This window comes from Melospiza melodia, unplaced genomic scaffold, assembly GCF_035770615.1.
Source record: "Melospiza melodia melodia isolate bMelMel2 unplaced genomic scaffold, bMelMel2.pri scaffold_47, whole genome shotgun sequence".
Taxonomy (NCBI): Eukaryota; Metazoa; Chordata; class Aves; order Passeriformes; family Passerellidae; genus Melospiza; species Melospiza melodia.
Window position 1 is genome coordinate 5,942,938 of NW_026948793.1, and position 71,585 is coordinate 6,014,522.

Below are 71,585 nucleotides of genomic sequence, written 5' to 3' on the forward strand. Positions count from 1 at the left end.
TAATCATAGAAAATTAATTAGCAATCACTGGTACCCCTATTCAAATGAGACCGTTCCCTTTTTTGCCTTCTTTTTCTTATCTGTCTTCAATCTTGCTGCTCCTAATTTCACTGGTCCTGCCACTTTCAAACTTAATTTTTTCAACTTATCAATGCAGCAATCTAATGCTCTATCAGGATCCCCTTGGAAGGGTCCTACAACTGAATGCTGTGTTAAAGGCACTAATTTCCTACACCTTATAGAAACTATACGTGATTTACTTTGAACCCTAATTCTATTTACAATACATTGTATTTCCCATCGATAATAAGCAAGAACCTTCTGTTCAGGAGACTCATAAAGATTTAAAGCTATATATGCATTCTGCCCCGTTTGTCTCCACAATTCATCTTGCCAGCTTTTTCCCCACGTATGCTCGTGTTCACAAGTATGACACCACAAATCCCGTAATAATGATTGTTCTATCCAAAAAGTTCTTTTACAACCCCCACAACGTAGAGCTATCCAGGCAGCACAATGTGGATTGTGACAGTCAAGGCAATGTAGTTTCGCTGGATCTGTTAAGTGAAAAGTTGATAATGAGTCAATGAAACCAATCAACTCCTGGGCCGTCCGGTAGTGACGTGCCAGTGCTCTGTCCACCGCTTCAAAGTACTCCTTCAATTGTAACAGTAGTGGTTGTAGGACTAGAAGCAGTTTCTTCCCCAGTCGCTCCCTGTCCTCCTCCGTAAGGCGATCCACCAGAGGCTGCATCAAAAACAGGTTTAGTCCACTTAGCAGGCACCCACAAAGGCCCTGTAGGTGAGGAAACACAAAGATACCCCCGACCCCAATATAATACCTTTGCAGGTTTTTCCCATAATCCTGTACTTGGGTTCTTATACTTAACCCAGACCTCTGTTTCCTTAGTATTTTCCTGACCTGACCTTGGATGATGTTTCATTGCAGGGGGGGTATCATCTTCCCCAAAAATGCATAAATGATTAATCACATACAAAACCTTAGCCAAACATGCTTGTGGATCTGTCAAATCTTGATGTTTCTCAATATACTGCTTAAGGGTACCATTTGCTCTTTCCCGTAAAGCTTTCCTTAACTGTATCAGTAACTCATACAATCGTTTATTATTCACTTCCTTAATTGCTGCTTCCTCTATTCGTTTGACTACTCCTGCAACATACATAGAGTCTGTGACCACATTTAAAGGCTCCTGTAAGTTGGACACCGCCCATACTACTGCTAACAATTCCAAAGTTTGTAAGCTATCTGCAGGGTCTGCTGTGAGGAGTTGATGCTTCCATTGTCCTTTTTCTTGCCAGGTAACAGCAGCACGCCTTGATTTCTTTCCTGCATCTGTAAAAACTGTAATAGCTCCTTCTATGGGGTTTTCTTCTCTTAAAGGTCGAGTAATCCAGTTCCATTCTGTCATCCATTGCAAAACTCTAGGCACTAATTTACTAGTCTCTACTTTAGCAGGTGACATCAATAATGCTTCTTGTAAATTCTTTGAATTTATCAAGTACCAGTCCAAGGTTTCTTTTTCCATAGGCAATCTAATAGTAGCAGGTTCTCTACCATCCACTTCAAGAATTCTGAGACGCCCCTTTTTGATTAATGCAGCCAATTGTTCAATTTTTGAAGATATTGTTTTCTTATGCTGTAGTGGTGGTGATAACCATTCCAACACCCGTATCTCCCCCGTTTTCTTTTTGCAACTGAGAGAGAGCACCAAGCAAGTGGCAAGGGCTATTCCAGATAGTAAGGTCAATGGGGTGGTCGAGTTGTCGACGAGACACATACCCTTGCTGTACACAGTTACTAATTTGCTGCAAGGCAAGATGATGCTCCTTTGTCAGGTGTACAGGAGTAGTAGGGTCCACACCTTTTAACAAAGGCCGTAGGGCTTCTAATAAGTGATTTGGTATTCCCACAATAGGCTTCAGCCACTGTAAGTCTCCCAGCAACTTCTGTGCATCATGTAGAGTTTTAATGTCCAATTGTAATTCCAATTTTTGTGGTATTACTATTTGATCCGTCAAAGTCCATCCCAAATATTTCCAGGGCTTTGTAGTCTGAATTTTCTCTGCAGCAATAACAAGTGAATATGCAGCAAGAGTATTTTTAATGGTGTTAATCTGTAAAGAGGAGAATGGCTGTTGCTGTGCAAACAAAATATCGTCCATGTAATGATATATTATAGTTGCTGGCCATTTACAACGTAGTGGCTGTAATGCTGCATCAACATAGAGCTGACATAAAGTGGGAGAGTTGCAAATCTCTTCATGTCATCAGGATGCAGGCCAATAGTGAAAAAACAATCCTTTAGGTCAATAATTAAAAGTGGCCAGTGTTCTGGAATCATAGCTGGATTTGGAAAACCAGGCTGTAAGGCCCCCATTGGTTCCATTTGGTCATTTACAGCCCTCAAATCATGTATCAAACGATATTTCCCTGATTTCTTTTTGATTACAAAAATAGGTGTATTCCAAGGGCTTGTGGATAGTCGCAGGTGTCCCTTTGTATATTGTTCCTGTACCAATTCATGGGCATGCATAAGACTCTCCCCTTTTAATGGCCATTGCTTAACCATCACCGGTGTATCCGTTTTCCAGGTGAGTGGAATGGGGAAAGTCCAAGCAATGGCAATTACCCCAAAGGGTGCTGATTAGTTAACACCACTCCCAATTGTGTTAAAATGTCCCTTCCAATTAAGCAGGAAACTGTAGGAGGCAATTGAACAATTGAAAACACAGCAGATATTTGTTGATTCTCAATGCACACAGACAAAGACGGCGACCTGCTTGCCAATGTAAATCCTCCCACTCCTGTCAGCATGTTTGATGAAGGAAATAGAGGCCAATGTTGTGGCCAGGCTTCTGGAGAAATGATGCTAGTATCTGCTCCTGTATCCAATAATCCATAAAGGGTTATGCTTTGATGCCCATAGGTAATTTCAACCTTTTGTTTTGGTCTATTTTGTAAATCCACAGTTAAAAGTGTAACACCAGTAGAGCCAAAACCTTTTTCATCCCGTGCTTGCCCAGTAAATGATTGTATTCCTGATGTCATTTGTGACAGTGGTACCAATTGAGCAATGCGTTGTCCTTTTGTAATTTTAATCAGAGGATAAAGGGTGTAAGCCATAATTTGTATTTCCCCTGTAAAGTCCGCATCGATAACACCAGGCAAAACAAATAATCCCAACATAGTTATAGAGGAACGTCCCAGCAATAATGCTCCACATGTTTGTCCATTTAGTATAAGAGGACCCTTTATTCCAGTGGGTATCCTCTCAGGCCGGTTCGTCATTAGTGTGACGTCTACTGCTGCTGATAAGTCCAAGCCGAAGCTCCGTGTTGTTGCAGGTTGCAGACAGGAGGTAGCAGCGATGTCACGGCAGCTGCTGGTGTCTCCGATGTCACGGCAGTAACTTGTGTCTGTCCCTCATTGCCGCATCGGTAACACTTGATGAATGGTCTCCAGCCTCTTTACGTGACTGCCAGTGAGCCGCTTTGGAGAGGAGCAAGAGCAGCTAACACCTGATTTTGAGTAGACTATGCTTTTGCAATCCTAATCCTAATTCCTTTAAGGCTTCTGCTATAAATGCCTGTGAAGCTGTTGGCATTAATGCCATTCGCTCTAATGCTTCCTCAATAGTCTAATTTGCCCCTAAAGTAGCTAACACTCTTTGGGTTGCTGGATTGCTATTTTGCAAGGCACACCTGCTTCAATAGTGCCCTGCAACACCAGCCCGATCTATAGCAGTAGCTGTTCTATCGATAAAATTTCCAAATGATTCTTCTCTTCCTTGCTTAATACCCATATAAGCCGGTAACCCTCCTGGCTCTTTAACCATATCTATTGCAGCACGCACTAACCACATTGACTCTCTAAGTTTATCAGCTCCCAATATCATCTGTGCCTCTGTACGTAAGAATGCCTCTAAGCCCATCAGCTCCTTTACTGTTACTCCATGTAATGGGTCATGTGCATTAAACAATAACTGCTGATGCTGAGTGAATATCAACCGAACTATTCCTCTTAAATCATTAGGACATAAAACCTGAGTATTAAAAGGATAATCTAACATTTGCTTAACAGGTTCACTTTTTACTCCAAACTGACTAACCGTAGAACGTAGCTGAGTTAACAACTTCCAATCTAAGGGAGTATATTCTGCTATATTATGCGTAAGGTTCCCCTGTGCATCATACTGTGGTGTGTATGTAACTGGACATGCAAGACTAGAAGCTATTTCCACCGCCTCACCATCCCCCATTTGCATTACTTCTTTCGCCAAAGCAGCCCAAGCTTCCCTCCTCTGTTTAGCCATCTCCCCCCATGGATCACGGTGTGCCCCTGGGATGGGATCTGGCTCTTTAAGGGTGCTATGCTGCTGGCGCTTCGGTGCAGACACCGAGGTTTCGCGCGGGGGGGGCAGTGAAGCAGAGGCTGGCTCATGCGGGGGAAGCGGGAGCCCCCCCTCCCCCGCTGGAGCTGACAGTGAAACCGGAGCCGACTCACACGGAGCCAGCCTGCGGGGGGGAACCAGCCCCCCCGCTGGAGCCGGCTCGGGCGGGGAAGGTGACCCCCCCACCGAGGCTGTAACCTGAGCCGGCTCACGGAGGGGTAGCGGCGGAGGCAAGGCTGGCGGCGGAGGCGAAGCTGGCTTGCCCCTCCCCCCACCATCCGACCCGCCTGAAGCTGGTGGCGGAGGCAAAGCTGGCTTGCTCCTACCTCCACCATCCGACTCGCCCTCCCCCTCTGACAGGAAAGGTGCAGATGGTTCCACTGCGCCTATAGAGAAATCCTCCACACCACTTTGCTGGGGACTCTTAGGCATAAGTACCTTAGTTACAGAGGGTGCCAGGGGATCATCTTCACGACCATACCCTATATTCCTCTTATGAGCTTCTGTTGCCCTTCCTGCTGCCTTTCTCTCAGAGACCTGCTGAAGTAACGTGTTATACACCACCTGCCATAACTTCCCGAATTTCTTTGCTGACTTATCATCATCTAGTACTGTATCCCACAATATTTCCCCAAACTTTCTCCACTCTGATAACTCATGAACTGTATGAGGATTAGAAAAGATACCCTTAGCATGGCCATAAGCTAATAACCCTGGTAACTCCTTTTTTAAATCTATCCCTTTTATCCCACGCCGCTCTAAATAGGCGGTAAATAAATCATATGCCGCTTGCCTATCCATACCTATTAATCAGCGCGCGCTGTTGCAGCTCTCCAGGCTCCTGCGACACGTATTGGCTTAAGTCACCGTTGTGAACCTTAAGGGTGCTTCAAATTCCGGCACCGTCCCGGCTGCTGGGACCCAAACCCAACTTCCGGACCGTGGCGTAATCCCTTTTTCTTTTAATCCGAGAAAAAGGGCAGAGATTCGGTTATGCCCGCATTCTCCACCATTTGTCGACGGAAGGGAACCAGGACATCAGTTTGATCATCACAGGCTCGATTTTATTGATCAGTACGGCGGGTTAAATACAGTTAATAATGAGCTTCATACATATTGCAAAAGTTGAGCTCAGGATTGGTCAGCTTGCATATCAGCACCTACGCCTACTTCTACATTCCTATGGTTCTACTTTTGATACTTTCTACATATTCTTAGGATGTATTCAGGACTAATCTCAACTCCCTATCCTCATGTTGCAGCAAGGTCGCTGCTGACTCTTCCTTTTAGCTTGCTGACTGCTGACTTTTCTCCTTCAGTTTAACCAGTGGCATTATATCAGTGTGGCCTTTCTCAGCTAACCAATTATTAATAATGCTCTCCACAGACAGTCATAAGACAATTTAAAACAATTTCAAACAATTTGAACAATCTTGGAATGTCCTTTTCTGGCCCTTCAATGCTTCAGTGCTTCAGAGCTGCTGCCCGCTATTTTCAATCTTTTTTATTTAATTTTAAATTTTTTTTTTTTAATTTTTTTTTTTGATCGAAAAGCAAAAGAGCAGCAGCCAAGCAGAGCAGTGCCAGAGAAGGAAAGGCCCTGGGGGCCCTGGCCCATGCTGGACCAGAAACCCCAAAACTGGCTCACAAAGGGGGACCAGGGCTGGTAGGACAAACCAGAATCCCCAAAAACATAAGGAGGCCACGCAGTGGGCCCAGCCCAGGAACTATCTGAGCCCAACGACCCAGGCCAAACCGAGTAGTGACATGCTTCCTTTCCCCAAAACCACTGAGGCATGCCAGCAGCAGGGAAATAGAAGCAGCCCCAAAAATCCTCATCTTGGATCTAGGAATGTTTGTTCCCCACAGCAAGCAAGCCATGATTGCTTCCCGCTGTGCCCCCTGCCTCTGCAATGCAAATGCATCAGGTGTGTCTCCCATCTGCCTCACGGCACCACCCCCACCGGGCTGGGGACCAAAGGCAGAACTTTCGGCAGAACCCACCTGCCCCTCGCCACTAGGGCACAAGAGGGGCAGCAGAGATGGCAGCCCCCATGGGACAGCAACCGACCAAACACGCCCCAACCCGCCGAGAATGCTGATCTTGAACGCAGACAGGCAGGCTGCCCCCAGAGTCAGCTGGCAGGCAGCCCCCGCTCCACAGAAGGAGAGACCCCCTGCTGGGGCAGCTGCTAGAGTAGCCAGTCCGGGATGATCCGAGTTCGAACAAGCCGCCGGTGCCATGGCAGTTTCTGACGCCGACCCGGAGGGCAGAGCCTCCGACAACGGCAGAGCCGCTGGAGCGGCCAGTCCGAGCGGCGAGGGGGAAGCCGGAACTGGGGAGGGAATCACGCTGAGCATGGGATCCGCCGCGGGCTGCCCCAAGGGTCCCGCGGGTTCAGCGCCGTTTCCAACACCGTCCTGAACAGGGACTGTCTCGGCTTGAGGCGATGAGGAGTCCGATGGAGGCAGCGGAGGGGCCGAAGGGGCCTCCTCCTCCCCTGAGCCAGAAGCTGGAGACGCATCCTTGTTGCCTAGCAACAGCTCAGGGACCAGAAGTGCTGTCTCTTCTGCAGTGTCAGATGCAGGCTCTGACAGGGGTGGGGAGGCTGGTGAAGCCATAGGTGGGACCGCCTGGAGAGTCGGAGACGGGATCGCCTGGAGTGATGGCTCTGGCAGGGGCATGGAGGAAGCCTCAGAGACCGGTGCCACCCCCATGTGTGAAGGAGGCGGAGTCTGAGAGGCCAGCTGTGGCTTGAGCGGCGCCGCCTCCTCCCATCCCCCCCGAAGAGAGAGAAGGGGGAGAAGGAGAAAGTTGCCTCTGCGCAGGCTCCGGAGAAAGAGTAAAAAAAACTTCTTCGTACGGCGAAGTTTCAGCCCCCCCCGCCACAAAGCAGTGGGGGCTGGGAAGCAGAATGTCCTCCCCCACCGGGTCTTCTCCCAGGGACGGTGGAAACGGGGTCTGTCCATAACAGTTAGAAATCCATTGAAAGATAGCTGCTCTGCGTTTCAGAACTGGGAAAAGCTTTACAAATGCTGGGTAGATAGAAGGAAGGACACGTCCCGGGCTCCAGACGAACTGGAAAATGGAGTCCATGCACTCCCAGACAAAAACATCCAAAGCGTACAGGACATCAGTAAAAAACCCAAAAAGCTTTGCCCATCTAAAGAACTCATAGAGATCTGTTTTTGACAGAAAAAACCCATCTTCTCTACACCAATGTTGCCAGAGGGCAATGAGATTCCCCTCTGAAGGAGTAAATTGAATCTCTTCTGGCAAGGCATGTGTCTGCCATATGAAAAGCCACAACCTACGACGGGCTAGTTCATCAGGGATAGAAAAATGAACAGTACCTTCTGAAAGAGTCCAGCTTGCTCTGGTCAGCTCCACAGGTCTGCTGCTCTTTTCTATCATCTTTCCTGAAGGTTTTCCAGAAGAAGGTTCTTTTTGTTGGCAGCCTTGGCTGTGAACTCTGTCCAAATCAGGATCTTCAGTTCTTCAGCTCCTGGCCTGAATCCACTTCTGTGGTTGCTTCAAAGCAACCATCAAATGCTACACATACAGGATTTTTACCCAGTGCAGCAATTTTGCTCCTCTGGTCTTATCAAATTAATTTCTGCTCTGACACGAGGGGTCACCAGATATTACTGTGCGTGAGTGGGTCACTGCTGGTGAGAGAGAGACGGTGAATCTTGTTTCTTGATCAGAAGGCTGAATTTATTGATATATTATATATAATACATTATGACTATACTAATAGGAATAAAGAGAGAGGTTTGCAGAGCTGCTAGGCTAGGCTAAGAATAGCTAGAAAAGAAATCTATAACAAAGTTGTGCCCAAGGACTCAGTCCCCGGCTCGCACTTTGTGTTTGGCCCTTAATTATAAAAAAGAAGCATGAGCCAATCAAGAAACCCCTGTTGCATTCCACAGCATCTGATAATAATTGTTTACATTCTCTTCTGAGGCCTCTGGCCTCCAGAAGACGCAGAAATCTGAAAGAAAGGATTTCTGTGAAGAAATGTCTGCGACAAGGGGGGAAAAGTGTGAGCACAAACCCGAGGAAGCAAGATGCCAGGAAATATGTTCACCCTCACAAAGAGCTAATTAGCAAAGCAAGGCTCTGCTTGCCACTGCTTACTCACACCAAGACAAAATAGGGGGTTTTGGGTGGCTGTCACCTTTCCTGGTACAAAGACGTTCTCTGTGAACTGATATAAAGGCACCTACCATCAACCACGGCAGCTTTCCATGGAAGCAGAGAGAAAATAATTATTTTCTGAGCAACCACCACTCTACTTACCCAAAAATGGCAGCTAAAACCCCATTTTTTAACATTAAGGAGATAAAAAAGGAAAAAGAGATGATAAGAAAACCAGCCTGAGGACAGACAACAAATCAGGCAACCACCAGGATACTGCTGGCTCCTGGCACAAGCGATGATTAATTCCAACCTGGATATAAAACAAGCCTGCACTAGTCCTCTGCTGTCTGGTATTGTCCCAGGATTATGGTAATTAAGCAATTTGTATTACCTGATACTGATAAGAAAAATAAAGCCCCGTTTATGACACCGTATCCCCTAGATTTTACATGGTAGTTACTGAGGCATTCTTGTTACCTGGTGAACATAATATTCGAGATCATAAAGCGCCGCGACTTTCTCATCCAGCATGGAGGCAGAGCTGTTGAATTTGCTGATTAATTTAACCATAATTTCATAATCTGTTTCTATCTTCATGTTCAGCTTTTCAAACTCCTCCTTTAGTTGCTCTATGGGCCGGAACTTCTTCCTCACCTCTTTCTCTCGGGCCTTGGAAACAAAAGGAGGAAAAACCAGATGTGAGATAACAAGATAGGAGATGAAGAGAGACAAGACAGACACAGAAAGGAATGCCAGCCCCAAAATTCACAAAGGGAACCTGGTTGTCTGTGTCAATGGATTTATTGCTCTACATCAGAGGTGCAGGGGCAGGGTCCTTCTGAGAAGCCCAGGAACCCAGTTAGCTGTGATATACACACAATATGAGTGAACAGTAGAGCTCTGTGCACCACTTCTACATCTCTACAGCATTTGTGCACTATTTCTACATGCCATTTCCATCCAATTCAACATCAACCCCACAGGCAGCAGTACTGCTGTTCTCTGCTTGCCTGCAAGTGGATCTTCTCAAAACCTGGCTGCAAAAAGCCCTGAGGCACCTCCCTGATCTTACAGCTGAACCTCTCTGGAACTGGACATGAGGCTGGAGAGCTCCAGAGGTCCCATCCAGCCCAAAGTGCCCAGTGACTCCAACGAGTTCTCAGACACAGACAAAGATGCTTTTGCCTTTCCAAGCATTGAGCAAATTCCTGGAAGGGTCTATCTCCTAGGGAGAGGTGTGAGGATAGAAGCTGTCAGAAAGGGAGGCAGAAGGAGCAGTGATAAGCTGGGGGCAGCTGACGTGCTGTGTCATGGGGCTTGGCCAGCACACAGCCTGTCCTGAGCTCATCTCCCTCGCAGTAACAGCACCCCAAGGGCTGCCCTGAGCAGAGAGCTGACACAAAACATGTGATGAGGAGGAAAGGCTCTGTCAGAGATCTCAAAGAGCCCCAGAGGTGCAGGAACATCAGCACTGGTGGCACTGGGGACAGAGCCTGCTGCTGCAGGGGACAGAAGCAGCAGAGAGGCCATGCTGGAGCTGGGCTGCCCCAAGGACAGGAGAAAGGCAGAAAGCCCCCTTTGGAAGGCATTTGTCGCAAATGCCAAGATGTGTTTGTATGCGGAGTGAGCCTCAGCTGGAGGGTTTGCACTGTCCTGCTCCCCATGAGGGATCAGAGAGGGCTGGAGGAAAACCAAGTGAGCAATGGAGGTGAAAGCTGTGTCAATGGAATGATAAATTGCCAGAGGTACCACACCCAACCCATCCCTCCCCGAGCTGCCTCTGGCGGAGCACAGAGAGGCTCGGTGTAACTCCGTTTCCTCTGATACTGAGCTTTCAGGGAAGGATTTGCTCTCTGCAGGAGTGACTGCAAATGGAATACTTTAGGTCCATTAGATGTAGCTGCTTTTAGCCCAGTTGCTGGGACAAAAGCTATTTTAACAGGGGGTTTTAAAATATGGCTTATTTTCACCTAATAGAGTATCACTAATTTTTGCATTTCAATGATCCTCATTTCCAGCAGCCCTTTTCAGCAGCCCTGCAATCAATCAGCAATGCTGCTATGGAAATAATCTCCAGCAAATGAAATCATGCCGTGCTGCCACATAAGGGAAGAAAAAGCCTTTCTGTGACACCAGAACTTTAGAGCCTTGACTCCTCTTTCAGTTTTTGTTTGAGTAAGCCAAGACCAAGACAGCGGGAGGAGCGAGGGTTAAAGAAATACTGCTGAGGGGGAGAAGGGAAAGAGGCTCTGATGCACCTGATGAGTCACACATCTTCCCACCTATTTACTTCGGGTTGTGGGTTGTTTTGTAACTAAATGGACAACTTGGAGCTTGTGTAAGGAAACGTCAGCCCCTGCTTCACCATGGCCACTTGGGTTTTGCTATCCAGAGCACAAGGTTGGAAACCCAAAGCAAGGAGAGTAAAAGGAAATACCCTCTGTAAATACCGTCAGCTGCAATCCAGTTCCTTTTGGGGTCTGCAGACATTTTTGTGAATTGAGCTGCAGTGAAACAGATAAATTACATTGTTCAGAGCAGCTGTGGCTGCCCCTGGATCCCTGGAAATGTCGAAGGCCAGCTTGAATGGGGCTTGGAGCAACCTGATATAGTGGAAGGTGTCCCTGCCCATGGCAGGGGTGGGACTGGATCAGCTTTAAAGGTCCTATCCAACCCAGACCACTCACAGAATCTTTGAGTCGTACAGAAAAGTCAGGGAACAATATAACTAATAGGTTAATAAAGGTATTTCAGGTCCATATTCACCACAAAATTAGTTTGCACAGTGTTTTCCAAGCAATCATTTTAACCATTGTGTTTCAGCAGAGTGTAACAGGGTGTTTTCAGATCCCTGCAATGTGCATTGCTTTAGAAATGGGAAACTCACCTTCCTTTCTGCCTTCTCACTTTCCTTCATTTTAGCCAAGGCCTTTTTAAGCTCCTCAGATGTGAATGAATTTGCATCGAGATCAATCTTGCCCAGCCTTGCAGAAAAGACAAAACAAACAAGAACATGTAATGAGTGAAAAACGGCCTCAATTCTATTTTCACTGTGACATTCTAGCAATGGCTAATGGCAGGAGGAAAGGAATGAAAAAACCTACTATACTCAAGAAAAGATTAGACAAAGTGCTGGATTCTGTGTCAGGCTCACAGACAACTCCCCCTGAAAATAAAGGGCTCTGCTGACCCAAATTCTCAGATTCCACCACAATAAAAACATCTGATGAATTGATACCTCAGAATTTTGTGTTGCAATTGAGGAACAACCCCAGCGCCACTATATAACTGCAGAGGGCCTACAAGCTTCAACTTGCAGATTTCAGCTTATGAACATTGTACAAAGAGTCATTGGAGACCTCAGTACCTTTCTAGTAAGGGAAGGGACTACAGAGAAGTGGGAGAGGACTCTTGGTCTGGAACTTTAGTGATGGGACAAGGAGAAATGGGATCAAAGTGCAAGAGATAGAAGAGGTTTGATGATGGAAAGAAGTTCTTTACTCTCAGGGTGCTTGTCCCTGACACAGGGACCAGTGCAGAGAGGCTGTGGAGAGGCCCCATTCCCAGCAACGTCCAAGGCCAGGTGAGACAGGGGCCGCAGCAACCTGCTCTGCTGGGAGCTTGATCAGCTTGGAACCAGAGGATATTCAGGGTCCCTTCCAAGCTAAAAAATTCAAGGATTTGATCATTCTGCCATCCCCATCTCCAACTGAATAGCAGCCCTGAAACTTCAGTGACATCACAGCTCCCAGAGGGTTCCAGGTGGAACGTCCAGGACCTGGAAACGAGCACAGCAGACACTTCACCGGCTGCCAAGGGTCAGTTGCTGCTCACCCAGCACTCTGACCCTCAGCGTTGAGCTGCTGCTGCTGCCTGGGCTTTTTCTGCCGCCTGCTCCGGAGCGCCAATCCCAGCACAATGTGCTCTTCTGTGCCAATGGGGGTACAGTGCCATGCCAGGCAGGGGGCACACAGCTTGGGCAGGCTGCAGCCATGTGGGAATGGATGGTGGAGGACAGGAAGCCCACTGGGAGATTGTGCTGCCCCTTGCAGACTGACAGAGACACTGTGGAGGACATGGAAGTGGACCTGGGCCTGGATGAGGAAGAGATGATGGAGGTGGACTCCTCCTCTACTTCCATGTCCTCCACTGTTGAGGACATGGAAGTAGACGAGGAGGACAACATCAAAGAGATGGAGGTGGATGAGGAGGATAACACAGAGGAGATGGAAGTTAACATAAAGGATGAGGAGGAGCCCATGGTCCTTGGATGAAGATGCAGCCCCACAGGTAAGACAGGCAGATGCTTCCCACGCCCTGCCCACACACACACTGGGTCCCCTGACGCCAGGCTGGGGCTGGGCTGGATGGCCCCGCTCAGGGACACGGTGCCCGCAGGGGGCCTGGATTGTGCTGCCACAAGCACCAGCCCCGGCCTGCCCTGCCCTTGCCTGGGGCCACGCCAGCCCTGCTAACCCCGGCCCAGCCCCTGGGGCCCAGCTGCCAGCCCTGCTGGGCCCAGTGCTGCCGGCTAAGTCCAGCTCTGCTGCTTCCTTTCTTCCAGGACTGATACACATGATGGCACAGATGCCACGCCTTTGTAAATACGTTTGAAGTTTAGAAGTTCCTTGTAAATATGTTTACTACGTGCGAAGTTTTTTGTAAATACGTTTTCAAGAATGTTAGCCCATCGGATCCCTTGTAAATATGTTCTGTACATTGTTGTTGTTGCTGTTATAACAATTGTTATGACACATGTTCTGTAAATCTGAGATTTGCCGATCTTCAGCAAATAAATACTGTTTCTTTTTAAAACCTGACTTCTCTTGGCCATTCCTTTGGGCACAGGCAGCCTTTGCCTGTGGGTTCCACTTGTGGGTTCCACTTGTTCCGCGTTCCCAGGGCTGGAGGTCCCTGGGGGTGTTGGCACGGCCACACCGGGGCTGGGGGTCCCTGTGCACAGGGGCTCCCACTGACACCACTCCTGGCACTGGGCACTGCTGCTCTTCCTGGCCTGGGGCACAGCGCTGTCCCCAAGAGCTCAGCTCTCACCAACTCTCACACAGGAAGCTCTCACAGCACTGGCCCCTGCAGCCATGCCACCAAAGCAGGCAGCAAACCTTCAGCCACCCTTCCTGCTGCAGCCACAGGCACTTCTGCGCCCAGAGCTGCCAGCAGCCCACAGCCATCCAAAATCCACCTGCACGCTCTCAAGCCCACCACAGCCTTGAAAACTGGGCCACCTGCACCTGGGCTGCTGCAGGGGCTGATCTTTAAGCCTTGCAGCCTCCAAAGACCCTGGGCTCTGCTTCCCAGCCTGTTCTGCACTGCCCTGAGCCCGCATTGTTCCAGAGACAAAAGCCAAGCCAGGGCATCCTCACCCTGCCTGCATTCCTGCTGCTGCCAGCGGCCACGGGCCCCTGGGCCCCACTCGGGTGACAGCTGCACGGACAGGGCAGCCTGTGCTGCTTTGGGCCTTTGGGCCCTGCAGCTGGTGCTGCTGCTGCTGCTGCTGCTGCTGCTGCTGCTGCTGCTGGGGGCCATGGGCCCAACAGGGCCCCCAGCTCAGCCCCTGCCCGGGCAGCTGCCCCCAAAGCCCCACACTCCCTGAGCATCCCCAGCACAGCTGCCAGCGGGAAACCCCATGGGCTTCAGGAAAGAAATTCCCCATAGTGACTAAACCAAGGGGTCCAAGGGGAAAGTCAGCACAAGCTGATGTTTACATCAACTTGACAAAGATGCCTGCCGAGCAGGTGAGATCTCCAGAGCCTCTGGCAGTGCTTGCTCTGCACGTGAGCCTGTGGGACACAGCACCGGGCTCAGGCCAGCCCTCAGCCCCTCACAGATGATCCCAAGGAGCAGGCTTAGAAAGCAGTTTCAGACCACTGCCTGCAGATATTTCAAAGGACTACATGTCATTCAAGGAAGCCACCTTGCACATTTAGTTTTGGTGTCGTGGCATGAGAAGCCATGACGTTGTCTCTGAATGTGCGCTCAGGGCACTTCCACTGCCATCCCATAGGGAACACAAATGATAGGCCTCTGCTTTCAGCACTTCTGAGCTCCTGACCCAGCAAGGAAGTCTGAGGTAAATGCAGGAACTGAGTGCACCAGGGGACCTGGCCTCTAATAAAAGGCATAAATTACTCAGGCCACTCAAACCAATGCCTTGCATGTCTGTACATTTTTTGTCCTTCTCTCATCCTTCACGTTACTTTCCCCAAAACCTACCATTGGACGAATGGTCAAGGCATGCACCATTAGGGCATCCTTACACCGTGGTGCCAGCCTATATAAGGCTAACAGTCAGGGTGTGGTAGAGGTGCTAGTAGGCTCCCAAGTTTTTCAACAACAAACTTGAAAAAGATCCGTGCATTATATGTGGAGTGATGGGGCATTTTCAACAGATTTGTTAAAATAAAGGCTATCACCAGGGACCTTCTAACTCTCACAGGCACTGTCCTCACTGCCCCCTCGTCCACACGCTTTCCAACACCAGCTAAACCGCTGGCCTGCGGGAAACCCCACACAGACACAGAAAGGCCCCGCACGATGACACCAAACGCGAGGCCGTTCCGCCCCACTCTCCCCAACACCGTGGAGAACCAGCACAGTGACCTTCTCAGATCCAGCGGGACAGCTCGATCGCTGCAGAAAACTCGACAGAAGACAGCTCTGCCCTGGAACCCAAAGGCAGCTGCTAAGAGCCTTTTCAATTCCCTACCACGATATTTATGTTCACCATATTCCAACAGGCAAATACAGGCCTGAGGAACATCCCAGAGACATTTTGATTTAAACCAACACCGGGGAAGGGATGGAGACACTCACTATACTACCTGAGGTACTCGCCTTGACGTCTTTGCAGGAGATAACTGTCCAGGGTCTATGCTTACTCCCTCCCCTTTTCATTCCAAAAGGAACAGTTACAGCCAGAGCCAACCTCCTACGGGGCATGATCCCCACACCAACTGATCCAATGGTGTTGTGGGCACAGATTACAGGCCCAAATAGACCCATTCTAAAGTGTGCTTTGTTATGTAAGGGGAGAAATAGACGTCTCTTGGGACTATTAGATACAGGAGCTGACATCATCATAATTTCCCGCTCTGATTGGCTAAAGAATCGCCCCTGGTTCCAGCTGCTGGGGTAATTTTAACCATCAGGAGAGCCACTACCAGCTTCTGGAGTCAAGGTACCATCTGCAGGGAAGGTCCTGAGGGCACAGTTGCTACAGTAAAATCATTTGTCTCCTGGGCACCAATAACACTTTGGGGAAGGGACCTCTTGTCCCAATGGAGGAGAAGGCTAGAGATCTGTCATGGTTTGATGCTCGCACAATGCCAGTGCCCCCATGAAAATACACTCTCCCTTGTTTCTGCTGTTAGATGTGATCAGTAATAAGTAAAGGAGGGTCCCACTTAAAAATAAAGAAAACTTTATTAACTAAACTACAACTATAAGTAAAAAGAAACACACAGGGAAAATGAAGACCTGCCAAAAACTTTTCCTCCTCCCCCCACCAAATCTCCAGTACATCTATCCCCAAATCACCAACTCTTGGTCCAGCACCCCCCTTGAGATAATCAATACTCAGTTCATCAAGAGGAGTGGAGTCCTTCTTGTGCCATAGGCTTCCCCAGCAAACACCATTGAAACCTCGTGTGTTCCCACGTCACTCGTGGCACCGCCCAGAGAACATCTGCCATCGTGACCTCTTCCTTCCATCTCCAGTGCTCTCACCACTGCACATGGACCAGAGCTGCTTCTAGGGTCATCTTTTCAGGATGATTTGTCCCGTTCCAAAAAGAGCACAGTCTCACTTTTGGGACACCTGTCTCCCCCAAATTCCACCTCCTGGGGCCGAGGGGTACCAACAATGTACCCTCTTGGCTCTTAGCCATTGTCTCCCCCTGGATGCAGTCTCTTTGTCACAGGAAACATGTTTCTGTCCAGGGCTATAACAAGAAGAGTCCAGCTAAGGCCACTTCATCATCTCTTCCCACCTAAGATTCTTCTCTCCCAACGTCTTTCACTTGCCCAGACCTTCATCACACTTGCCCATTTCCTTCTTAATCTTCCACTCTATCCCTCTTCTAGGGAAGGTTACTTTTCTGTAAAGGTTTTATTGTACCAAAAGGGGTTAAAAACTCAGGCTCTGCCTGCCTGGAGACTCCCACAAGCGGCTGGACACCTTCTCGCTGCACCCCCCCTTTGTCCGCAAGCCGGGCTGTTCTGCCAGGACATGATATTAAATTTCAAGGCAGTCCAGGCTCTCTCTCTCTCTGTCTCCTGGGGGGGTCTGTCCGATGCCTCCTGGTGCTTCTCTCTCTTTAACCCCTCCACACTCGGCGCCAGGCCTACCTCTCCCGGCCGCATGGCTTTTACCCTCCCCCGGCCCAGCCAGCAGCTGGGACAGGGGAGAGATCCGAACTCTTTCCCACCAGAAACCCAAAAGAGCTTCCCCCGGGGCATGCTCTGCTTTTGAACCCCTGTGTTCTCAGAAGCGTGACAATGTCCCCAGCAGCCAAACCAGGTGCCAATATTAAAATCTGAAAACCTATTGGTGTGACGACAGCATCCCAGAAAACTTACTTCCTCTCAAACCACGGAAAGATCCTATCAACTCCTCAGGATTTCTAGACGGTGCAACTGAGCAGCACGCCACACTTTAGTCAACCTGGAAGATCAAAGACCCCATATGGGTGGATCAGTGGCCCCTCCCAGGCAGAAAGTAAAAGGCCCTGAAGTCCCTCATGCAGCAGCAGCTCTCTGTGGGCCACGTTGTACCATCTACTAGCCCCTGCAATGCACCTGTGTTTGACATACAAAAGCCTGGCAAAGACAAGAGGCGGCTCCTGCAGGACCTCAGGAAAATCAATGAGGTCATTGAGGACATGGGCGCCCTCCAGTCCAGCCTGCCCTCAGCCTCCATGTTACCTCGAGCTTGGCAGATGGTTGTTACAGATCTAAATGACTGCTTTTTTGAATTCTCCTTGCACCCAATGAAAGCCCCTTGTTTGCCTTTTCTGTCCCCAAATCGACAGCACCTTTACAGAGGTACCAGTGGACTGTAATGCAGTAAAGAATGAAGCAGAGCCCAACTATTTGTCAACGGCTTGGAGCCCAAATTCCCTCACCCTTGCGGAAAAAACATACTAACATTATTATTTTTATTACATGGGTGATACATTAGTTTGTGCAGAAGCTCAAATCATTTTGGATGTTGCAGTACAAGATGTCATCACGGCAGTAGAGCAGAAAGGTTTTGAGATTGCAGTAAATAAAGTCCCAAAGACACCCCACTGGAAGCAACTCGGCCTAAAAAGCACAGAGAGAACCATCACACCCCAAACACTGCACATCAAGGACATCCCAAAGACTCTTCCAGAACCCCAAATGCTCTGTGGAAGCATCAGTTGGGTACATTCACTGCTGGGAATCACCACAGAAGATCTCATGCCGCTGTTCTTCTCCTTAAAGGCAGTGAAGGACTCGATTCCCGTGATCACTGACACCACAGGCAGAAGCAGCTGTACAAAAGGTATCCTGGGTGATTCAAACCAAACAGGCACACAGATACCACACTACGTTTCTTTTCTCCCTGGCAATCCTTGGTGTAAGTCCAAAATTCCATATATTTTTGTTTCAGTGGGACTCAACTATCTCAGATCCCCTGATAATAATTGATTGGGTTTTCAGAGCACACTAACCTACTAAAATGATAACAACCCCACAGAAAATTATTGCACAACTAATTAGGAAAGGTAGGAAACATCAGTGCTCCCTATCAGGAACAGACCTTGTGAATATATACTTACTTCTCACTCAAGAGCACCTCAATTGCCTACTTCAAAAATCTGAACCACTGCAATATGGCTTAGATAGTTTTTGAACAGGCTGGGATCAGCCACCAATTCTACCATCAAAACATTCCTGCACTGCTCAGGATGTTCAAAATTACCTGAGACCCAGCAAGATCCATTTTAGCCACCTGCCCAAATTGTCAGAACATGGCCCTGCTTCTGTCAGAGCTGAAGTCAATCCAAGAGGACTAGAGAGTCTCCACATCTGGCAATCAGACATCACACACTAAGCCCCTTTCGGCAGATTAAGTACATCCACGTCTCAATCGATGTCTTTTCCAGTGAGATTTTTGCCTCTGCCCATGATGGTGAAAAATCAAAGACGCTATAAAACATTAATTTTTAAGTTTTTCCACCTTAGCATATCCACAGAAAATTAAAACTGAAGATGCTCTTGCTTATGCCTCACACTGATTCCAACAAGTTTCTGACCATTGCGGTATAAAACATATCACAGGCATACCACACTCCACCACAGGACAGTCCATAGCCGAGAGGGCCAACTGATCCATCAAAAGGATCCTTGATCAACTGAGAGGGGGAGTCCAGATATTATCTCCCATTGAGACATTGGCCAAGGCCTTTTACGTACTCAACTTTTTGAACAACTCATTTATGGAGAAAACTCCCTTAGTCATAAGGCATCCTACTAATTCAGCTGCAGCCCAATTAAAAGAACAGCCACCTGTGTTGACCAAAGAACCTGAATCTAAACAATTTATGGGCCCTTTCCCATTGATTACTTGAGAAAGAGAAGATGCCCTTGTCTCTACAGCAACACTCCTAAGATGGATCCCAGCAAAATACATTAAAACTGTTTCTGCGAACCGCGAGGCAAATACCAGAGCCACCATCAGAAGAACAGAATGGAAGCCTAAGAGAGACAGCAGCATCCCGAGAAAGAACAAGGAGAAGGACAGAAGAAGATCTCCTAAGCAGCGTTGAACACACACACCAAAACCAAGATAGCTCAGACACCACTAACCAGGTTCTATGTCTTAACATTTGTAAAAATTATATTTAAGCATTGACATATGGTTCTTCTAATAAGCTGTGTTCACACCCTTGCCTTATAGAAGAGAAAGTTTAGTGGGACCACAAATTAAGTTCCACCTTCTAATCTCTTCATCTGTCTACTTTTAGTACACCCAAACCTCCAGATATTAAATTACCAAAGTCAGAGGATGCTGCCGTTGGTTGCTGCTGCAGCAGGAATCTGGATGCTCCTCACTGAGCCACATGCCTTCAGCTGGGCGCTTCCACAGACGAGCCACAAATTCTTGTCCATGTACAAGCCTGTCAGGCATTTGAGGGCATGTGTTTTTTCTACCTGCTGTCACATAGGGAGTCAGCATACCAGGGCATCCAGCTGCTGAAAGATCAAGGAAACAAGATGCAGATAGAAGGCAACAACGACTGGTTCAGTGGACTTTGCAACCACTGGGGGATGAAAGCCTGGCTTTCATCTTTGCTTAAGACTGTTGTGTGGGTGTTGTTTTTCTTATTCATTGTGTTGGTTATTTTATCCTTTTTTGCTAAAGGCCTGCAAAACTCTATGGCAGAAGACTTCTTTATAGACAACAAAAAGGGGGGAGTAGTGAGGGCCCAGGGGCCTACCACTGGAACTCTAATACCTCAGGGCAAAGTGACCAAGGAAAAAGAGAGACACTGCTCTGAATGCAACGGTCTCACCCATGGGCATTTTCAGGCTCATGGCGTTTTATTGGTAACACCCGGTTCAACTGCTGTATTTTCCTTATATGTATTCCCCCTAGAATGTCCTCACCTCTGCTGTAAAGTTTTAGTCCTGGCTTTTTCCACTGTCCCCTGCTTTTTCCCCCAATTTTCCCTCTGAGTGCCAAGCCCCATTTTGTCTCCGTTCCTGGACGCTCTTCAGTGCAATCCACTCAGGTGTTTCCAGTTCCACACAAAGATCCCTCTCTCGCCTCGTTCACCAGCAGTTTAAGCAAGCACGCTCCCAGCTCTACGTGTGCAGGTCACACACAGAGGTTGCTGTGGGCAGGCTGCAATGCAGGAAGTGAGTGCAACAGAGAACCTGGCCTCTAATAAAAGGCACGAATCCAGCAACCCACCAAAAAAAAGACTTGCAAGTCTCTACTTTTTCCTTATCCTCTCAGTCCTCATGCCACTTTCCCCATCATTTCTGACTGGGAACATGGCTTCTCTCTCTCCTGTCTGCAGGTCCAGCCACACGTACGACCCTGCAGGAACAGCCTCACCCACAGGGAAGTGGAAGAGCACACTATGTGAGGAAATTTAGTGACAGGACAAGGAGGAATGGGATCAAACTGCAAGAGGTAGAGGAGATTTGATGATGGGAAGAAGTTCTTTACTCTCAGCGTGCTTGTCCCTGACACAGGGACCAGTGCAGAGAGGCTGTGGATGCCCCATCCCCAGCAACGTCCAAGCCCAGGTGGGACAGGGGTTACAGCAACCTGCTCTGCTGGGAGCTTGATCAGCTTGGAACCACATCATCTTGAGGGTCCCTTCCAGGCCAAACCATTCAAGGATTTGATCATTCTGCAGTCCCCATCTCCCTCTGCACAGCACCCCTGAAACTTCAGTGACATCACAGCTCCCAGAGGGTTCCAGGTGGAACGTCCAGGACCCAGAAACGAGCACAGCAGACAGTTCACCGGCTGCCAAGGGTCAGTTGCTGCTCACCCTGCACTCTGACCCTCAGCGCTGAGCTGCTGCTGCTGCCTGGGCTTTTTCTGCCGCCTGCTCCGGAGCGTCAATCCCAGCACAATGTGCTCTTCTGTGCCAATGGAGGTACAGTGCCATTCCAGGCAGGGGGCACCCAGCTTGGGCAGGCTGCAGCCATGTGGCAATGGATGGTGTGGGACAGGAAGCCCACTGGGAGATTGTGCTGCCCCTTGCAGACTGACAGAGACACTGTGGAGGACATGGAAGTGGACCTGGGCCTGGATGAGGAAGAGATGATGGAGGTGGACTCCTCCTCTACTTCCATGTCCTCCCCTGTTGAGGACATGGAAGTAGACGAGGAGGACAACATCGAAGAGATGGAGGTGGATGAGGAGGATAACACAGAGGAGATGGAAGTTGACATAAAGGATGAGGAGGAGCCCATGGTCCTTGGATGAAGATGCAGCCCCACAGGTAAGACAGGCAGACGCTTCCCACGCCCTGCCCACACACACACTGGGTCCCCTGACGCCAGGCTGGGGCTGGGCTGGATGGCCCCGGTCAGGGACACGGTGCCCGCAGGGGGCCTGGATTGTGCTGCCACAAGCACCAGCCCTGGCCTGCCCTGTGCTTGCCTGGGGCCACGCCAGCCCTGCCAGCCCCGGCCCAGCCCCTGGGGCCCAGTTGCCAGCCCTGCTGGGCCCAGTGCTGCCGGCTGAGTCCAGCTCTGCTGCTTCCTTTTTTCCAGGACTGATACACATGATGGCACAGATGCTACACCTTTGTAAATACGTTTGAAACTTTTGAAGAGTTCTGTAAATACGTTTGAAAGTTTAGAAGATTTCTGCAAATACGTTCCTTCCATTTGAAGTTCTCTGTAAATACGTTTTGAAGATTGTTAACCCATCGGATCCCATGTAAATATGTTCTGTACATTGTTGGTGTTGTTGTTGTTATAACAATTGTTATAATGACACATGTTGTGTAAATCCAAGATTTGCCGATCTTTGGCAAATAAATACTGTTTCTTTTTAAAACCTGACTTCTCTTGGCCATTCCTTTGGGCACAGGCAGCCTTTGCACACTTGTGGGTTCCACGTGTTCCGCGTTCCAAGGGCTGGAGGTCCCTGGGGGTGTTGGCACGGCCACACCGGGGCTGGGGGTCCCTGTGCACAGGGGCTCCCACTGACACCACTCCTGGCACTGGGCATTGCTGCTCCTCCTGGCCTGGGGCACAGCGCTGTCCCCAAGAGCTCAGCTCTCACCAGCTCTCACACAGGGAGCTCTCACAGCACTGGCCCCTGCAGCCATGCCACCAAAGCAGGCAGCAAACCTTCAGCCACCCTTCCTGCTGCAGCCACAGGCACTCCTGGGCCAAGAGCTGACAGCAGGCCACAGCCATGCAAAATCCACCTGCACGCTCTCAAGCCCACCACAGCTTTGAAAACTGGGCCACCTGCATCTGGGCTGCTGCAGGGGCTGATCTTTAAGCCTTGCAGCCTTCAAAGGCCCTGGGCTCTGCTTCCCAGCCTTCTCTGCACTGCCCTGAGCCCGCATTTTTCCAGAGACAAAAGCCAGGCCAGGGCATCCTCCCCCTGCCCGCATTCCTGCTGCTGCCAGCGGCCACTGGCCCTGGTCCCCACTCGGGTGACAGCTGCAAGGACAGGGCAGCCTGTGCTGCTTTGGGCCTTTGGGCCCTGCAGCTGGTGCTGCTGCTGCTGCTGCTGCTGCTGCTGCTGCTGCTGGGGGCCATGGGCCCAACAGGGCCCCCAGCTCAGCCCCTGCCCGGGCAGCTGCCCCCAAAGCCCCACACTCCCCGAGCATCCCCAGCACAGCTGCCAGCGGGAAACCCCACGGGCTTCAGGAAAGAAATTCCCCATAGTGACTAAACCAAGGGGTCCAAGGGGAAAGTCAGCACAAGCTGATGTTTACAGCACCTTGACAATGCTGGCTGCAGAGCAGGTGAGATCTCCAGGGCCTCTGGCAGTGCCTGCTCTGCACGTGAGCCTGTGCGGCTGCTCCCAGTGGGACACAGCACCGGGCTCAGGCCAGCCCTCAGCCCCTCACAGATGATCCCAAGGAGCAGGCTCAGAAAGCAGTTTCAGACCACTGCCTGCAGATATTTCAAAGGACTACATGTCATTCAAGGAAGCCACCTTGCACATTTAGTTTTGGTGTCGTGGCATGTGAAGCCATCAAGGTGCTTCTCAATCTGCACTCAGGGCACTTCCACTGCCATCCCAAGGGGAGCACAAAGGACAGGCCTCAGCTTTCAGCACTTCTGAGCTCCTTACTAGCAATGATATCTCAGGAGGACGCAGGGTTTGCAGGCCCAGGGGCCTATTACTGGAACTATAATACCTCACGACAAAAATGACAAATTAAAGTGAAGTGAGACAGCCCTCAAAATACAATGTTTTATCAGTTTTATCAAGGCTTGCTGAATGCACCGTTGGCACCCTCCAGCAGCATGAGGGATGAGGGCTGGCTCAGCTGCTGAAGCTCAGGGGACATTTTGAAACCTCTGCATCCAGAGCCACCAGAGCAATCAATGGGGAGACAGCCGCCTGCAGTGCAGCATCCTTGGGTGATTTTTTAGTCCTCTGGGTGGGCCACCCTTTACATCATGGGCAGCTCTGGGTAACAAATTATCCAAAGATGAGAGGGATACATAATTTCGAGTTAGGGAGGTTCTCCTTTTAGAGGGGAAGACTGTTGCTAAGGGAAGTTGGAAGTTGTTTGTTCACTGGCTCTTTAAAGAGTTCCCAGTCATTTTTGTGTGTTCTGTTCATCTTATAGCATTCTGGGACTGAGTTAGGGAAAGTCTCTATTTTTAGAAAACTCAGGGTGTTAGAAGAGTTGCAAAATTTTCCCCACTTTTTCATATGATTTATAGAGTTTTCTGAAAGGTTCAAAGTTCTAATATTCAACCCAGACTCTTTTCTGCCCCTGGAATTCCTGACCCCACTGATACCAAGATAAGGATGAGAGACGGAAACTGCTGTAAAGCACAGACAAGCCACCTGCTGTCTGACATCTTCCCTCCTTCTCTACCCCCTGCCCACGTCTGTAGTGATCACACAGGCCTGGATTCTACCCTAACCCATTCTCCAGTACCTCTCCTCCCTGGATCCCCCTCAGATAGCTCACAAAATGGAGTCCCTCCTTTGGAAGGGGTTGTCAATGTCAAACTCCCTCCCACCCCCAGCTCTCTCATCGGGTCTTCCCCCTGTTTGGGTCCTACCCCTGCATCAGGTACCACCTCTGCATTGGGATATCCAGAGCTTCCTTGCCTACTCCCGCTGCCCTACCCCCTCCAACTCAGCCCCGTTGCGGATCCCACACTGTCAGAGCCGGAAGTGTGAGGGGCGGTAACCGGAAGGCCGCCATCTTGGCTACCAAAGGCCCACAACACCGGGCCTGGCCAGTCACCCCAAGGCCCCGCTCCTCTGCCAGAGACCAAGTTCCCTCTTCTGGAGAGGAGAGGGAAGGTTCATCTCACCTTCAGCATGAGCCTGAGGATTCTTGGCAGAGGATGGAGAAGCTGGCAGCTGAAGAGGGGGACTGGGAATTGGTAGCTAAAATACAAGCAGCACCGGTGCAGTACCAGAGGGGGGCTAACCCCCAATGGGAAGCTGTCACACACGGGAGATGAAAGACCGTTATAAAGCAGCGAAAGACCATGGGACGGGCTCACTGTATTTTAATAATTTCTTAAATGGAGTCATTGCTTCACATGTAATGGGGCTCACAATCTGCACCATTTTATGCACATCCTACTTTCTCCACTGAATTTGTTCTGTGAGAAGGAATGGGGAAAAATCTAATACAACAACTATTAAAACACTATGCTAGGGAAGACAGGCGGGCACACCTAACACTAGTCCATCTAGCCAGGGAGGAATATTTCATTAAACCTGCGAATCACGCAAGACACCTTCCTGAGCTGTGTTAGAAGAGATAAAAGTGCTGCAAACACAGCTCTCATGCAGACACCCAATGGAGCAACACCTACTCTAGATTTCACAGACAATCTGCAGGGACCTGGGAATACTTTATAAATTTTAGTGACCGCCTTACACAAGCAATAGAGAAGCAAGTTGAACATCTAAAATTCAGGAAGGTACTACTTCCTACCCTTGCTGAAACAAATCTTAACAACACCTGAAAAGACATATTACCCTCTCTACCCCTCACCCCAAAACCTACCATCGCACAAATGGTCGAGGCATGCACACTTAGGGCATCCTTACACTGTGATGCCAGCCTACATAAGGCTACCAGTGAGGGTAGAGGGTAGAGGGTAGTAGAGGTGCTAGTAGCCTCCCAAGCTATACCCTGACATACACATGAAAAAGGACCTTGCTTTAAATCTGGGGAGATGGGGAGATGAGGCATTTTTGACAGAATCGTAAAAATACAGGGTGTTAGCAGGGACCTTCTAGCTGTCACAGCCACTGTCCTCACTGCCCCCCTCGTCCACACGCTTTCCAACACCAGCTAAACCACTGGCCTGCAGGAAACCCCACACAGATGCAGAAAGGCCCTGCGCAATGACACCAAATGCAAGGCTGTTCTGCCCTACTCTACCCATCATCGTGGAGAACCAGCACAGGGCCCTTCTCAGATCCAGCAGGACAGCTCGATCGCTGCAGAAAACTCGACAGAAGACAGCTCTGCCCTGGAACCCAAAGGCAGCTGCTAAGAGCCTTTTCAATTCCAATCCACGATATTTATGCTCACCATATTCCCATAAGCAAATACAGGCCTGAAGAACGGCCCAGAGACATTTTGATTTAAACCAACACCGGGGAAGGGATGGAGACACTCACTGTACTACCTGAGATACTCGCCTTGACGTCTTTGCAGGAGATACCTGTCCAGGCTTTATGCTTATTACCCGCACTTTTCATTCCAAAAGGAACAGTTATAGCCAGAGCCTACCTCCCACGGGACATGAACACCACACCAGCTGATCCAATGGTGATGTGGGCACAGATTATGGGCAGAAATAGATCCATTCTAAAGTGTGCTTTGTCATGTAAAGGGAGAAAGAGATGTCTTTCAGGACTATTAGATACAGGAGCTGGCATCACCATAATTTCCCTCTCTGATTGGCAAAAAGAATGGCCACTGGTTCCAGCTTCTGAATTGATTATTGGCATTGGGAGAGCCACTACCAGCTTCTGGAGTCAAGGTACCATGTGCATGGAAGGTCCTGAGGGCACAGTGGTACAGGAAGATCATTCGTCACCTGGGCACCAATAACAATTAGAGAAAAGACCTCTTGTCTCAAAGGGGGACAAGGCTAGAGATCATATCAACACCTCAAGATTTCTAGATGGGGCAATCGAGCAGCACGCCACACTTCAGTTAACCTGGAAGACCAACGACCCCATATGGGTGGATCAGAGGGTACTCCCAGGCAGAAAGTTAAAGGCCCTGCAGTCCCTTGTGCAGCAGCAGCTGTCTGTGGGCCACGTTGTACCATCTACTAGCCCCTGCAATGCGCCTGTGTTTGACATAAAAAAGCCTGGCAAAGACAAGAGGCGGCTCCTGCAGGACCTCAGGAAAATCAACAAGGTCATTGAGGACATGGGTGCCCTCCAGTCCAGCCTGCCCTCAGCCTCCAAGTTACATCAATTTTGGCAGATGGTTGTTATACATCTAAATGACTGCTCTTTTGACTTCTGCTTGCACCCCAATGAAAGCCCCTTGTTTGCCTTTTCCGTCCCCAAATCGACAAGCACCTTAACAGAGGAACCCACGGACTGCGTTGCCTCAAAGAAATGGAGAAGAGCCCAACTACTTGTCAATGCCTTGCAGCTTAAATTCCCTCGCCCAGGTGGAAAAGATGTCCTAATGCTATCATTTTTCATTATATGGACCATAAATTAGTTTGTGCAGAAGCTCAAATAATTTTGGACATTGCAGTACAAGATGTCATCACGGCAGTAGAGCAGAAAGGTTTTGAGATTGCAGTAAATAAAGTCCAAAAGACAGCCCACTGGAAGCAACTCGGCCTAAAAAGCACAGAGAGAACCATCACACCCCAAACACTGCACATCAAGGACATCCCAAAGACTCTGCAAGAACTCCACCAACTCTGTGGAAGCATCAGTTGGGTCAGTTCACTGCTGGGAATCACCACAGAAGAACTCATGCCACTGTTCCTGCTCCTTAAAGGCAGTGAAGGATTCGATTCCCGTGATCACTGACACCACAGGCAGAAGCAGCTGTACAGAAGTATCCAGGGTGATTCAAACTAAACAGGCACACAGATACCACACTACTTTTCCTTTCTCCCTGGCAATCCTTGGTGTAAGTCCAAAATTCCATATATTTTTGTTTCAGTGGGACTCAACTATCTCAGATCCTCTGATAATAATTGAATGTGTTTTCAGATCTCACCAACCTACTAAAATGATAACAACCCCACAGAAAATTATTGCACAACTAATCAGGAAAGGTAGAAAACATCAGTGTTCCCTTGCAGGAAGAGACCTTGTGAATATATACTTACTTCTCACTCAGGAGCACCTCAATTGCCTACTTCGAACATCTGAACCACTGCAATACGCCTTAGACAGTCTTTAAACAGGCAAAGATGAGCCACCAATTCTACCATCAAACCATTTCTGTGCTGCACAGGATGTTCAAAATTACCCGAGACCTGGCAAGATCCATTGTAGCCACCTGCCCAAATTGTCAGAACATGGCCTTGCTTCTGTCAGAGCTGAAGTCAATCCAAGAGGACTAGAGAGTCTCCACATCTGGCAATCAGACATCACACACTCAGCCTCTTTTGCCAGATGAAAATACATCCATGTCTCAATCAAAACCTTTTCCAGTGGGATTTTTGCCTCTGCCAATGCTGGTGAAAAATCAAAAGATGATGCTATAAAACTTTACTTTTTTGTTTTTTCCACCTTAGCAGTTCCACGGGAAATTAAAACTGATAATGCTCCTGCTTATACCTCACACTGATTCCAACAAGTTTCTCACCACTGGGGTATAAAACATGTCACAGGCATGCCACACTCCACCACAGGACAGTCCATAGCTGAGAGGGCCAACTGATCCATCAAAAGGATCCTTGATCAACTGATCTGGGGAGTGCAGATATTATCTTCCATTGAGAGACTGGCCAAGGCCTTTTACATATTCAACTTTTTGAACAACTCATTTATGGAGCCAACTCCCCCCATCATCATGCATTTTACTAATTCAACTGCAGCCCAATTAAAAGAACAGCCACCTGTGTTGATCAAAGACCCTGAATCTAAACAATTTATGGGCCCTTTTCCATTATTTACTTGGGGAAGAGAAGTTGCCCTTGTCTCTACAGCAACATTCCTGAGTTGGAATCCCAGCAAAATACATAAAAACTCTTTCTGGAAACGGTGAGGCAAACACCAGAGCCACCATCGGAAGTACAGAATGAAAGCCTAAGAGAGACAGTGGCTGCCTGGAAAAGAAGAAGGAGAAGGACAGAAGAAGATCTTCTAAGCAGCGTTGACCACACACACCAAAACCAAGATAGCTCAGACACCACTAACCAGGATATATGAATTAACCTTTGTAAAAATTATATTTAAGCATTGATATATGATTCTTCTAATAAGCTGTGTTCATACCCTTGGCTTACAGAAGAGAAAGTTTAGTGGGAACACAACTTAAGTTTCATCTTCTAATCTATTTATCTGTTTACTTTTAGGCAATCCAAGCCTCCAGAAAATAAATCAGCTAAAGTCAGAGGATGCAGCCGTTTGTAGTCGCTGCAGCAGGAATCTGGATGCTCCTTACTGAGCCACATGCCTTCAACTGGGCGCTTCCACAGACAAGCCACAATGGCCATGGCTGTCAGGCATTTGAAGGCAGGTGTTTTTTCTACCTGCTGTCACATAGGGAGTCAGTACACCAGGGCATCCAGCGGCTAAAAGATCAAGGAAACAAGATCCAGATAGAAGGCAACAACGACTGGTTCACTGGATTTTGCAAACACAGGGGGTTGCAAGGCTGGCTTTCATCTTTAGTTAAGACTGTTGTGTGGGCTTTGTTTCTTGTATTCATTGGGTTGGTTATTTTATCCTTTTTTGCTTAATACCTCCAAAAGCCTATGGCAGAAGCCTTCTTTATAGACAACAAAAAGGGGGAGATGTGAGGGCCCAGGGGCCTACCACTGAAACTGTAATACCTAAGGGCAAAGTGACCAAGGTAAAAAAAGTCGCCGCTCCGAATGCAATGGTGTCGCCCATGGGCATTTGCAGGCTCATGGTGATGCAGCATGTTTTGCTGGCATCACCCAGTTCAACTGCTGCATTTTCCTTATATGTTCTCCCTCAGAACGTTCCAACTCTCTTGTATCAATTTGGTCCTGGCTTACTGTAAGGATCCTGCGCTGTTCACCCCCACATTGTGTGCCCAGCCCCATTTTGTCTCCATTCCAGGACCCTCTTCAGCACAATCCAGACTATGTCAATTTCCACACAACGATCCCTCTCTTGCCTCATCCATCACCCATCCAAGCAAGCCGATTCCCACCACTGCGAGTGCAGGTCCCTCACAGACGTTGCTGTGGGCAGGCTGATACACAGGAACTGAGTGCAACAGGGACCAGGCCTCTAATAAAGGGCATGAATCCCACAGCCCACGCAACCCAAATCCCTGCATGTCTTTTCTTTTACCTTATTCTCTCAGTTCTCAAGCCACATTCTGCATTTTTTTCTGACTGAGAACTTGGCTTCTCTCTCTCCTGTCTGCAGGTTAGGCCACATGTGTGACCCTGCAGGAACAGCCTGACCTACAGGGAAGTGGGAGAAGACCCTTGGTCAGGAAATGTAGTGACAGGACAAGGGGGAATGGGATCAAACTCCAAGAGGTAGAAGAGATTTGATGATGGGAAGAAGTTCTTTACTCTCAGGGTGCTTGTCTCTGACACAGGGGCCAGTGCAGAGAGGCTGTGGATGCCCCATCCCCAGCAACGTCCAAGCCCAGGTGGGACAGGGGCCGCAGCAACCTGCTCTGCTGGGAGCTTGATCAGCTTGGAACCACATCATCTTAAGGGTCCCTTCCAAGCCAAACCATTCAAGGATTTGATCATTCTGCAGTCCCCATCTCCCTCTGCACAGCACCCCTGAAACTTCAGTGACATCACAGCTCCCAGAGGGTTCCAGGTGGAACGTCCAGGACCTGGAAACGAGCACAGCAGACAGTTCACCGGCTGCCAAGGGTCAGTTGCTGCTCACCCTGCACTCTGACCCTCAGCGCTGAGCTGCTGCTGCTGCCTGGGCTTTCCCTGCCGCCTGCTCCGGAGCGCCAATCCCAGCACAATGTGCTCTGCTGTGCCAATGGAGGTACAGTGCCATGCCAGGCAGGGGGCACCCAGCTTGGGCAGGCTGCAGCCATGTGGCAATGGATGGTGTGGGACAGGAAGCCCACTGGGAGATTGTGCTGCCCCTTGCAGACTGACAGAGACACTGTGGAGGACATGGAAGTGGACCTGGGCCTGGATGAGGAAGAGATGATGGAGGTGGACTCCTCCTCTACTTCCATGTCCTCCACTGTTGAGGACATGGAAGTAGACGAGGAGGACAACATCGAAGAGATGGAGGTGGATGAGGAGGATAACACAGAGGAGATGGAAGTTGACATAAAGGATGAGGAGGAGCCCATGGTCCTTGGATGAAGATGCAGCCCCACAGGTAAGACAGGCAGACGCTTCCCACGCCCTGCCCACACACACACTGGGTCCCCTGACGCCAGGCTGGGGCTGGGCTGGATGGCCCCGCTCAGGGACACGGTGCCCGCAGGGGGCCTGGATTGTGCTGCCACAAGCACCAGCCCCGGCCTGCCCTGCGCTTGCCTGGGGCCACGCCAGCCCTGCCAGCCCCGGCCCAGCCCCTGGGGCCCAGCTGCCAGCCCTGCTGGGCCCAGTGCTGCCGGCTGAGTCCAGCTCTGCTGCTTCCTTTTTTCCAGGACTGATACACATGATGGCACAGATGCCACACCTTTGTAAATAAATTTGAAACTTTTGAAGATTTCTGTAAATACGTTTGAAAGTTTAGAAGATTTCTGCAAATACGTTCCTTCCATTTGAAGTTCTCTGTAAATACGTTTTGAAGATTGTTAGCCCATCGGATCCCGTGTAAATATGTTCTGTACATTGTTGGTGTTGTTGTTGTTATAACAATTGTTATAATGACACATGTTGTGAAAATCCAAGATTTGCCGATCTTTGGCAAATAAATACTGTTTCTTTTTAAAACCTGACTTCTCTTGGCCATTCCTTTGGGCACAGGCAGCCTTTGCACACTTGTGGGTTCCACTTGTTCCGCGTTCCCGGGGCTGGAGGTCCCTGGGGGTGTTGGCACGGCCACACCGGGGCTGGGGGTCCCTGTGCACAGGGGCTCCCACTGACACCACTCCTGGCACTGGGCACTGCTGCTCTTCCTGGCCTGGGGCACAGCGCTGTCCCCAAGAGCTCAGCTCTCACCAGCTCTCACACAGGGAGCTCTCACAGCACTGGCCCCTGCAGCCATGCCACCAAAGCAGGCAGCAAACCTTCAGCCACCCTTCCTGCTGCAGCCACAGGCACTCCTGGGCCCAGAGCCGCCGTCAGGCCACAGCCATGCAAAATCCACCTGCACGCTCTCAAGCCCACCACAGCCTTGAAAACTGGGCCACCTGCACCTGGGCTGCTGCAGGGGCTGATCTTTAAGCCTTGCAGCCTCCAAAGGCCCTGGGCTCTGCTTCCCAGCCTGCTCTGCACTGCCCTGAGCCCGCATTGTTCCAGAGAAAAAAGCCAAGCCAGGGCATCCTCACCCTGCTCGCATTCCTGCTGCTGCCAGCGGCCACTGGCCCCTGGGCCCCACTCAGGTGACAGCTGCAGGGACAGGGCAGCCTGTGCTGGCCAGGGGGCACGGGGCTTTGGGCCCTGCGCCTGCTGCTGCTGCTGCTGCTGCTGCTGCTGCTGCTGCTGCTGCTGCTGCTGCTGCTGGGGGCCATGGGCCCAACAGGTCCCCAAGCTCAGCCCCTGCCCGGGCAGCTCCTCACAAAGCCCCACACTCCCCGAGCATCCCCAGCACAGCTGCCAGCGGGAAACCCCACGGGCTTCAGGAAAGAAATTCCCCATAGTGACTAAACCAAGGGGTCCAAGGGGAAAGTCAGTACAAGCTGATGTTTACAGCACCTTGACAATGCTGGCTGCAGAGCAGGTGAGATCTCCAGGGCCTCTGGCAGTGCCTGCTCTGCACGTGAGCCTGTGCGGCTGCTCCCAGTGGGACACAGCACCGGGCTCAGGCCAGCCCTCAGCCCCTCACAGATGATCCCAAGGAGCAGGCTCAGAAAGCAGTTTCAGACCACTGCCTGCAGATATTTCAAAGGACTACATGTCATTCAAGGAAGCCACCTTGCACATTTAGTATTGGTGTTGTGGCATGACAAGCCATGAAGGTGCCTCTCAATCTGCACTCAGGGCACTTCCACTGCCATCTCAAAGGGAACACAAAGGACAGGCCTCAGCTTTCAGCACTGCTGAGCTCCTCTCCCAGCAATAAAGCCTCAGGACAGGCAGGAACTGAGTGCACCAGGGAACCTGGCCTCTAATAAAAGGCATGAATCCCGGTGCCCACCCAAACCAATACCTTGCATTTTTCTACATTTCCCGTCTTCTCTCATCTCTCATGTCACTTTCCCAATTCTCTCTTACTGGGAACTTGGCTTCTCTCTCTCCTGTCTGCAGATTAGGCCAAACGTGTGACCCTGCAGGAACAGCCTGACCCACAGGGAAGTGGGAGAGGACTCTTGGTCAAGAACTGTAGTGACAGGACAAGGGAGAATGGGATAAAACTGCAAGAGTTGGAAGAGGTTTGGGATGATGGGAAGAAGTTCTTTACTCTCAGCGTGCTTGTCCCTGACACAGGGACCAGTGCAGAGAGGCTGTGGATGCCCCGTCCCCAGCAACGTCCAAGCCCAGGTGGGACAGGGGTTACAGCAACCTGCTCTGCTGGGAGCTTGCTCAGCTTGGAACCACATCATCTTGAGGGTCCCTTCCAGGCCAAACCATTCAAGGATTTGATCATTCTGCAGTCCCCATCTCCCTCTGCACAGCACCCCTGAAACTTCAGTGACATCACAGCTCCCAGAGGGTTCCAGGTGGAACGTCCAGGACCCGGAAACGAGCACAGCCGACACTTCACCGGCTGCCAAGGGTCAGTTGCTGCTCACCCTGCACTCTGACCCTCAGCGCTGAGCTGCTGCTGCTGCCTGGGCTTTTTCTGCCGCCTGCTCTGGAGCGCCAATCCCAGCACAATGTGCTCTGCTGTGCCAATGGAGGTACAGTGCCATGCCAGGCAGGGGGCACCCGGCTTGGGCAGGCTGCAGCCATGTGGCAATGGATGGTGTGGGACAGGAAGCCCACTGGGAGATTGTGCTGCCCCTTGCAGACTGACAGAGACACTGTGGAGGACATGGAAGTGGACCTGGGCCTGGATGAGGAAGAGATGATGGAGGTGGACTCCTCCTCTACTTCCATGTCCTCCACTGTTGAGGACATGGAAGTAGACGAGGAGGACAACATCGAAGAGATGGAGGTGGATGAGGAGGATAACACAGAGGAGATGGAAGTTGACATAAAGGATGAGGAGGAGCCCATGGTCCTTGGATGAAGATGCAGCCCCACAGGTAAGACAGGCTGATGCTTCCCACGCCCTGCCCACACACACACTGGGTCCCCTGACGCCAGGCTGGGGCTGGGCTGGATGGCCCCGCTCAGGGACACGGTGCCCGCAGGAGGCCTGGATTGTGCTGCCACAAGCACCAGCCCCGGCCTGCCCTGCCCTTGCCTGGGGCCACGCCAGCCCTGCTGGGCCCAGTGCTGCCAGCTGAGTCCAGCTCTGCTGCTTCCTTTCTTCCAGGACTGATACACATGATGGCACAGATGCCACACCTTTGTAAATACGTTTGAAACTTTTGAAGATTTCTGTAAATACGTTTGAAAGTTTAGAAGATTTCTGCAAATACGTTCCTTCCATTTGAAGTTCTCTGTAAATACGTTTTGAAGATTGTTAGCCCATCGGATCCCGTGTAAATATGTTCTGTACATTGTTGGTGTTGTTGTTGTTATAACAATTGTTATAATGACACATGTTGTGTAAATCCAAGATTTGCCGATCTTTGGCAAATAAATACTGTTTCTTTTTAAAACCTGACTTCTCTTGGCCATTCCTTTGGGCACAGGCAGCCTTTGCACACTTGTGGGTTCCACTTGTTCCGCGTTCCCGGGGCTGGAGGTCCCTGGGGGTGTTGGCACGGCCACACCGGGGCTGGGGGTCCCTGGTAACAGGGGCTCCCACTGACACCACACCTGCCACTGGGCACTGCTGCTCTTCCTGGCCTGGGGCACAGCGCTGTCCCCAAGAGCTCAGCTCTCACCAGCTCTCACACAGGGAGCTCTCACAGCACTGGCCCCTGCAGCCATGCCACCAAAGCAGGCAGCAAACCTTCAGCCACCCTTCCTGCTGCAGCCACAGGCACTCCTGGGCCCAGAGCCGCCGTCAGGCCACAGCCATGCAAAATCCACCTGCACGCTCTCAAGCCCACCACAGCCTTGAAAACTGGGCCACCTGCACCTGGGCTGCTGCAGGGGCTGATCTTTAAGCCTTGCAGCCTCCAAAGGCCCTGGGCTCTGCTTCCCAGCCTGCTCTGCACTGCCCTGAGCCCGCATTGTTCCAGAGATAAAAGCCAGGCCAGGGCATCCTCACCCTGCCCGCATTCCTGCTGCTGCCAGCGGCCACTGGCCCCTGGGCCCCACTCGGGTGACAGCTGCAGGGACAGGGCAGCCTGTGCTGGCCAGGGGGCACGGGGCTTTGGGCCCTGCGCCTGCTGCTGCTGCTGCTGCTGCTGCTGCTGCTGCTGCTGCTGCTGCTGCTGCTGCTGCTGCTGCTGCTGCTGCTGGGGGCCATGGGCCCAACAGGTCCCCAAGCTCAGCCCCTGCCCGGGCAGCTCCTCACAAAGCCCCACACTCCCCGAGCATCCCCAGCACAGCTGCCAGCGGGAAACCCCACGGGCTTCAGGAAAGAAATTCCCCATAGTGACTAAACCAAAGGGGTCCAAGGGGAAAGTCAGCACAAGCTGATGTTTACAGCACCTTGACAATGCTGGCTGCAGAGCAGGTGAGATCTCCAGGGCCTCTGGCAGTGCCTGCTCTGCACGTGAGCCTGTGCGGCTGCTCCCAGTGGGACACAGCACCGGGCTCAGGCCAGCCCTCAGCCCCTCACAGATGATCCCAAGGAGCAGGCTCAGAAAGCAGTTTCAGACCACTGCCTGCAGATATTTCAAAGGACTACATGTCATTCAAGGAAGCCACCTTGCACATTTAGTATTGGTGTTGTGGCATGACAAGCCATGAAGGTGCCTCTCAATCTGCACTCAGGGCACTTCCACTGCCATCTCAAAGGGATCACAAAAGACAGGCCTCAGCTTTCAGCACTGCTGAGCTCCTCTCCCAGCAATAAAGCCTCAGGACAGGCAGGAACTGAGTGCACCAGGGAACCTGGCCTCTAATAAAAGGCATGAATCCCGGTGCCCACCCAAACCAATACCTTGCATTTTTCTACATTTCCCGTCTTCTCTCATCTCTCATGTCACTTTCCCAATTCTCTCTTACTGGGAACTTGGCTTCTCTCTCTCCTGTCTGCAGATTAGGCCAAACGTGTGACCCTGCAGGAACAGCCTGACCCACAGGGAAGTGGGAGAGGACTCTTGGTCAAAAACTGTAGTGACAGGACAAGGGAGAATGGGATAAAACTGCAAGAGTTGGAAGAGGTTTGATGATGGGAAGAAGTTCTTTACTCTCAGCGTGCTTGTCCCTGACACAGGGACCAGTGCAGAGAGGCTGTGGATGCCCCATCCCCAGCAACGTCCAAGCCCAGGTGGGACAGGGGTTACAGCAACCTGCTCTGCTGGGAGCTTGCTCAGCTTGGAACCACATCATCTTGAGGGTCCCTTCCAGGCCAAACCATTCAAGGATTTGATCATTCTGCAGTCCCCATCTCCCTCTGCACAGCACCCCTGAAACTTCAGTGACATCACAGCTCCCAGAGGGTTCCAGGTGGAACGTCCAGGACCCAGAAACGAGCACAGCAGACAGTTCACCGGCTGCCAAGGGTCAGTTGCTGCTCACCCTGCACTCTGACCCTCAGCGCTGAGCTGCTGCTGCTGCCTGGGCTTTCCCTGCCGCCGGCTCTGGAGCGCCAATCCCAGCACAATGTGCTCTGCTGTGCCAATGGAGGTACAGTGCCATGCCAGGCAGGGGGCACCCAGCTTGGGCAGGCTGCAGCCATGTGGCAATGGATGGTGTGGGACAGGAAGCCCACTGGGAGATTGTGCTGCCCCTTGCAGACTGACAGAGACACTGTGGAGGACATGGAAGTGGACCTGGGCCTGGATGAGGAAGAGATGATGGAGGTGGACTCCTCCTCTACTTCCATGTCCTCCCCTGTTGAGGACATGGAAGTAGACGAGGAGGACAACATCGAAGAGATGGAGGTGGATGAGGAGGATAACACAGAGGAGATGGAAGTTGACATAAAGGATGAGGAGGAGCCCATGGTCCTTGGATGAAGATGCAGCCCCACAGGTAAGACAGGCAGACGCTTCCCACGCCCTGCCCACACACACACTGGGTCCCCTGACGCCAGGCTGGGGCTGGGCTGGATGGCCCCGCTCAGGGACACGGTGCCCGCAGGGGGCCTGGATTGGGCTGCCACAAGCACCAGCCCCGGCCTGCCCTGTGCTTGCCTGGGGCCACGCCAGCCCTGCCAGCCCCGGCCCAGCCCCTGGGGCCCAGTTGCCAGCCCTGCTGGGCCCAGTGCTGCCAGCTGAGTCCAGCTCTGCTGCTTCCTTTTTTCCAGGACTGATACTCATGATGGCACAGATGCCACGCCTTTGTAAATACGTTTGAAACTTTTGAAGATTTCTGTAAATACGTTTGAAAGTTTAGAAGATTTCTGCAAATACGTTCCTTCCATTTGAAGTTCTCTGTAAATACGTTTTGAAGATTGTTAGCCCATCGGATCCCGTGTAAATATGTTCTGTACATTGTTGGTGTTGTTGTTGTTATAACAATTGTTATAATGACACATGTTGTGTAAATCCAAGATTTGCCGATCTTTGGCAAATAAATACTGTTTCTTTTTAAAACCTGACTTCTCTTGGCCATTCCTTTGGGCACAGGCAGCCTTTGCACACTTGTGGGTTCCACTTGTTCCGCGTTCCCGGGGCTGGAGGTCCCTGGGGGTGTTGGCACGGCCACACCGGGGCTGGGGGTCCCTGGTAACAGGGGCTCCCACTGACACCACACCTGCCACTGGGCACTGCTGCTCTTCCTGGCCTGGGGCACAGCGCTGTCCCCAAGAGCTCAGCTCTCACCAGCTCTCACACAGGGAGCTCTCACAGCACTGGCCCCTGCAGCCATGCCACCAAAGCAGGCAGCAAACCTTCAGCCACCCTTCCTGCTGCAGCCACAGGCACTCCTGGGCCCAGAGCCGCCGTCAGGCCACAGCCATGCAAAATCCACCTGCACGCTCTCAAGCCCACCACAGCCTTGAAAACTGGGCCACCTGCACCTGGGCTGCTGCAGGGGCTGATCTTTAAGCCTTGCAGCCTCCAAAGGCCCTGGGCTCTGCTTCCCAGCCTGCTCTGCACTGCCCTGAGCCCGCATTGTTCCAGAGACAAAAGCCAGGCCAGGGCATCCTCACCCTGCTCGCATTCCTGCTGCTGCCAGCGGCCACTGGCCCCTGGGCCCCACTCAGGTGACAGCTGCAGGGACAGGGCAGCCTGTGCTGGCCAGGGAGCACGGGGCTTTGGGCCCTGCGCCTGCTGCTGCTGCTGCTGCTGCTGCTGCTGCTGCTGCTGCTGCTGCTGCTGCTGCTGCTGCTGCTGCTGGGGGCCATGGGCCCAACAGGTCCCCAAGCTCAGCCCCTGCCCGGGCAGCTCCTCACAAAGCCCCACACTCCCCGAGCATCCCCAGCACAGCTGCCAGCGGGAAACCCCACGGGCTTCAGGAAAGAAATTCCCCATAGTGACTAAACCAAGGGGTCCAAGGGGAAAGTCAGTACAAGCTGATGTTTACAGCACCTTGACAATGCTGGCTGCAGAGCAGGTGAGATCTCCAGGGCCTCTGGCAGTGCCTGCTCTGCACGTGAGCCTGTGCAGCTGCTCCCAGTGGGACACAGCACCGGGCTCAGGCCAGCCCTCAGCCCCTCACAGATGATACCAAGGAGCAGGCTCAGAAAGCAGTTTCAGACCACTGCCTGCAGATATTTCAAAGGACTACATGTCATTCAAGGAAGCCACCTTGCACATTTAGTATTGGTGTTGTGGCATGACAAGCCATGAAGGTGCCTCTCAATCTGCACTCAGGGCACTTCCACTGCCATCTCAAAGGGATCACAAAAGACAGGCCTCAGCTTTCAGCACTGCTGAGCTCCTCTCCCAGCAATAAAGCCTCAGGACAGGCAGGAACTGAGTGCACCAGGGAACCTGGCCTCTAATAAAAGGCATGAATCCCGGTGCCCACCCAAACCAATACCTTGCATTTTTCTACATTTCCCGTCTTCTCTCATCTCTCATGTCACTTTCCCAATTCTCTCTTACTGGGAACTTGGCTTCTCTCTCTCCTGTCTGCAGATTAGGCCAAACGTGTGACCCTGCAGGAACAGCCTGACCCACAGGGAAGTGGGAGAGGACTCTTGGTCAAGAACTGTAGTGACAGGACAAGGGAGAATGGGATAAAACTGCAAGAGTTGGAAGAGGTTTGATGATGGGAAGAAGTTCTTTACTCTCAGCGTGCTTGTCCCTGACACAGGGACCAGTGCAGAGAGGCTGTGGAGAGGCCCCATCCCCAGCAATATCCAAGGCCAGGTGGGACAGGGGCCGCAGCAACCTGCTCTGCTGGGAGCTTGCTCAGCTTGGAACCACATCATCTTAAGGGTCCCTTCCAAGCCAAACCATTCAAGGATTTGATCATTCTGCAGTCCCCATCTCCCTCTGCACAGCACCCCTGAAACTTCAGTGACATCACAGCTCCCAGAGGGTTCCAGGTGGAACGTCCAGGACCTGGAAACGAGCACAGCCGACACTTCACCGGCTGCCAAGGGTCAGTTGCTGCTCACCCTGCACTCTGACCCTCAGCGCTGAGCTGCTGCTGCTGCCTGGGCTTTTTCTGCCGCCTGCTCTGGAGCGCCAATCCCAGCACAATGTGCTCTGCTGTGGCAATGGAGGTACAGTGCCATGCCAGGCAGGGGGCACCCAGCTTGGGCAGGCTGCAGCCATGTGGGAATGGATGGTGTGGGACAGGAAGCCCACTGGGAGATTGTGCTGCCCCTTGCAGACTGACAGAGACACTGTGGAGGACATGGAAGTGGACCTGGGCCTGGATGAGGAAGAGATGATGGAGGTGGACTCCTCCTCTACTTCCATGTCCTCCACTGTTGAGGACATGGAAGTAGACGAGGAGGACAACATCGAAGAGATGGAGGTGGATGAGGAGGATAACACAGAGGAGATGGAAGTTGACATAAAGGATGAGGAGGAGCCCATGGTCCTTGGATGAAGATGCAGCCCCACAGGTAAGACAGGCAGACGCTTCCCACGCCCTGCCCACACACACACTGGGTCCCCTGACGCCAGGCTGGGGCTGGGCTGGATGGCCCCGCTCAGGGACACGGTGCCCGCAGGGGGCCTGGATTGTGCTGCCACAAGCACCAGCCCTGGCCTGCCCTGTGCTTGCCTGGGGCCACGCCAGCCCTGCCAGCCCCGGCCCAGCCCCTGGGGCCCAGCTGCCAGCCCTGCTGGGCCCAGTGCTGCCGGCTGAGTCCAGCTCTGCTGCTTCCTTTCTTCCAGGACTGATACACATGATGGCACAGATGCCACACCTTTGTAAATACGTTTGAAACTTTTGAAGATTTCTGTAAATACGTTTGAAAGTTTAGAAGATTTCTGCAAATACATTCCTTCCATTTGAAGTTCTCTGTAAATACGTTGTGAAGATTGTTAGCCCATCGGATCCCATGTAAATATGTTCTGTACATTGTTGGTGTTGTTGTTGTTATAACAATTGTTATAATGACACATGTTGTGTAAATCCAAGATTTGCCGATCTTTGGCAAATAAATACTGTTTCTTTTTAAAACCTGACTTCTCTTGGCCATTCCTTTGGGCACAGGCAGCCTTTGCACACTTGTGGGTTCCACTTGTTCCGCGTTCCCGGGGCTGGAGGTCCCTGGGGGTGTTGGCACGGCCACACTGGGGCTGGGGGTCCCTGGTAACAGGGGCTCCCACTGACACCACTCCTGGCACTGGGCACTGCTGCTCTTCCTGGCCTGGGGCACAGCGCTGTCCCCAAGAGCTCAGCTCTCACCAACTCTCACACAGGGAGCTCTCACAGCACTGGCCCCTGCAGCCATGCCACCAAAGCAGGCAGCAAACCTTCAGCCACCCTTCCTGCTGCAGCCACAGGCACTCCTGGGCCCAGAGCCACCAGCAGGCCACAGCCATGCAAAATCCACCTGCACGCTCTCAAGCCCTTGGCAACTGGGCCACCTGCACCTGGGCTGCTGCAGGGGCTGATCTTTAAGCCTTGCAGCCTCCAAAGGCCCTGGGCTCTGCTTCCCAGCCTGCTCTGCACTGCCCTGAGCCCGCATTGTTCCAGAGACAAAAGCCAGGCCAGGGCATCCTCACCCTGCCCGCATTCCGGCTGCTGCCAGCGGCCACTGGCCCCTGGGCCCCACTCGGGTGACAGCTGCAGGGACAGGGCAGCCTGTGCTGGCCAGGGAGCACGGGGCTTTGGGCCCTGCGCCTGCTGCTGCTGCTGCTGCTGCTGCTGGGGGCCATGGGCCCAACAGGGCCCCCAGCTCAGCCCCTGCCCGGGCAGCTGCCCCCAAAGCCCCACACTCCCCGAGCATCCCCAGCACAGCTGCCAGCAGGAAACCCCACGGGCTTCAGGAAAGAAATTCCCCATAGTGACTAAACCAAGGGGTCCAAGGGGAAAGTCAGCACCAGCTGAGGTTTACAGCACCTTGACAATGCTGGCTGCAGAGCAGGTGAGATCTCCAGGGCCTCTGGCAGTGCCTGCTCTGCACGTGAGCCTGTGCAGCTGCTCCCAGTGGGACACAGCACCGGGCTCAGGCCAGCCCTCAGCCCCTCACAGATGATACCAAGGAGCAGGCTCAGAAAGCAGTTTCAGACCACTGCCTGCAGATATTTCAAAGGACTACATGTCATTCAAGGAAGCCACCTTGCACATTTAGTATTGGTGTCGTGGCATGAGAAGTCATGAAGGTGCCTCTGATTGTGCACTCAGAGCACTTCCACTGCCATCCCAAAGGGATCACAAAAGACAGGCCTCAGCTTTCAGCACTGCTGGGCTCCTCACTCAGCAATGAAATCTCAGGAAGAGGAGGAATTATGTCCTCCAGAGATTCTGGACTGCAATAAACGGCATAAATTTCACAGGCTATCTAACCCAATGACTTGCATGTCTCTTTTTCCTCTTTCTCTCATCCCTCATGTCACTTTCCCCAAACCGTACCATTGCACATATGGCCGAGGCATCAACCATTAGGATATTCTTACACCTTTATGCCAGCCTAGCTAAGGCAACATTAGTTTGAGCAGAAGCTCAAATCATTTTGCATGTTGCAGTACAAGATGTCATCACCGCAGTACGGGAGAAAGGTTTTTAGATTGCAGCAGATAAATTCCAAAAGACAGTGTCCTGGAAGTAGCCTGGCCTAAAAAGCGCAAAGAGAACCATCACACTCCAAACACAGCCAATCAAGGACAACCCAAAGACTTTGCCAGAACTCCACAGGCTGTGTGGAAGCTGTTTTGATGTCGTGGCATGAGAAGCCATGAAGTGCTCTGAAAGTGCACTCAGGGTGCTTCCACTGCCATCCCAAATGGAACACAAAGGACAGCCCTCTGCTTTCAGCACTGCTGAGCTCCTCATCCAGCAATGAAGTCTCTGGAAGATGCAGGAATTGAGTGTACCAGGGAACCTGGCCTCTAATAAAAGGCATGAATACCACAGCCCACCCAACCCAAAGCCTTGTATAACTGTACCTTTTTCTTCTTCTCTCTTCTCTCGTGTCACCTTCCCCATATTCTCTGTCCGGGAGTTTGGCTTCTCTCTCTCCTGTCTGCAGGTTCAGCCGCACGTGTGACCCTGCAGGAACAGCCTGACCTGCAAGCAAAGGTCACGTTATTTCAGAGCACTTCACTGCTCCAGCTTGGGGAGGAACTGGGAACTGAAGACATGTGCTCCTCCTTGGGAGCAGCTCCTCCCCATCCTGCACAGTGAGGAGTGGGATATCTACCACTGACCTCCTCCCATGCAGCAGCAGCCCTGAAGTGCTGCTTTTCCCTCCCAGAATTGCCACCCTGAGCCACCCAAGGTGTCCCTCCGCTGCCAGGCTGGCTCTGATCCACAGTGGAGGTGGAACCCTGAGCCCAGCAGACACTGATTCCCTCCCTTCTAGCCCAGGTCCTAGCAGAGCACTAAAACTCCACACTAGGAGTGGATTTGGAGGCTACATGGAGAAAAGGGAATTATGTCTGATTAGGGCAAACAGAATAAAATGCAGCTGCCAAAGGGAAATCAAAGCATCCCGCAGAGTACAGCCAGGTATGCTGCACATCAAGGCTGTGCTGGTGTAGAAATACTGTATTAAAAGGAATTTATGATCACTACTATCTGCCAACAAAAATACACAGAATACATTAACCTTCAGTTTTAAATGCAGAAAAGTTAGGAAATTCAGAGTGGTTTTCACCAAACACATCTCAATGGCCAGCCCAGCACTGGGATCAAAGGGAGGCAATATTTTGTTGCTACCTCTTGATGGCATTTCTTCTTCTCCTAATGCAGGAATTCTGCCTGCCCAGGACAGCAAGGATGCAGGTGAACAGCCACAGAGCTGCTCACAGATGGACAGACAGACCAAAGCTGCTCATCTTCCCCCTTCTGAGGAGGATTTCTTATTCAACCTTTACTTTCTCTCTTCCTTTTACCTAAAAAGATACTTGGGATAGAGTAACAGCTTGCAGGAGACAGGGAGCATCTCCTACCAAAGGGAAGTGAAGGCAAGGGTAATTATTTTGTAGAATAAGTACATGTACTCACAGATAAAATCTCTGATCTTGGGAACAAATGGATCGATCCCTCGCTGTTCAAGACCAAAGAGACATTTCCCTGATCAAAGGATCTGGTCCCTCCTGTGTAAGACTGGGATGTTTGTCACAATTCACACACAAACATTTCAAAGCCTGTAGTCATCCAATAGGTATAAATGCTTTTAGAAAATGCAGGAAAATCCATCTTGGAGGATTTCCTATTAAAACAAGGTTTGTATTTCTGGTAGACTCTCTTTCTCTCCATCAGTCCTGTCCACTGGAAGCTGCATTGGTTGCATATGTGAGAGGACAGGTGTGATTATCTCCCCATTTTAGGGGAGGATAGGCTACATGTTCCTCCTCCACACTTGGAATGCTTTCCATGGACAGATCCCAACCTTCTCCTGCTCCTTAAATTTGTGATACACAGGACCTTTAATCTCTGTCTATCTATGGGAGCATCCTCCCACGCTGAGAGATCGGGCTCTGCAGGAATTTGGTGCCCTCACCAATGTGTGCCCCTTGCTGGCGGTGGAGTGCTGGTCAGAAAGGAGTTTGTAGGATCTCCATGAAAAGGCCAACATCACATCTCCCGTCCCTGGCTCTGGCAACACCAGGACAGGGCTCTGCCAGCAAGGAAAACACAGCCAATGCTGACCTGCTCTAGTGGGAGACGTCCCTGCCCACAGCAGGGAGGTGGAACAAGGTGAGCTGTGAGGTCCCTTCCAGGCCAGGCTCTGAAGGATGAAATGCCATTGCGGGCTGAACGGGAGGTGGGAGGACGATCCCCTCCTCTGCAGACACAGCCAGGGCCCGGCTGCCTCCCCCCAAAGCCCAAAGCGTTCCTGACCGTGCCACCAGCGCTGGGCAGGCCAGGTCACAGCCCCAGCAGTGGCTGTGGCAGCTCTGGGCTGTCACACAGCCGGGAATGGCCCCTGACAGGGAGCACAGCACAGCTCCAGCTGCATCCAGCCACAGCAGCCTGCCAGGGAGGGGAAGGAGGTGGATGGAATCCCATCGAGGGAATCACCCAAAGGGAAAGCACAGGAGCAGGCTCCAGAAGGGTGGGGGACTGGGGGGCCCAGCCCTCCTGTTTCTGTTCTCAGTGTGAGAAATGCTACTCACTTCCAAAAAATTTAAAAGGCTTATTAAAACCTTATCAGAAATACAACAGCAGTTGGAATAGAGAAAAGATTACAGCGCTGGGAGCAGAGGATTTTCCCACCATGTGCTCACCCACACCAGGGAGGTTTCACCTTTTAACCCTTTAGTCCCCCCAAAGTTCTGTCCATCGACTCCTCCTTCCCTGCCCAGGGGTGGAAATCCCTTCCTGACACCGTGAGTGGGGCTCAGGTGCTGCCACAGGAACGAGTGACCCTCCCAAATGTCCGAAACCCAGGGCATCCCTGATAACAACACAAGGGGGTAAAACACAACTATTAAACTTCTGTTAACATTTCCCTTTTAAATGTGAGAGTCAACCATGGCATTGCTCATCTGTCTAATCAGCAAGCAGAAAACAAAACCAAACCCAGGCCTGGTGCTCATGAGCTGCACCCCCAGCACAGTCAAATCCCCGAGGCTGCATCAGCCCAGGCACAAACCCTTCCTGCTCCTCCTTTGCACACTAAATGGGATTTAACCAGGAGCATCCGAACCCCAGAGCAAAATTCACAGCCCTGATGTGTTTAAGCAGCTCTTGGTGCTCCAGAGATTTCCCCTCCCCACCCAGCACAGCAGCCCAGGTTCATGGCACAGCAGGACAAATGCGCTGCTTTAATAAATAAACCATGAAAAACATCTCTGTTTTCAACAAAAAGATTGACACTGACACATAAAAATGTTACAGCTGCTCAAGGAAGGTCTTCTGTCTTATTTAGTTTGGGGTATTTTGAAGTCAAAAGTGTGTTTGAGGGTGGGTTGGCTTGAATAATGTGATTAAAATTGCTGATTTAGACAAGTAAGCTGGAAATACTGAATTTTAATCATGTTTCAGTATGTAGCTTCTAGACATTTCCCTTAAAATAGTTGATTCTCTTTGATTCCTATAATTTGATACTATTCAACAACTGGGAGCACACACTGGAGCAATACATGTGTAAGCAATTACACAGCTTCACATGCTGCTAAAACAGAACCATTCTGTTAATACCTTTTTCCCGAGAGAAATTAATTTTTTACTTATTGTTTGCATTAAGTTGCATTTGAGAAATGAAACTCAATTGAAAAAATACAAAACCACGCTTTCATTTAAGCCATTTCGTAACATTTTTTCTCCTTGACACCTCAGACAAATAAAATATGTGTATCCACAGGTAGGCACTTCATAGATGTGTTACTGAATAGTCCCTCTTCCCTGAGAGCTGCAAATCCTACAGCTGCCAGACCTCATCCCTTGCTCCTCATAAAGGGAAAGAAGAGTTTCCATTCAAGTGATTTTCAGCTCTAAATCAACTACCGAGTGAGTAGAAATAGCTGTGAAATCCCCTCCACAAACCTGCCAGAAGGGTTCCAGCTGTGGAGAGGGAAGCAGCAAATTCCTGCTCCCACAATTGGTTTGGAACCCTTACCAATTAAAAAATATCCCACTCTTGGGATTTTTTTAACCACAACTAAAATAAATTAAAATCAATTAAAAATAAGATCACAGACTCACAGAATGGCTTGGGTGGAAAGGAACCTTAAAGCTCATCCAGGGCCACCCCCTGCCATGGCAGGGACACCTCCCACTGTCCCAATGTCCAGCCTGGCCTTGGGCACTGCCAGGGATCCAGGGGCAGCCACAGCTGCTCTGGGCACCCTGTGCCAGGGCCTGCCCACCCTCACAGGGAACAATTCCTCCCCAGTATCCAATCTGAACCTGCTCTCAGTTGGAATAGGTGTTATTGCATTGCCTTGGGATGATGGATCAGGAGAAAGCCCCAGGGTGTGAGCAGAGCTCCCAATGCCGCTGCTGGGGATGTGCCACCCACCTGCCCCTCAGTCACTCAGCTGCCTCACAGCCAAAAAGACAGTGTCCAACAGAAAAAGTACTCCCAAAGGATAAAATCCTTGTCACTGCACAAATGACAAGGTCTTTCTTGGGAATAAATGTCAAAGCAGAGCAACAGCGTTTACTTTCCAAACAGGAGACACTGATCCTTTGGCGACGCTGCAGGGATGGTGTTATTCCTGCTCCTGATTTAATCCCTTTATCAGCTGCAGAAGCACCAGGACAGGCTTTGGTCTCCCATGCCAGCTCTGACGGACACTGCTGTCCCCACAAGCTGTCCCACCCCTGGGTGCTGCCTCTGCAGCCCAAAGAACCTGGAGGTCCCTCTGAGCACTGGCACTCCTCCATTTGGATGCGCACTGTCCATAAAGATGCTTAAAGAGACGCTGAGGAAGACTTTAATTTATAGCCCCATTCTTTTCATCTTGGTCAGCCAGATTTTTTCAAACATCTGTTTATATCTCCTTATAATATATTGGCTGGAGCAGCAGCACCAGGCAGCAGCTCCCTCACAGGGGCTCTGATGACATTTATAAACCAAAGCGATTTCTCTCGTGTGCTTTATGTTATCAGCTAAACCTGTCCACTTAAATTATTGCCTTGTAACCAAATCACAACTATCTGTTACTCTGCTCTGTGCACGTTTCCCAGGCTCTATACCAATATCAAGCTTTGCAGAGGCTAAAAACAAGATTATAAATTAATAAACAAATGGAAAACAGGACATGCTTCCACCAGGCTCACAACTGAGGGAGGATCAGGCACGTTGTGCACCACATTAGTAAAAGCAGAGGGCTGCTGGTGGAATATGCAGCACGCAGTGATAACCAAAGAACCCCATCTCTCTTCTTCTAGAGCAACCAAATGACCAGCTGTGTTTTCCTCACTAAAGGAGAAAGGTCTCATCCTGGGCTCCTTTCCAGCACATCATTCCACATTCCACAAGTGGGTTTGTGTTCCAGCATGGGGACAGGGCTGAGCCCCAACTCACTGCACAGCTACAGGCTGGCAAGTTGTACATCACACACTCACCTGCAAACCTCCCACCAAGGTTGTGCAGTAACTCACTGCACTCCTGAGAGTGGCTTCCCCATCCCATCCCATCCCATCCCATCCCATCCCATCCCATCCCATCCCATCCCATCCCATCCCATCCCATCCCATCCCATCCCATCCCATCCCCACCCCTTGGACAAAGCTGACAGCCACTGACTGCCCATCAAGAGGAGCCCAAGAGGGACAGGAGACTCTCCCCCTGCAGCACCACCCTGTCCCCTTGGCACAGGAATGTCCCCTGGGAAGGCTGGAGGAAGCAGAACAAAGGTGATCCAGCTCACTGAGGCAGATTCCTGGCTTGCCCCCAAGTGAGCATCCTTGTTTGCCATTGTAAGAGAATTCAAAATCTATCAAGGGTTTGAAAACAAGCCCCAGTTATGAGTCAGTAAGTGGCTCTGCAGCTCTCAAAAATTACCTCGGTGTGTGAGCAAGCCTCAGATAGCATCTACCTTCCTTTACTCTTTGTTTCTCTCCACGCAGGGAGTGAGGGAAAAGCGACTTTCTTTCTAGTACAGGCAACAAAGGAATCTGGAATCAATATGTGAATGTTCCAGCAAAACACACCGGCAGTGCTGCAGTACTGAAATAATCACACTGCCAGAGCATCCATAATAAGTTATCTGGGGGCACCACACCTTCTCCCTTAATAAAATAATGATTAAAAACCACCAGGAGACAAATCCCAGCGAGCAGCCACCAGAGGCCAAGGCAAGCCTGACCTGTCTGTCCTGGCAGGTTTGCTTTGAGCAACCCTTGGGTATTTGAAATTATGAATGTGGAGTCCTAATTTAAAACATTTGTGCCTGGAGAAGAGCGATGCGTATTTTTTCATAAAAAGAAAAGCACAGAGCCCTTTCCAGTGTTTGGAAAATAGGTGAATGCTGCCCCTCAGGAGCCAAAGACCAGCCAGACTTGTCTGTCCTGGCAACTTTTGTCTGGCAGCAATCCTTGTATACACAAACATTTGGAGGTGGAATCCTAAATTTGGCCATTGATGCCTGGAAAAGATGGACAGTTCTTTTCCATACAAAGAAAAGCCCGGAGCCTCAGTGTTTCAGGGGCACATGGGAGTGGCCTTCTACATTTCAAGGTCAGCCAGACTAGTCAGACCTGTGACCCCTGGGAGGCCAAGGCAGCCACACCTATTTAATGTTCCCTTGGTTCCACAGGGCCCTGCAGTGTCACAATGGTTCTCTTGCTTCCATGATGCCCTCTGGTGTCATAATGCCCCCTTGGTTACACAAGTCCTTGAGGATCTTAATGGTCTCCATAGTTCCACAAGGCCTCATGTGCCATAATGCTCTATTGGTTCCATGAACCCTCTCTGTGTCACCATGGCCCCTTGGTTCCATTGGCTCCAGTGGTACCACAATGATCCCCTTGGTTCCACAAGTTCCCACAATGTCACAATGGCCCCTTCCTTCCATGAGGCCCTGCAGGGTCACAGTGGCCCTTTGGTTCCATGGAGCCCCACAGTGTCACAATGGTCTCCATGATTCCATGGGGCCTTGCAATGCCACAATGCTCTCCATGGATACACAGTGCCTCGCAGGATCACAACGGCCCTTTGGCTCCACAAGGCCCTGAAATGCAGCAATGGCCTGTTGGCTCCACAAAGCCCTGCTGCTTCACACTGGCTCCCTGGGACCATGTGGCCCAACAAAGCCCCAGTGATGTCCTTGGTTCCACGAGGCCCCACAGTGTCACAGTGGCCCCTTGCATCCATGGTACCCTGCAGCGTCACAATGTTCCCCTTGGTTCCACAACTTCCTACAGTGTAACAGGTTTCACAAAGGCCTGTTATGTTACCATGGCCTATCGTTTCCACAATCCTCAGCAGTGTCACAATGGTCTCCATAGGAAGGAAACAAGTGAGCCCCAGTGGTGGAGGGGCAGATTAGAGGCAGTCACCAGGGGCCAAGTCTAGCCAGACTGGACTGTACAGGCAGATTTTGTCTGGGAGTAACCCTTGGATATAGAGAATTTTAGATGCAGAATCTCAATTTTGGCCATGGGTGCCTAGACAAGAAAGACACTTCTTTCCCATAGGAATAAAATCATGGAGCCCCAGTGCTTCACGGTCAGATGGGAAGTGGCCCTTGACATGTCAAATTCAGTGGGACCTGTCAGACAGGCCCCAGGAGGCCAAACCAGGCAGACCTGTTCCATGTTCCATTGATTTCATGAGTGCCCACACTGTCAGAGTATTCTCCTTGATTCCATGAGGTCTGGCAATGTCACAATGGCTTCTTGGTTTCATGAGCCCCAACAGAGTCACAAGGGTCCATTGGCCCCACGCAGCCCCACTGTGAAACGATTGCTCCTTGTTTCTATGGGCTCCAACTGTTTGATTACTGACCCTTGCATCCATACTGCCCCTAAGTTGCACAATGGTGTCCCTGATTCCATGAGGTTCCGTAGTGTCCTTGGACCCACATTGTCACAACCGACCCATGGCTCCATGAGGTTCCGTAGTGTCACCGTGGTCATTGTCAGAGGCTGGACGACATCGATGTCCCTAGACACCTTGGGATGCTCGGAATGCTCGTGTGGGGCCAGGGCCGGGTCAGGACTTGGTTTGTGGTGGGACACAGCCCCGCCCCCAGCCCTCGCCTGGCAGAGCTGTCAATCACATAGCAAATGCCGTGCTAACCCCACTCTGATTGGCTGAGCTGTCAATCAATCACACAGTAGCAGCTGGTGTTACCCTGGCTCATATTGGACAAGCAATTGGCAGTCCCACCCCAGGGGTGGGCCCATGAAGGCCAAGGAGTTTAAAAGCCAGAGCATGAGGCCAGCCCATGATCTGGATCCTGTCTTCTCCTGGAGTTTCTCTGTTAGCAATGCTGGAACCCCAGTAGCTGGTACCTATGTGTGTGTCTTTCTAAAAATCTTCTGTCTTTCTGTTCTCTATTTCTTCTCCTTCTAATCCTACTTACCTGGAACATTTTTGGGTAACATAACATCTCAACAGTTAAAGGTTTTTAGGTTAAATGGGCTAAGTTAGTGAAGTTAATGCTATGATAAGAGGTTTATGTTGAAGTGGATGTTGTATTAAAACCTTTGCCAAAGTTCCTTGACTGTCCACATTTTGCCAGTAAAATTTTGTGTCATTCTGACCTCTTATCTCAGTTGGTTAGAGCATGGTGCTGGTATCACTGAGTTTGTGGGTTCAGTCCCTGTGTGGGCCATTCACTTATGAGCTGGGCTTGATGATCCTTGTGGGTCCCTTCCTACCAAGAATATTCTTTGCATCTGGCCATGTTTACAACATCTGGTTGGTGTTTCTTCTCTGCACCAAACTCAAGGAAAGGAACCTTTGGTTATCCCCAACATTTCAGTGTTCTGGGGTGTTCCAGCCCTGCAGGCTCACAATGGCCTCTTGTTTCCATGAGGCCCCACAGTGTCCCACTGGCCCCTTGGTTCCATGAGGATCTGCAGTGCCACACAGGTTTATGACATTTGTCCTTGCTGCCCCTCACATCCCACTGCCCCACAAACAGCCCCGAGCCCCCTGTGAGGGACAGGCCCTGCTGTCCCAGGCTGGGCTCAGGGCTTGGCCTTTCTGCTTCCCCCACCCAGCTAAGGCCTTGCTGCTCAGCATTGCAGTTCCCTGCTCAGAGCCTTTGGTTCCCTGCAATCCCAGCCTCAAGGATCTGCTCTCAGCAGTCCCTGGGGAGCCTTTGGCACTCCCTGCCCTCAGTGGGACCCAGTGATGCTTCAAGGGACTTGGAGTTTTGCTTCTGACTCCTTGAGATGCTTCTTCAGCCTTCTCTCAGTGCCTGAGGGTCCTGGACTCAGCCCCAAATCCAATGCGGGGATCATCAAAATACAGAAAGCCCTCGGGGGCTCTTTATCTTCCTTCAGCTCTCTTCATGTGTCCAGATCAAGTGCAGCCCACTGGAGTCAGTTTGGAGTTCATTTAAGAAGGAAGATTTCAAAGTGCACCTCCTGACTTGTTTTCTTTAATCAAGTGAGTATTTTTTATTTCCCAGTTCAGAGAAGAGCTGATAGAAGCATTCCCCAGGTGATCCTAATGCTGAATGTCTCCTTAGGAGGTCTGGGCACAGAGAACAATGAGCCCCTTGACGGCTGACCCTGTTTGGACAAGCTGTTCCTCACCCCCAGCCTCACCATGTCTGACATGGCCCACTTGACACTGACATCCCTCTGCCCTGCAGCAGAACCTTTTCCCCTGAGTTCTGCAGCTCCATGTCCCAGCCCATTGCACCATGTCCCCCCTGCTCTCCTCAGGGCTTTGTCTGCACACAGGCCCTGGCTGAAGGAAAGTAAAGAATGGAAAAGCCTGAGCAGGTGTCCTAAAAAAAAAAAACCCCACTGAGGAACCACCTGCTCAGGCCAGGCTGCCTGGAATAGTGTCACCTTTCTCCAAGGGACAGTGTGAGCAGAAATGATCTCTGGAAGCAGAATTCTGAGTCTTGCAGCTGAATTCTCTGTCCCTGTCCTTTCCCTGGATCTCTGTTGCAGATGGAAGCTGCTGGTGCCATCCTCACCTTTAACCTCTCTCTTGAATGCAAACAGATGTTCCCAGGTGTGTTGAGCAGGATTTGCTCAATGTTTCTACAAAACTTTCATATTCCTCATGGAAGGAAGGGGCCATTTTGACACTGAGGGGGTGACGTGGAAGCAAGAGTCAGTTGTGACCCTGGGGTCCCATGGAACCAAGGGGCAATGGTGACACAGCAGGTCCAGGTGGATCCAGTGGTCCATTGTGACACTGTGGATCCAAGGAGACCATGGAGACACCCCCAGAACCTCAGGGAACCAAGGAGTCCATGGTGACCCAGCAGGCTTGCATGGAGCCAATGGTCCATGGTGACAACGCCCATCCAAGGAAGCCATTGTGACACTGCGGAAGCTCATGGAGTAAGGGAGGCCATTGTGACACTGAAGAACTTCATGGCACCAAATATCCATGGTGACACAGCAGGGCATCATGGGAACCAAGGAACCTCTGTGGGCAGTAGGGAAACTCATGGACCCAGGGGCCCTTGTGGAACTGCAGAACCAACAGAGCTGCTGGACCTTGTCCCCTGGCCCTGCACAGCTCCTTGGGCGGCACGGCAGGAACAGCACCCTGGGAGCCTCGGGAATGCCCCTCTGGGATCAGTGGCACAAACTCCCAGGGGCTGGAATTCCAGTTCCCAGCCAGGAAATAATATTCCTGCTCTTGAACACAAAGCTCTTATGGACAAGCGAAAAGCCAAATGGGGCAAGATCTTACAGTGACATTTCACTGCCAGTCTTCATAACTTCACCCATGGTTGTTGTAGCTCGTGGATTGGGAATTAAATCAGGGCAGGGTCTTTGGTGGGAGCTGACCTGGGTCAAGGGAGACACAGAGAGAGAAGCAGAGCAGACAAAGAAAGGGAGGGGAGAAAGGAGGGCACAAACACAATCAGCTGAGAAGGTGGGACTCTGAAAACAGACCTGGAACTGACTGAAAAGGAATATGACAGAAAGAAATAATTTTGCACCTTTTATTTACTATTAAAATACATTTCCTTCCCCTTCTCACAAACCTCTTGCCAGTGTCATTCAGCAGGGCTGTCAGAAAGTCCTTCATTCTGCATGGATGTTCAAGGCTGCAGCCACAACAAAACCGGGAATGAGGATTTTTCTGCTCCTGGGGAGTTTGACATCCTCAACTGAGGAGTGGAGGATGCACCAGAAGAAAAGGGCAGCTGAGCTTCACCTTTCCACAGGAACCAGCGGAGGGATCTCTCATCCTGTCTGCAGCTGCTCCCACAGGGATGTGAGGGCTGATCCCAGAGCCCCAAGGGTCACAGTCAGGGCTGCCCTCAGGGAATGCTTGCATGATATTGAGGGGCAGCGTGGGATGACCTGGATCTTGGAGCACCCAGCTGCCTCCCATGTTTGGAGGTGCCTGAGGAGGGCTGGGATGATGCCAGGGACATCCTGCAGTGACATCCCCCCTGTCCTGTTCTGGGTGAGCTCAGTCCCAAACCTGACCCTGATCCTGGTCTCAATCGCACTCCATGTTTAGACATACTCACAATTCTGTATTCAATCTCATCCCAGTGTCACACTCATCTAGCCCCAGACCCAATCCCAACCCCAGCCCAAAGCCAATCCCATGTCTAGCCTTAACCCCAATCCCAGCTCTAATCCAAATCTCAGCCCCATCTCCAAGCTCAGCCCCAATTCCAGCCCCTTCCTAAATCCTCAGCCCCAAATCAAATCCCGGGTTCAGCCCTTCTGGGGGTTTGGGGGTGTCTCTGTCCCTCTGACCCCGATGATGTTCGGGTGGGGTCACACCAGGGCTGAGAGGGACAGAGACTGCCCCGACCTCTGCAGGTGTGAGAAGGTCGGAGAGCCCCCCCAGCCCCAAGCACCCTCATCCGTGAGCAGCACCCCTGCCGTGTCCTTTCTCCGGTGACAGCACAGACATTCCTTTGTGCCCGGGTCCGTGCCAGCCCCGCACACGGCGCTGCTCTGAGGCAATGGGGACACGGGGAAACGGTGCCCGCCGTGTGTCCCCCGTGTGTTGCCGTGTGTCCCCCCATGTCCGGCTGTGTTCTCCCGGCCAGGGAGCTGCTCTGGCCCAGGATGGCCGGGCCCAGCTGCTGGGCCTCGCCGGCAGTGGGCAGGAGCCGGCCCAGGCTGTGGGACACGGCGGGGCTGCCCGGGTGGAAAGCAGCTCTGGCTCCCGCCAGGGAGCTGTGGGCAAGAGGCTGCCGGCTGTGCGGGAGGAAAGCCGCTGGGCCCTCCCCTAACACTGCCACGCAGAAAGGAAGGGGAGGAGGGAGCTGACAAATGAGCTCGGAATGTGGCAGTGCAGAGATGAAGGGACAAGTGCCCTTGGGGGCCGCGGGTCGGGGCCAGCCCTTGGGCACGGCTCCGAGCGGCTCCTGAGCCGGCATGAGGGCTGCCTGTAAGGATTGCAGGCAGCAGCCGAGAGCAGCAGCGCCGGCATTGCCAGCCGGGCCCCATGGCCATCTACCCGTGCCTTCGCAGCCCGTGAAGGCCGCGGGCTCTGCAGCGCAGCTCCTGCTCCCACAGCCGGCCCGGAGCCTCAGGGCTGCCCCACAGGCGCCGCGGGAGCAGCAGCAGCCTCAGGGCCTGGCCCGGGGCTCGATCTGCTCAGCCCGGGGGCAGAGCCAGAGCAGGGGGGAAGGAGCTGAAGGAGCACCAGGGAGCCCGGGGAGAGACAGGCTGTGAGACAAGGCTCTGCCCCTAATTTTAACAGTTTTTCTTAACCTAATAACTATATACAACTAACTTAATAACGATATACAAGTAAAAAGCCAAATTTCTTATGACAGTTGTCGCAGGCGTTTCTCGCTTTGGACAAGATGTCCCAGGTCGAGCATTGGGCACTGAGTCCTTTCCAGCTGGCCGGGGGCTGTTGATGTCTGGCGGGGCTGGAGAGGCTGCTCGAGCCCTGGGGCCCATGAGACCTGTTGAGGAGCTGTGCCTGGCCGGTGCTCTCCTGAGGCGGCAGGGCCTGGGCGGTGAAGGACAAGGGTGAGCCGCCACAGGTGCTGGCCCCACCACACCAGGACTCAAGCTCTTGTCCCACACTGGGCATGGCCGTTCTCCCACGTTACTCCAGCTCCAAGCTCAGTTGCCCTATGTGCCAGTCCTCCTGCTCCATTCTGTCCCTTCCTTCTTGCCCCAGACACAAAATACCCATGCCACATTACCCAGCTCTGTACACTGAACCCCACTCATCACCCAGCTAGCACCCTGCAGATAATCAGCCCCCTGTCGTCACTGACCCCCTCGCCCTGACAGGGCCATATCTGACACATCCTGTGTCCTGATCGCCGTACGATGCTCGTCATTACGGCCCCTCGAGATGTGTCCTTCACCGTGCAGCAGGGTCACACTGGGCTGAGGAGGAGGGGGCAGCTGGCTGCAATGCAGCGCCCAATCCAGCACTCCCCAATAATCCTCCTAACCCAGGTCTCTCTGGGCACTGAAGGCACAGATTCCCCCTGGACAGTCAGCAATGCCATCAAACCTCAGTTACCATTCTGTGTCCCCACTTTCATCACACCTACCTTGTTGAGGTGTACCAGGAGAGGCTGCAGCTGTGCACTTGTATGTGGGGAAGCCTTGATGTTCTGCATCGTGAAACTGCTGCTTTGATGGTCCCCAGAGATCTGCGGCATATGGGGGACACTGGCACAGACCAGCAGCCTCCTGTGTGATGGGACAGAGGAGGCTCAGTGCCCAGCCCTATGGCATGCAGGGCATCACCCTGCTGTGACAGGCAGGGCACTGGCAGTGCTGGTTGCAGGGGCATGTCCCTGCCAGCTCCTGTCCACCTGCTGCAGGAGCCTCAAACCCATCCCACCAGGCTGGATCTGCTGGCTCTGTCCCCACGGCCAGGTGTGCTGGCCATGGCCATGGCAGGTCCCTGTGCACAGGACACCAGCTGGCAGGAACTGGGCTGTCCCAGCTGCAGGGATCAGTTTTGGCAACTCCCTTCACAGGAGGCACACAACTCCCCAGCAAGCCTGAGCTCAGACTGAAAACAGACACAGCTCATCAGATGTGCTTTCAGCAACCTTGGGACAGAGAGGTGGGCCAGACAGGGCAGTGCAAGGCAAGGAATGCAAAAGCCCCCAGCCCTGGGGCAAGCACTGGCCCTCCACAGCTGCCTTCTGCTCCCCTGCCCTGCCCCATCCCCCCAGGCTCCTCTGCCCCAGCCCAGGTGCAGAGCCCTCCTTGCCGTGTCAGGGCTACCCTGCACCCCAGGCGCGGGGAATGTGTCCTCAGGGCCCTTACCTTTGGCTGGGCAGTGGCTCCTTGCTGGGGGGCATTGAGTGCAAATACGGGAGTTTTTTGGGGTACCTGGGGAGGGCAGGAGTCACAGGTGTGTGGCCGGGGACAACGAACCTGTTCCTGTTGGAGGCAGCACCCCTAAAGCCATGGGATTGTAGCCCATGGCATCTCGCTGCCTGTAGCGCTTGGGATGAGCTCCCACAGGCCCTGGTGATGGGCAGGGCTGCAGAGGGGGCTCCCCACATCAGCCCCTCCCAAGCCGACACTGTCACCCCTGTGTCCAGCACAGCGGGTCACTGCTGGCACCCATCTCCCCCCATGCCAGCCCCGCTGCCCGCGATGCACGTGTGCTACTCACTGGCCAGGAACCTGCACGCTGAGCATGCGGTCACAGGACAGGCACGTGAAAGGGACTGGCAGCTACCTAAGGAGGGTGAGGGAAGAGGGCTGGCTGAGCTCCTGGGGCCACAGGCCTGCAGCACACAGGCAGCAGCTCCCTGCAGCAGCCAGGTGTTGGGCAGGTCACTGCACAGGGTCATGGTGATTGCAGGGTGAACCGTGGGCTGTTGAGCCTGTTTCTCCCCATCCCCAAGGTGCTGGCTGATGCCAGGTGAAGGGCACAGGCACCCATGCCACCATCTCAAGCAGCCCCTGCAGCGCTTTCAGCCCCTCTCTGGCACCAAAGTCCTCCCGTGTGCACAGCCAGGAGGGCAGGGCACGACCCAGCTCTGGGTCACTGCATCTGACAGCCCTGCCTGGGAGGAGCAGTTGCCATCGCTGTCAGAAACAGTTGTTTGCCAAAGCCATCAGAATCTCCATCGCACTCACTTCTTAATCCCAGTGGCGTTTTCACGCAACAGCCTATCCTCGAGTTCCTCCATGTTCCTGTTCCAGGAGTCCTCCAGGTGTTTACGGAAAGTCTTCAGCTCCAGGCGATCCAGCTGTAAACAGGTGCACAGCCTCAGCCAGCTGCTCCAGGATGTGACATGGAGCTCTCCAGGGAAAAGCCTGGAGAGGGATCCTCAGAGGGATGCTGCTGCAGGCTGTCAAGTCCCAAAGGTGCCAGTTCCTCATGGTGGGAACGAGGTACCCCTCACCTTGTCTTCAGTTGCATTGCTGAACTGCTGCTGCATATTGTTCCAGTGCTGCTCCTGGCCTGAAATCTGGCTCTGCAACTCCTGCATCCTCTCATCCAGCTCCTCCATGTTCTCTCCAAACTGGCTGCAATCGACTTTGCTGTCCAAGGCAGCTTTGTCTGCCTTCTGGCAGAGTGGAACAGCAGGAGAGCGGTGGGGAAAGGGATGAGGAATGCCAGGCAGGGCCAGCATGTGAGGGGCAGAGGGAGGAGTGCTTCCTCCAGGCCATCATGCCCCTTTCAGGCTGCTGTGGCCCCGTTTGCCCCATCACCCTTGTGAGCTTGGTCCCACCATGTGAAGGGTGAGGGACCCCATGAGCTCAGGAAATTCCCCCTCCCAAGGGGACAATTTCTGCCACCCAGACCCCAAGGGACAAGGGGCATTTGTCACCCTGCCTGGGAAGCTCTGGGCTGGCACAGAGGCCCCTTAGACTGTACCATGTCCATTGCAACCATCATGTCCTGCTGATCTGCTTTCTCCTTCTGCAGCTTCTCCAGAGACTGGAACAGCAATTTTCAGCACAGAAAGGAATGCATGACACCACAGCAAGATTGGGGCACACCCCAGGATGTAGGAGCATACCCCTCTCCCCTTGCCCAAAAACCTCGAGGAAGGGCACTTGGGACCAGAACAATGCTGTGAGGAGGGCAGTAGGAGATTCCTTGTGATCCCTGCCTGGATATGACTTTGTCTCCTGCCTGGAGTCATCTTGGGGGATGCTCTGACCCAAAAGGTGTTTCACCCACACACCGTGATATCTTTTTGCTTTTGTGGAGAGTCCTTTTGGATTCTCTTTGAGGCAAAGCTGAGTTTCTCATAGTCTCTTTGGATCTCCAAAAACTTGGCTTCCATGTCCTGTCTCAGCTTCTGATCCTGCTCCCGGGATGAAAAAACATAAGGTGCTGACCAAAAGGGGTCTGTCTGCTCCACAGGGGAAGACCCGCATTACTTGTCACAGACATCTTTTCATTAAAATGCTTTTGTTAGGATTTTTCCTGCTGAAGCTGAGAAGTTTCAGCAACAAAGTGGAAACAATGGTTATCTGCTGCTGTGGAATGCAACAGGTGAATCCATGATTGGTCTCCTGTAGATGTTTAGATTTACTGACCACTCACGGCAGAGCTGGGTCTCGCTCTCTGCGGAGACACAGATCTTTGTTATTCATTCCTTTCTGTTCTTAGCTTAGTTAGCCTTCTGAGAACTTTCTCTTCTATTTCTTTTAGTATAGTTATAATGTAATATATATATCATAAAATAATAAATCAAGCCTTCTGAACATGAAGTCAACATTCTCGTCTCTTTTCACCCTGAAGACCCTTGTAACCACTGTGACAATTACTCAGCCATTGGCCATGAACCCACCATGTCAAGAGGACGTTTGCATCAAGGCTTTAGTTTCTGTCCATGCTGCTGACTGATCCAGGCCAATTTTGGCAGTTTGGGTCTCCCAAATGATTACAGCAAAGCACAAGACAGCATGAGGATGTGGCATGGACCTCCAACCGGACTGAGCCAGGAGTGGTGGGAGTGCTTCCCCAGGAGCACGTTCCTCATGCTTCCTCACCTGCATGTTCAGCTGGTCGGCTGTCTCAGTCACCAGCTCCTCCAGCATGGCATTCTTCATCTCCTGATGCTCTCCCATCTTCTTCAGCTGTGACTTTGTCTCCTGCCCCAAAGCCCTGGCTAGCGGGATGGGGGCAAGGGCAGGGTTACCCCTGAAGGGCTGCTGGGCATCCCATGCCCACAAACCAGGATGCTCCAGACCCCCTGGGCTCCCTTGCCAGCCCCCCAGGGTATGAAACCCACTCCTGTCCCCTTACTCAATATGCTGAGAGATCTACTTCCTGCTCTCTTCTTTCCACTTGGCAAAATCCTCCCTCAGCTTTTTAAGGTCCTCCCCCAGTTTCTTCATCTGGAAAGGTCAGTGACGGTAGAGTCAGGGCACAGACATCATGTTGTCTCAGCATGGGGGCCCTTTAGCTGCATGGGCAGAGCCAGGGTCCTCCACCCAGTCCTGAGACCCTGGTCCCAACACCTGCTCTTGGAATCACATTGAAGTTCCCCATGAGAGCCCAAAGATTACATGACCCAACAGCTCACTAAGGCAAGAGACTGTTTAAGCTTCTTTATGTCTTCTTCCATGAGGATGTGGGTTGTCTTTAACTTGTCAACCTCCTCACAGAGATCCTGGGTGACAGCCATGTCCTAGGGAAGAGCAGTGGTAGCAGTGAGCCTCAGGGAGGGTCAATGGGGACCCGCAAGCCCTTGACCCCTGCTGGGGTTTGTGGAGCCCGGGAGACAGGGCAGGGCCAGGCTCAGCCAGGCTGGCAGGGCTCTGCAGGCAGCACGGTCCATGCATCAAGCAGGGCCAAGGGTGCTGAGCCTTCAGCCAGCAGAGCAGAGGGTACAGGCTGCTGTCTCAGACCCAAAACTTGCTCCCAGCAGCAGTTCACCTGGTCCTGCAACATCTGGACCTTGTTCCTTTCCCCTGCCATGTGACGCTGGCCAGCCTTTAACTTTTAAAGCTCCTCAAGATGCTGGGAAATCTCCATGGTCTAGGGGAAAGCATTGTCAGAGACAAGTCTCTGGTGAGGGTGTTTAGGAAACATGACCTTAGAACCACAGTGATCTGCACAAACCTGTGCCTCCTGGAACTTCTTCAAGTCCTCTGATATGCGGGAAGTTTCTGCCTTTATCCCACCAATCTCCTCATGAAGAACCTGTGAAACAGGCCCAGAAACAGGGATGTCAGAGGTGATAGCCAGGGCAGCAACACCCCAAAGAGCCCCACCCTGCCATGGGCAGCCCTTGGCACAGCCAGGTGAGCAGGGAGAGTCCCAGTGCCACCTGCCCCAGCTGGGCTCAGTGCCAGAGCACTGAAGCCCGACCAGACAGCAAAGAGCCCCTGCCAGCGGCTCTGCCAGGGCAGTGAGGGCAGAGCCAAGCACTGCTGTCTGAGGGAGCAGGGAGGGGCTGTCTGCTGGGGGAGTGCCTGGGGGGCTGGGAAAAGCCTCTACCTTGGACATGTGTTTCTCGTAGTTTTCCATCTCTTTCTTAAATACTTTCACTTCATAATTAACATCAGCAAGTGAGGAGCCACTCAGCTGCTCCACGGCTCCTCACTGGTCAGATACTGCACGTTCAGGTTCTCCAGCACGGCCTGCAGCAGTTTTCTCATGGCTGCAAAGTGAATGGCTCCCTTCTCTGGTGTCCCAGTGGCGACATCCAGCATCTGGGAGAGGCTGAGTGGGTCCTGGCATGTTGCCATGTCTGCACACACTCTGTCCCTGATTTGTCACAAGCCTTCTGCCCAGTTGGGTCTGTCAGGGATGAGCAAAATGGATGACAAACAGGGTGAACAAAAGGGTTGATAGAAGCAATGAGCAAAGCGATGATAAAAAGGACGAGCAGCCAGCAGGCTCCTTCTCCTTCCGAATCCCTTGCAGGACTGAGGCCCCTCCTCAACACAACTCCTGTTTCCAGGCAACACACCCTACTCCACTCCACTCCTGGGAGCCAGTGGGTCCCATGAAGTCATAGATTAATGGAGTCTTGGAATGGCATGGGCTGGAAGGGACCTAAAAGATCATCTCATTTCACCCCCAGTCAAGGACAGGTAAAGGAACATTTTCCAGTAGACCTGGTTGCGGCAAGATCCCATCCCTTGGGTAATACTTTGGGATGGAGAGAGGACACAGAAATTACACAAGCGGTGTAATTGCACCAACCATATGGGTTATAGGCTTTGTTAATTGGTGGCGCATCTTTTCGATATGTGTTTTTGTGTTGGTCAATTTCTGGCCAATCGTTTTTTGGACGCCTAAAGTAAAATTTGACACAATATGTGGCCTTGGAGAATCCCAATAGATCCAATTCTTGGGGTTCCTCTCGAGCATCTGGCAGAATTTTCGTCCACTCGTCCCAAGTATCAGCCCCATTGGGTCTCTTACCTGTGGTGTGGAGAACCTCTGAGTTATAGACAGGCCAATCGTCTGCTACAAAGGGAATTCCTACTAGACATGTAGAAAGTGGATTATCTATGCTTCCCATAGACAAGCACATGTTGTCTTGTTTTAATGTTTTTGCTAAGGTTACCCAAACATTATGGATGGGCTGAGGGCTAATCCAGCCAAAGACACGTGGTACGGTGTAGAGCATCCAGGCAGCAGTGAGGACAGCACCGACGGAAATATTTTTCATCTTTGGGCAGAATTAGGGCTTCTGATAGGGAATACAAGCACAATTTGTTATCTTTATGATGAGAGGGATTTCTGCCTTGTTATTTTCTGTGTTCCCCTCCTCCCCCCTTTTTTCTTTTCATTTCTAAGCTACACTACGGGAGGAGGAGTGGGTAGAAGGTTAAGGGGTTTTAAGGTTAGGAAGAGGGAATAATAATGTTTTTTACAATACAACACAGTGTAATAACACATAATTCAGAGAACACTTTTTTGTTAAGGCTATCTGTGGCCTATTACAGCAGTCTGTTATTTAATTTTCTGTTTTGTCTGCTGCTATGTAATGGGGCGGTCTCTGTCGCAGTCGAGGCGGTCACAACATAAAGCAGAGACCACAAGCAGTCTCAGTTAGTAACACTTGGCAACAGTTTATTAATGAAAATGGCTGATCTTTTATACACTTTCCAGTTGTTTACCTTTCCTCTACCTTAGCTATTGGCCACAATAATTCAATACCATGCCATTGGTGAAAAGTTACTCTGACTCCACCTAACTTTCTAAAAATGCTTCATCCAGCTGCAGAATGTTCTTATCTTCCTTCTCTCGATCTCCTTGGTTACGGCCTTGGAGAAAGCTCCTTATCAGCTTCTTCTTCTTCTTACTTCTCACTCCTTTAGCTAACAGGCCCGCTGCTAGCCCCTTCCACAATTCCCCCTTTTTTGTTTTTGACCTGTAAATACAGCTGCTATGGATTTTTGCAGGGCCCTTTGCAAAAACCCAAGCAGAGAGGGGACACACAAAATCACAATCACAACCATCAACAAAATTCCCATTCTTCCTTCATCCATCTTTAAGTACTGATGTATGGTCTTAGCCAGTGTCATCTGCACGTTCTGCTTCAGCTGCGGAGCCATCGATCCTGTCCTTTCCTGCACGCTCTAGGTAAGGTTTAACACAGCGAGCAGGAACCCATCGAGGACCATTATCTGTCAAAACACAAGCATAACCCCTTCCCCAGGTTACCAGTTCCACTGGACCAGACCATATACCAGTAATCAAATCCTTGACCCATACCTTGACATTTCTATGGAAATTTGGTTGCTTAGAATTCAAAGAAGAAAAATGGCAAAAGATTGGAGATAACTGTGAGTCAGGTAGGGGACGCAAGAAGTTTAACACATAAACAGCTTTATCTAATCTCACTTCAGGTGACTCCTGTTGCATTCCCCCTTTTTGTTTTTGAACCTGACATTTAAGAAGTCCGTGAGCTCTTTCAATAATTGCTTGGCCCGTGGGGACATGTGGAATACCTGTTGAATGCTCAATGCCCCAAGCACGAAAGAATGCTTGCATTTTCCACGAAGCATATGCTGGGCCGTTATCTGTTTTTACATGACATGAAACCTAGAATAGAAAAGGCATGATAAAAATGACAAATAGCATCTCGAGTTTTCTCTCCTGTGAATGCTGAAGCAACCATTGCGTGAGAAAAAGTATCAACTGAAACATGCACATACTTAAAGTGACCAAATTCTGGCATTTTTGTAACATCAGTTTGCCATTCTTCTAATGCAGAAAGACCTCTAGGGTTGGTACCACAATACTGAGTGACATGAGTCATATGACAGTCAGGACAAGAGGAAAGAATAGATTTTGCTTCAGCAGTAGACAATTTGAATTGCTGCTGTAAAGCTTGAGCACTCTGATGAAAATATTGATGGGATAAAATTGCCTGCTGCAACACATTGGGTACAGTTTTGATTGCAGCAGCAGCTACTAAAGAGTCTACATAGGCATTGCCTTCAGCAAAAAATCCCGGTAATGATGTATGGCTGCGAATGTGCATGATAAAGTAAGAATGTTTTCGAGCACCAATAACTGTCCACAACTTCACTAATATAGTAAACAATGGTTTCTCTTGAATATTATACAACACTGCTTGATCTAAATGCTTAACCAAATTTGCAACATAAACTGAATCAGTAACTATGTTTACAGAACCAGGAAACAAAGTAAAAGCCAAAAGAACAGCAGAAAGTTCAACCAGTTGAGGAGATCCCTGCTGAATCACTGTCTGATATTCCCAGTGATCATCCTTTCTCCAAGCCACAGCTGCTTTTCTGGTTTTCCCGGACCCATCTGTAAAAACCGTTATACCTTCCACCGGAACAGGAGAACAAATTTGCTTGCCTTCAAAAGGAATCTCTTTAGTCAGTGTTAGAACAGGATGAGAAGGCAAGTGATACGAGATTTGGCCTGTAAAACAAGATAAGGCAGATTGCAATTCATGATTATTTTGAAAGCACCATTCAAAATACCACTGTTGCACAGGTATCACAATGGTCACAGGGTCCTGTCCCAAAATCTCATGACAACGCCTGCAACCCTTGATGATAATATCTGCAAAGAGCTCATAAAGTCCTGGAGCTGTTTTCCGGGATCTGAAAGATAAAAATATCCATTCCAGAATATGCAATTGATCTTCCCAAGTATCATTCCATTGACACAGTATTCCACATGGTATTTCATGGTCTTTCAAAATAAACAATTGAACACCAACAGAGGGATCTATCCTGTTAACAAATTTGTGTGCTAGGGCTAATTCAACTTCTTCTAGGGTGTTTTTTGCCGCTGAGGTGAATTGCCTCTCATCAGTGGAGGAAGTGATGCCTGACAGCAGATCAAACAATGGTTGCATCTGATGATTAGTTATGCCTAAATATGATCGAATCCAACCTATTAAACCAACCAATTTCTGTACATCAGTAGCAGTTTTAACATCAATGTCTAACTTTACAGGTTGAGGCATAACTTGAGTGTTGGTCACCAACATACCTAGGTGTTTCCAAGGCATGTGTTCCTGCACTTTCTCTGGAGCAATAATCAAGCCAAAGTCTTTCAAATTTGTCACAGCACATTGTTTAAGAGCTGACAACTGTTGTTTGTTGTCAGATGCCAACAAGATATCATCCATGTAATGATAGCAGTAGCAGTTTTTAAATTGCTCCCTCACTTTTGACAAGGCCTGTGCCACAAACCATTGACAAATAGTTGGTGAATTTTTCAGGCCTTGTGGGAGTACCTTCCATTGATATCTTTTATCAGGTTCAGCATGATTTATAGAAGGCACCGTAAATGCGAATTTTTCTTTGTCCTGCTCAGCCAATGGAATAGTGAAGAAACAATCTTTTAGATCAATGACAACTATTTGCCATTCTTGTGGAATCATCGTGGGTGTAGGAAGGCCTGGTTGCAAGGCTCCCATTGTTGCCATTACAGCATTTATCTGCCGTAAATCATGTAAAAGTCTCCATTTTCCCGATTTCTTTTTTATTACAAAAACGGGGGTGTTCCAGGGACTGAATGATTCCTCAATGTGTCCTGCTTGTAATTGTTCTGTAACTAATTCTTGCAGGGCAGTAAGCTTTTCAGTAGTCAGGGGCCAGACAGGCTTATCTGTCAACCATGTCAGGGGTACAACTGGACGTTCATTGCCCTGCAACACAGTGGCCCCCATTAAAAATCCGTAGTAATTTTGACACCCCTTTGAGATAAACAATCTCGTCCCCACAAACTTTGAGGAGCATCGGCAACATAGGGTCTGATATTAGCTTGTTGGCCATCAGGATGTTTCACATTAATTACAATGGCTGACAGGCCACCTGTTGTAGCACCACCCAACCCGAGGAGTCCAAAACTTGCATGAGTGAGAGGCCACGATTGAGGCCAGCAAAGTCGTGAGAGTATTGTGGCATCTGCTCCAGTGTCAATCAAACCTGTTACTGATATAGTTCCTGGATGACATCCACTGGCGGTGAGAGTGCATGTCTTTTCTGGACGACTCTCTGTTACTTTCTCAGTCCAAAACACTTGAGGTACTCCTGTCGATCCAAAGCTTCCTGTGCCGCGACTTCGGTCCACTGCATTTGGAACAGAACTCACAAAAGGTACAAGCTGAGCAATGCAAGTTCCTTTCTGAATAGTGACAGGAGGGTCATCAATGGATACCATAGCATGAATCTGCCCTAAATAGTCAGCATCAAGAAGCCCTAGATGCACATGAATACCTCTAAGTGTAGTACTTGATCTCCCTGTCAAAAACGCACTTAATCCCCGTCCTATCGGACCATAGGCATCAAGAGGCACTTTACATATTTCTTTTGTTAAAATGGTTACTGTGTCAGCGGTGGGTATATCAATCCCTGCGGACCCGCTTGTTGCCCCTGAGAATTGTTCGCAAATGGGTGGCTTTGCAGGGCTGGGAAGGCCCGCATTTGCTGTTGTGGTTGTTGGGGTATTTGTTTCCCCACGCGCCCCTTCGCGCTCCTCTTTGGGTTTCCCGGCAATAGCTGACCATTTGCATGATATCTACTTCTGCATTGCTTAGCATAGTGCCCAGATTTAGCACAACGATTGCATACAACATCGCTACTTGCACTTGGCCTAAATGTTGTTTTCCCAACAGTACACTGTGACTTTACGTGCCCTTGTTGTCCACAATCATAACACTTCGCTGAAGGTCTTAACACTGCAGCAAGAGCTGCCATTTTATGCTTGACTGAACCAACTTTCGAGCAAGCAGTAACCATCTCAGACAAGGTGGGTTCCCCAGGCAAAGTATCAATAATCTTTCTGCAATCTGGGTTTGCATTTTCTTTAGCCAATTGTACACACAATTTGTCTCGCAAAGTTTCATCATCTACTTGTTTCTCAATAGCGGCAGCAAGTTTTTCTGCAAACTGCAAAAATGGTTCTCTTGTTCCTTGTTGTATAGTAACATATTTCTGTTTTGGAGCTGCCATTTCCATTGTTTTAGTTAAGGCACTCATGCCAATTTGCTGAGCTTGTGCCAAAATCGAAGGATCCCACCTTGCCTGTAAATCTGGATTAGCAAAAGGCCCAGAGCCCATTAGGGCATCAACACCCACAGCATGACGAGGGTCGTGTTGAGGCAACTGCATATTTGTTAAAGCAGTGCGCTCAGCCACTCGCCTCCAAGTTTCTTGAAATACACCAAATTGTACTGGCTGGAATAGAATTGTAGCAAGATGAGTGATGTCATAAGGTGCAAGCAAATCTGCATTAATCACACGTATTAATTGCATTACCTCTGAGGAATTAATACCATATTGAGCTGCTTTTGATTGGAGGTCTTGCACAACCCTCCAGGCGAAGACATGATGACTGTCGTTCTGTCCTGTTCCAGGAACTGCTTTGAAAACTGGAAAAGCCATAGGGTTATCACAAGCAACATTTGCAATGGCACTGTTCTCCTGAGGTACTCTTGGAGCACCTAACCTTTCTATGATGTCCCAGTTCTTTTCTTCAACTGCTTTCCTCCTAACAAATTCCCAAAACTCCTGAGGGTGTCGAGGAAGCACAGTGACTTGGCATGGAGGCAAAGTCCATGGGGCAGTAAGACTAGAGCTCTTAGGAGATGAAGAGACCAGAGCTCCCTGCCCCAACTCAGGTGTTACTGCGGGCGACTCATCACTTGACTCACTGTTGTTGTCACTGTCAGGTAAAGGAGGATACGGCCTTGCAGGTTGTTCAAGCATCTCAGAGGGGAGCAGGGGGGCAGACGGCTGGACCAGAGAGGAGGGAAGCGGGGGGGCAGATGGCTGGACCTTTCTCTCTGCTAAAGACATTTCAGCTAACTGGCATAGCAGTGTAGTATATACAGGCACCATCTCGAGCTGCTGCGCAGGTGTGAGATAAGGAGGCTTAGGAGTCTGATAAGAAGAGGCTAGGGCAGGTTGCCCAGAAGTTTTGGCAGCTTTCCCAGAAGCCTTGACAGCTTTCCCAGAAGCTTTGGCAGCTTTCCCAGAAGCCTTGGCACCCAGCCCAGAAGCTCTGGCAGCCTTCCCGAAAGCTTTGGCAGCTTTCCCAGAAGCTCTGGCAGCATGCCAGGTAACTCCCATGGCATCCAAACTTTCTTCACCAAGTTCCCCATCAGGGCCCCCTTCTACCTCCGCCCCCCCGTCAGATATCAGCCCCGACTCTTCGTCCGCATCTTGCTCCGTTTCTCTCTCTATTCTCCATTCCTTTAAAGCGTCAAAGAGCGAGTTCCAGGTTACTGCTAAATCAACAGCTGTTTTATCTCCCGCTCGAATAACTTGCCATAGTCTGTCCCCGACTTTCTTCCATGCCTTAACACTAAATGCTGTGTTGGGATCAGTGCCAAAATTCTGTGATTTAGTCCACAGCAATATATTACGAAGTTCATAGTCTGACGTATTAATTCCCTTATTTCTTAACAAAACTTTTCATGTAGACAGAACACTTTCTTCCTCTTTAGATAAATTTTGTCCCATTATTACTAGTTGGTGGCTCACCTACTTCCAGGTGTCTTGATTGAAGGGAATCAGGTCCGGACCTCCCTGTGGCTTCCACCTGCCACTCTCAGCTGCACCAACGCCGCCTCCCCCACTACGTCCCAGTGGGTCACGGTTGCCAATTGCTAGGACCCCATATGGGCCCCCACCGACTATGTTCTTATCACGTCGGGGTCACCAAAATGTCGCAGTCGAGGCGGTCACAACATAAAGCAGAGACCACAAGCAGTCTCAGTTAGTAACACTTGGCAACAGTTTATTAATGAAAATGGCTGATCTTTTATACACTTTCCAGTTGTTTACCCTTCCTCTACCTTAGCTATTGGCCACAATAATTCAATACCATGCCATTGGTGAAAAGTTACTCTGACTCCACCTAACTTTCTAAAAATGCTTCATCCAGCTGCAGAATGTTCTTATCTTCCTTCTCTCGATCTCCTTGGTTACGGCCTTGGAGAAAGCTCCTTATCAGCTTCTTCTTCTTCTTCTTACTTCTCGCTCCTTTAGCTAACAGGACCGCTGCTAGCCCCTTCCACAGGTCTCTTCTTGTGTTTGTGAGCGTTTGGTGACGCCTTCGTCTCCAGGCTGAGCTGGTTTGGTTTTGAGGTGGTCTTGTGTTTGCCTCAGGACAGTTCTTGTCCTTGTCTGCAGTAGTGTTCACTGTGCCTGAGTATGGTTTTACGTGTTTTCCTGGGTACCACCTTGGACCTGATGAAAGTAGCACGCACGCATAACCTCTACCCCAGGTAATCAACTGATGAGGCCCTGAAATTTGGTGTTTTTCAGGGTCCTTCACAAGCACAGGTGGTTTCTCCATGAGCTTTGCTTGTGTGGTATTTGCAAAGTGGCGAAGTATTGGTGGGTCAGGCTCTGATGCTGTGCAGTTCAGGAAGTTGATGACATAGAGAGCCTTGCAAAGTCTCTCCACTGGAGATGTGATTTTCATGTCCCTGTTCTGTTGCTCGAGGACTCTTTTGAGGGTTTGATGTGTCCTTTCCACAATGGAGTGTCCTGTGGGGTTTACAGGTATGCCCGTCTTGTGTGCTATGCCCCATTCATTGAAGAACTCCTTCAACTTGTGGGAGGTATAGGCTGGCCCATTATCTGTTTTAATCTCCTTTGGTACACCCAGGGTGGCAAAAGTGAGGAGAAAGTGTTTTATTGTGTGCATGATCTTTTCTCCTGCATGTGATGATGCAAACACTGCTCCTGAGAACGTGTCGACCGAAACATGCACGTACTTTGACCTTCCAAAAGGTGCATAGTGATTTACATCTGTCTGCCACAGCTGACAGCAATTCAGACTTCGGGGATTGACTCCTGTACCCATTGATGGTATCTGGTAGTTTTGACAGTTCGGACAGGTAGCCATGATAGCTTTTGCCTGATCCTTTGAGAGCTTAAACATTCTCATAAGGGCAGGTACATTTTGATGAAAGAACGCGTGTGACAGCTTTGCCTGAGCAAAGATGTTAGGAACATTAGCAGTTTCTGCTGCCATTACTAATGCATCTGCTTTCCTGTTGCCTTCTGCAACAACACCTGGGAGGTCCGTGTGAGACCTCACATGCATTATGTGATAAGGTTGCTTTCTGTGGGAGATCAGGTGTATTAATTTAGAGAGCAGGTGGTATAACTTTGGGTTAGAGACCTCTTTGAGAAGAGCATGTTCTGCTCTCATAGCTATTCCCGCAACATACGCTGAATCTGTGACCAGATTGAAAGGCTCGTTTTTAAATTTTTCAAAGGCTCTGACGACAGCTGCTAGTTCTGCAATCTGTGGCGATCCTTCTACTGTCTGCACGTCAGATTGCCATTCTTGTGTTTGGGGTCTCTCCAAGTAATCACCGACTTGTGGGATGACCCTGAGCCATCTGTAAATAGGGTTAGAGCCTTGAGAGGATTTCTACTTTGTATTCGTTTTGGAATCAAATGGAAAGTTTCATTCTGGTTGAAAAGCTTGTGTTCTGAGATGTCTGATGAAGTTTGACCCGTATAACTGTCCAGAGCAAACTGTAGACTCACATTGGTCTTCATCAAATCCTCAAAGTCTTTAAGGGTTATTGGCAAATATATGCATTCAAAATCACAACCTGAAAGACAGCAAAGACAAGTCCTAGCCTTTTTTGTTAAGTGTGCTATAATCTCCTGGCAGGTGGTAATTGTCTTTGTAGGCTGGCTACTTGTTTAAACCTATTCCAGTATCAACAAAGGATCTCGCAGCTTAGGGTCCCATTGGAAGATCAGTCCATGGAATCTGGGTGCTTTTCCCAGAATGATGAACTGGAAAGGCAGACTGGGGTCATAGCAATGGGCTTTGTGTGAAAACAGGGCTTCCTGGACTTTGATGATGGCACCTCTGGCTTCCTCTGTGAGAGTGCAGGGAGAGTCCAGTTCCTTGGGTCCACGAAGAAGATTGAACAAGGTAGCAAGGTCCTCTGATGTAATTCCTAGCAGTGGACGTACCCAGTTGATGGATCCGCACAGGCTGTGTAAGTCCCTGAGGGTTTTTGGGTCGTCGTTGATGACGATCTGCTGAGGTACGATGGTTCTTTCCCGGATCTGGACTCCAAGGTAAGTCCATGGCTTGGTGTACTGGATTTTGTCCTCACAAATTTCCATTCCTGCCTTTTCAATGGCTTCAATAGTCTTTTCGACCGTTTTGTCCAAGTAAGCTTTGTCTGAGGCACACACCAGAATGTCATCCATATAGTGATAGATGATGGCGTCTGGAAATGGTTTCCGAATGGGAGACAGGATGTGAGACACGTACCACTGGCAGACAGTCGGTGAGTTTTTTAATCCCTGAGGAAGAAAACGCCAATGATATCTTTTGAGCGGAGCTTCCTTGTTAACAGAGGGAACGGAGAAAGCAAACCGTGGAGCATCCTCATGGTGCAGTGGTATGCTGAAGAAACAGTCCTTAATATCTATGATAGCAAGTGTCCAGTCTCTAGGCAGCATTGATGGGGAGGGCAGGCCAGGCTGAAGAGGGCCCATGTCCTCAATAACCTTGTTGATTCTGCGAAGGTCGTGGAGAAGCCTCCACTTGTTTGTACCAGGCTTTGGTAGAACAAAGACTGGAGAGTTCCAACGGCTGTTGGACTCCACTATGTGGCCTTTTTTGAGCTGTTCTTCCATGAGGGCATTTAGGGCGCGCAGCTTGGCTTTCTTTAGGGGCCACTGCTCAGTCCAGATTGGCTTGTGGCTTTTCCAGGTGAGACGGAGTATTTCTGGCAGCACGCTCAACTCAGTGGCCCTAGTCAGAAATCCTGAATGGGAATACGTAGGGAAGCTCCCCACTGGGATAGAATGTCTCTGCCCCAAAGGGTGATGGGGGCCCTTACCACAAATGGACGGGTGGTTGCCAGCTTCCTTCTGGCCCTTCAACCAGGATGTTGTTCTTGCTCTTCATGGATACTGTAGTTCCACCAATCCCGGATATCATGCCTGCAACAGGTTGTAGATCTCAGTGTGCTGGCTAATCTGAACGGGCGATGATGGTCACATCTGCACTGGTGTCCAGCATCCCTGGCAGGTGGGTCTTCTCTCCTTTGTGGGAGAGGCCGCACTCGATGGTAGGCTTGGATGGTCCCATGACTTGTGCCCACATAGCTGTAGGGTTGAGAGGAATCTGTTCCCTGTGATTCTTTGGGAGTAAAAATGCCTGAGCTATTGGAGTTCCCTTAGAAAGAAAAAATGGTAAGTCTATGCAGTATACCTGCACGAGGATCTCTTGTCCCGGCTGCGCTGTCAGCACTTCCGGAACAACGAAGATTTCCTTTGGAGTATTAACAAAATCACCTGTAATTTAAATGTCTAAAGGACTCCCTTGAGATCCATATTTTCCTG

At 50.7% G+C, this 71,585-nt stretch overlaps 1 protein-coding gene across 1 annotated transcript; it reads right to left on the bottom strand.

Moving 5' to 3' along the window:
• Nucleotides 1-9,011: 9,011 nt before the first annotated feature.
• Nucleotides 9,012-42,338, bottom strand: LOC134413656 (nucleotide exchange factor SIL1-like). Its single transcript, XM_063147716.1, has 3 exons — nt 42,215-42,338; nt 11,443-11,539; nt 9,012-9,224 (listed from the first exon to the last, which is right to left on the bottom strand). Exons 2-3 carry the CDS (start codon nt 11,470-11,472, stop codon nt 9,012-9,014), a joined length of 243 nt encoding a protein of 80 aa, XP_063003786.1. The 5' UTR covers nt 11,473-11,539; nt 42,215-42,338.
• Between the last annotated feature and the right edge of the window lie 29,247 nt (nt 42,339-71,585).

Excerpts from the sequence above, each read along its gene's own strand:
- LOC134413656 (XM_063147716.1), bottom strand. The coding sequence starts at position 11,472 with ATGAAGGAAAGTGAGAAGGCAGAAAGGAAG. Across the intron at positions 9,225-11,442 it reads GTGAGAAGGCAGAAAGGAAG|GCCCGAGAGAAAGAGGTGAG; the intron begins GTGAGTTTCCCA and ends TTTGTTTCCAAG.